At 37.5% G+C, this 67303-nt stretch overlaps 4 protein-coding genes and 1 non-coding gene across 5 annotated transcripts; 3 read left to right on the forward strand and 2 right to left on the reverse strand.

Moving 5' to 3' along the window:
• Positions 1-5887: 5887 nt before the first annotated feature.
• LOC143582421 (sulfate transporter 4.1, chloroplastic-like) lies at positions 5888-11518 on the forward strand. The gene is made up of 17 exons (XM_077064992.1): positions 5888-6272; positions 7308-7356; positions 7450-7648; positions 7780-7948; positions 8062-8127; positions 8208-8315; positions 8667-8774; positions 8857-8922; positions 9024-9084; positions 9179-9306; positions 9397-9438; positions 9562-9678; positions 9759-9810; positions 9891-10029; positions 10109-10197; positions 10279-10355; positions 11136-11518. The coding sequence occupies exons 1-17, from the start codon at positions 5961-5963 to the stop codon at positions 11445-11447; spliced, it is 2094 nt and encodes a 697-aa protein (XP_076921107.1). The 5' UTR covers positions 5888-5960; the 3' UTR covers positions 11448-11518.
• Positions 11519-12623: 1105 nt separating this feature from the next.
• On the forward strand, positions 12624-12787 carry LOC143583594 (U12 minor spliceosomal RNA). Its single transcript, XR_013144208.1, has one exon. It is a non-coding gene; the product is annotated as a U12 minor spliceosomal RNA (small nuclear RNA).
• A 7540-nt stretch (positions 12788-20327) lies between these two features.
• Positions 20328-22268, forward strand: LOC143580519 (uncharacterized). Its single transcript, XM_077063521.1, has 3 exons — positions 20328-20873; positions 20951-21056; positions 21659-22268. Exons 1-3 carry the CDS (start codon positions 20841-20843, stop codon positions 21820-21822), a joined length of 303 nt encoding a protein of 100 aa, XP_076919636.1. The 5' UTR covers positions 20328-20840; the 3' UTR covers positions 21823-22268.
• A 2296-nt stretch (positions 22269-24564) lies between these two features.
• On the reverse strand, positions 24565-24987 carry LOC143581492 (uncharacterized). Its single transcript, XM_077064267.1, has one exon. It carries the CDS (start codon positions 24985-24987, stop codon positions 24565-24567), a length of 423 nt encoding a protein of 140 aa, XP_076920382.1.
• A 311-nt stretch (positions 24988-25298) lies between these two features.
• On the reverse strand, positions 25299-29567 carry LOC143580528 (caffeoylshikimate esterase-like). The gene is made up of 8 exons (XM_077063527.1): positions 29510-29567; positions 29365-29397; positions 29156-29282; positions 28603-28749; positions 27648-27778; positions 25952-26089; positions 25770-25868; positions 25299-25675 (listed from the first exon to the last, which is right to left on the reverse strand). Exons 1-8 carry the CDS (start codon positions 29510-29512, stop codon positions 25385-25387), a joined length of 969 nt encoding a protein of 322 aa, XP_076919642.1. The 5' UTR covers positions 29513-29567; the 3' UTR covers positions 25299-25384.
• Between the last annotated feature and the right edge of the window lie 37736 nt (positions 29568-67303).

Here is a 67303-nt window from a genome sequence, read left to right on the forward strand (position 1 = left end):
ATGGTATTTGTAGTATATATGCTAATGGTGTTTACGGTCCACTTTTGACGGTTTTTATTAGTAACTGTTTTTGATAATTAAAAACCAAAAGCGAACCATTGAAAATCAAAACCGAACCGAACCGTTACTAACATGTTAGGTTTTTATAAAAAATGCATAAAAGATAAATCTAAAAGTTATAAAAAATGAATAAAACAATGCATCACAATTCCTTTTAAGCAAACGAAACTCATTAGAGCTGCTGTGCAACTGCACTTAATAAAACAATTCTTGAATGTTAAATCGTAAGCCTAACTTTCTTATATGTATTATATTCTAATCAACTAACACTTTCCACATTTCATAAACTCACAATGGATAATCAAATACTCAAGATAGCTCATGTTGTGCGAGCTAGACAACTGCAAGCAATTAACCTGATTTGCGTAGTGGTGGCTTTCATTACCCAACGTAAGCCTTCAACAATACATGTTAATTTACCGACTAGAGATGAAATTTTACAGAGAAGACATGTACGAGAAGAGATGTTACACGACCTTTTAAATAGTGGTAAATGTCGTGAACTTATCTGAATGAGTGAGAAAGCTTTTATGACATTGTGCAATATCTTAGAGCGTGACTGCGATCTTTGACCTACTCAACGCATGTCTGTTGAAGAACATGTTGCAAGATTTTTACATGTTGTTGGTAATGATTTGAGAAATCGGTTTGCCTCTTGGATATATCGTCGTTCTGGATCAACAACTAGCAGGTGCCTTCATAGAGTTCTGCAAGCAATTTTATCATTAGAAAATCGTTACCTTAAACAACCTAAAGGTGACATTGTCCCAAAAGAAATTCAAGAAAAGAAGAGATTTTATCCTTTTTTCAAGGATTGTATAGGGGCAATTGATGGAACACATGTTCGTGTCAGAGTACCTAATAAAGATGTCCCTAGATATCGCGGTCGCAAGGGATACCCGACAATAAATGTATTGGCTGCTTGTACATTTGATTTGAAGTTTACATATGTTTTAACTGGTTGGGAGGGTACTGCATCAGACTCAAGAATTATAAAGAATGCGCTAACCAGAGAAGATAAACTAATTATTCCGATAGGTAATCTTAAACCATATTTACTTAATTGTGTAATATTTTAAGATAATACTAATTATATAATAATTGTAGGCAAATACTGCTTAGTAGACGCGGGTTTGCCTCATACGAGTACCTTAATGACGCCATATAGAGGTGTTAGGTATCATATGAAAGAGTACTCCACTCGCGCCCCTGAGAATGCAAAGGAATTGTTTAATCTTCGTCATGCATCATTACGTAACACAATTGAACGGGCATTTGGTGTTCTAAAAAAGAGGTTTCCTATTATTAGAAGTAAGGCGGAACCATTTTACTCTTGTGAAACACAGTCTTCCATCTTTTTGGCATGTTGTATTTTACACAACTTTTTACTAGAGGAAGATCATGACAAAGATCTAGAAGATGAGGTCATACGCGAGGTGTTAAATGGGCCCGAAGAGGAAGAGCATCGTAATACAAGAGATGCGCATGAGGGTAGTATCGGAGTGGACGGATTAAGGAATTCAATTGCAAATGAAATGTGGATTAACTATTTGATGTATCCAAACAATGAAATAGATATGTCAAAATAGTTACAAAATATAATGTTATTGTAACTCAGACGCTGATGACGTTATTTCTATTTCTTTTTGTTGGTAGTTTTTGGTTATGTATTTTGAAAACAATTATGTAACTGGTGCGGGCCAGCTGGTTTTTCCTATATTGAGCATTATTATTAGGTGTTAACGATATATCTTGGGTGTTATAAGCTGTTAAAATTTTTTAAAATGAACTGATTCGAACAAATTAAATTCACTTATCATAAAAGCATAAAAGTTATCCATTAAACAAAGATGTCAAACTTCAATGTTAACAGAAACATTGACCCCGCTGTTGACCACCGGTCATACAAAATATAAATTTGTATATTACATGGTACACAAACTCATGCAGGTTGCTACAGGTTGTTCTGATTCTGATGAAGTGAGATCAGGCCTTCACAAAGTGTTTGAGGTATACAATATTTTCAATGCCAGATATGATAAGTTTTAGCCATTGTCCCATCACAGTAAATGCAGTCAAACAGATGGCAAATGATTCTTCAAAGGATCATAGAGTTTGTAAAGTTACAGAATTTTTATGTTCTTCAAATTATAAGTTTGACTAGAAAAAGTAGTTTGTTTCACTTGGTTGCAGATTGCTTACAAATAAAGGTATATGCTAATTAGAGTGTGAATTGACTAAATTACCGTTAGGGAGCTTCTTCAACGCTGTCGATTTTTAGATGATATGCTTGGATCTACAACAATGATGTATACCAGGAGTGGTAATGATTTGGTGGAGAGTGACCAGGTACACATATATAACTTTTAACTTGCAAGCTTCATAAACAACTATCTAATATGTGTGTGTAAATCATATGCAGATACAAGCCTAAGCGAGAAAAGGATGAAGCACATTAGGCTAAACAAAAAGCCAACTTTGGTAGTAGAAAAAGGCTACAGATATGCATAGACTCACCTTTTGTATAATATGAGGATAGACATGTTAGGCGGTAAGGCACCACTTCAAAAGTTCTTTGAAAATTGCAGTATATATTCAACAATTTATGTTAAGGTTTAAGTTTCAAGAATAATGTATACTAAGGTTTTAAGGACTATGACCATATTACAGTGTAACCACTATGGCTTCAATGTCTAATCAACGTACATACAAACCCAGCATAACGCGCGGGTGGTAAAAAACTAGTCATAATTAACACATGAAGATAACTATAATCTCGTAACAAAAATGAGTGATTTATGATGCTTAGAGGCCAAGAGTTAAAATTGGCTCACAGCCATTCACATATTCACCTGGTGCACACTGCACACCATGAGTAAACATCAAGGATAAGTGTTTTCAAAACTTGTATCGAATTCTGTACCGATTTGGTACCGTCGGGTCTGAATCGGTATCAAGTTTTGAGTTTACGATATTGGTACGAGACCGGTAGCGGTACGGGTCGGTACGGTTCCAATATTTCCCGAATTTTGCACGAAATACCGGTAACGGATCGGACATTTCGGTACCGGTACCAAATATTTCAACTTTTCGGGATTGGTACCGGTACCATCCCGAACTCATCCCTAGTAAACATAATCTTTTTGGCATGTTGGAGTATTTTTTATTTAATTATCTCTATAAAGGGTATAATGGTAAAAATGAAACTTTCCTTTCTTTTTCATCCATCTCAGGAACACATAAAATGCTTACTTTCTTTTCCTTTCATTTAAACTCAGGAACACAAAATGAAATCACAATTTTCTTTTCTTTTCCTTTCGTTTTCCTTCTAATTTCCTTTCCTTTCTTTTCCCTTGTTAAATGAAACTCGGGAACAGAGTGTAGTGATATGGGTACAACACATTTTAAAATAAAATTTCAACGTATATCAAAATGCACCAAAAACTCACACATTCATTTTTTATTATTTATTTTGGTTATCTTACATATACCCAAAATCAAACCCATCCGAAAAATTCTAATTAGTAGATCTGAGTTTTCTAAGCTATTGTATTCTATAACATTATAAATCTCCACAAATTGCATGCTTGGTACAAATTCTTGCATGTTGGGCATCCACACTATATATCCATGAATTTCTAATGCCAATTTTTTTTCTCACTCTCAAATATAGTTGTTTATATTAAATATAACACAAACCGAGCTACATCTGGATAATGGGTAAGCGAGCAACAAGCTGCGCCGCTATCCCCCTTTTGAATCGCAAAACATATTCTACTAAATATAAATCATCGGTTCCAATTAGTAGCACACTTGACACCAAAGTCAAAATATTTACACTTTTAATCTCACTTATGGCATTGATAACATTTTGATCCAATTTTAACGGTAATTAAACCACAATGCAACCTAAATGGAACACTACTGCTATTTTATAAAATAACTATGAACAAGATAATACGTAAATCGCGTATGGGATGTCATATTGATCTTCCAAAGCTGACTACAATGATCTTTTCACTACCACAAAAAATATGATTCCTCATAGAGGCGTCATCCCCTTTTGATTTACAATTATCTACTCGGGGATGACTTTCCAAGTAAATCGCATATAGACTACCCTAGCTGTTTGTTTTCGTTACATGGATGGACTTGATCTCTAAAAGCCGAAGCACTCATCACACTAATAATAACAAATGAATCCCAACAGAACTGTACAAAATCAACTTATAATAACAACAATATAATTAATGGTTAGGTTAACAAAGTAACTATACATATTCATCAAAAGATGTTACTTGACAACAAGGCCAACCCACTAAGATTATACAAAAATAAACTAGGGATTTAGAATTTTAGACTTTCATTTTATTTAACTTTATTAGCTATAACTGTATTAATTCAAAATTTTATTTTGTGTGCATGCAAGCAACGATTTGGAATGGGAGGTTTCAAGAACCGTCTGTTTTGTTGTTTGTTCGTTTACTTGGTTTCAGTTAGGAAACGAACAAAAGCTTTTGGCATTGTTTATATTCATTCTTTTCAAATATTCATTCAGTTCGCTATTTTTAATTCTCGCGTCATCAATGGGCAAAGTAACAAATTTTCAAGTCAGTGTTGGACAACCTTTAGATTATATCACCTAAGTTAGTTTATTTAGTTCATTTGATTAGTTTTGTATATTTTTTTCCGATCTCCATGCAAATTGGGTTTACTTCAAAGTAGTTTTTTCATTCCAATCACATGTTACTAAATAAGATAAAAAAACAAAACTGAAAATTTCTTAAAACATGTTATTATATAAATTTTAACAATTTGGAATATGTTTTCTTTGTAGTGTTATTACTGTTTCAGAAAACTATTTGATTTTATAATAAAACAAAAGGAGGACACCATAGATGGAATGAACTTGGTGAAGAACAGAGTCCAGGTACATCATGTATCATTAGAAATCAGATCTTAGCACGACATACATCTCCTGCTGACAGGCTTTCTGTTTTAATGTGACTAAACAAATATCTGATGTTCAGCTTGGTTGATAACTTGATAAATATACAGTAGATCTTGCACATATATTTTGACCAAATACATTGCATTTTAGACAATACACAGCCCTTTAATTATAATCCTAAATCCAATTAATTACAAAAATCTTTCATTAAATACATAAGTCATTTACAAAATCACTCAACCTTCAATGTGCACTTTTAAAATAAATGCTATTTTTCTTAAAATTAAATAATTTATATAGGTTATACATGAATTTTGATTATTATGTCTATAGACATCTTACATAGGACCATCCAAGCTGCTAAATGCTCGTTTAATTTCGTCTATGTTTGTAAACAAGCCAATTAGCTTAGTTCGGTTAATAAACAAGCCAAGCCTCGTTCGACGTTCAAGTCGACTTAATCTATTTTTTGAACGACAGATGATTATAAGTGTAAACCCATCATTTGGAGGCTATGCCCAATGTCCATTCCTCGATCGCCGTGAAACTGTACTCACCTGATGCGCATGAACCGTATGGAATCCGTATATCCTCGCTCTCTATCAAGTTTGAACCAATGATTAAAGCCCTAATTTATTCATTCACTCATATATCCATAAAAATAACCAACTAATTATATATTTTTACCAAGGGTAAAATTTCATTAAATTAAATATTAATTAATTAATAATAGAAATTGTTAAGGTGAAAAATATAAACTAATCGGACCTACAAATTGTTGACGCAAGGAACTTAACAAACACCAAAATAGACTTTCATTTCATTTGATTTCATTTCAAATCAAATCGTAAAAATGAATTAAGTCGTGGTTATCGGCGGCGGCTTCTTCACTCATAATAATAATATAATAATATAATAATAATAATATTCAAACGTACACCAGGCAGGGATGCGCATGGAGATAACCTACGCATCCTCCAGTCTCTCTGACCTCGTGTCCGTCTCATCATCAGCGTCCGCCATGCCACGAACTCGTCCGGTCAAAGTCATACCTCTACAACACGCCGACACCACCACGCCGTCATCATCCTCCGCCACGTCGTTTTCTCGATGGAAGTCGAAAGTGAAGCGGATGAAGACCGTAGACTGGATCGATTTGTTCCTTCCGTGCTCCAGGTGGATTCGTACGTACAATTGGCGCCAGAATCTGCAGCCTGACGTCATCTCCGGCGTCACCGTCGGAATCATGCTCGTTCCGCAGGTGATTGATTGATTGATAAGTGTTTGACTAGAAATTAGAAAATTAGAATAGTGGAATTGATTTTATTCGGATGCATTCAATTGGCTGGATAGTAATTTGACACGTGCTCACTTAATTAATTAATTAGTTAATTAATTATCGTGTTATAATGTTTGTTAAGTGATCTGTTTAGAAGATATGTGTGTATGACTAGGCTGTTGATGAAGTTTTAGTCACATTCAGATCTGTTACTAAATATAGGATTTATCATTTAGTGTAATTGATAGATTCAGTTCTGGCAAAATAGATCTAAACGTGTTAAACTGGTCAGACACGACACGATAAACTGATCTTGCCATTTTCTTCAAACACGAACATGAAACTGTTTATAAATGTGTTGCACGATGCGACTTGTTTAACACGATTAATAACTGGAGAGGTGACCGGACTCCGGAGTATTGGACGATGGGTAGTGGTGGAGTTGTAGAATCGTAGAGGCGTAAAGGAAGGAGGTAGTCGTAGGACTAATTGACTAAAAGAAGCAGATAGGGATTTAGTAATATAAATATGTATATTTAAAAAAAAAATAAAAAATAAGGAGACACGATTTTTATAATGCCTTAAACGTGTCGGTTTTAGTAATATAATATGTATAATAAAAATATAACTAGGTATGATCAGGAACAGGTTTAAGCTGTTCAGACATGATTTTTATCATGTCATGTCGACCTGATTAAGACACGAAACCTGTTAAGCTCACATCCAAACCTGTTTAACTCCGTGTCGTGTTAAAACGTCCGTGTCTTAAATTCCAGCCCTATGGGTGGATGATGAGCTTTGTCTCCATTTTCAAAATTTGGTATCAATTTGAAAAAGGTTACACTCATATTGTTCAAAAAGAGTTTTAAGCACCAGGAAATTGTTTTTGTGTACTTAATATTGTGAAGATGATAGACTTCTTCCTAAACATAGTTTCATTATTTGCATAAATATAAATGTTTAATCATTTATGTCTAATCCTTTTTTTTTTTCTTATTTCTGTTTTTGTGTGATCAGTCTATGTCATATGCAAAGCTGGCTAGACTACAACCGATATATGGACTTTGTAAGCTGAACATATGGTCCTTTTAGAAACTAGTTTTATGCTGTGATCACAAGAAGATCAATTTAACTGTTCCTTTATTATCGTTCATTTCAGATACTGGATTAGTGCCTGTATTTGTGTATTCCATATTCGGGTCATCTCGCCAGCTGGCAGTCGGTCCAGTAGCATTGGTTTCTTTACTGGTCTCTAATGTTCTTGGCAGTTTTGATTCATCTGGTGAATTGTATACAGAACTCGCGATATTGTTGTCACTCATGGTCGGGATTCTAGAATGCACAATGGGGCTTTTAAGGTACTTTTTCTTCATCTACCTTTTTATTATTAAAAGTTATATCAGTTTTAAATGGTAAAATTAGTGTTCTCTAATTAGCATCAACTATCGAACGGTTTAATTAGTTATGTATTTTCTCTTAATGTTTATAGGCTTGGATGGATCATTCGGTTTATCAGCCACTCTGTAATTTCTGGCTTTACAACTGCTTCAGCTTTTGTTATTGCTTTATCACAAGCAAAGTATTTTCTGGGATATGATGTGGACCGAAGTAGCAAAATAATTCCATTGGTCAAAAGTATTATAGCAGGAGCAGATAAGGTATCCTATTTTTCACCTGATTTATATTCTATTGGTGTTAATAGATAAATCATTATTACTTATATTTTCTCAATTATTTTTTCTAATCATTGACAAATTTTCATTGCCTGTAGTTCTTATGGCCACCTTTCTTGATGGGGAGTTTCATCCTAGCAATTATTTTAGTTATGAAGCATTTGGTACATGTTTTTTTCAGTTTATTATTTTCTTACCCATTGTACTTGATTTTTTTTATTAAGTTTGATGGTTATGTTTACAGGGGAAAACAAGGAAGAATTTGCGGTTCCTGCGAGCAGGGGGCCCTCTCACTGCTGTTGTTGTGGGTACTGCCTTTGTGAAAATATTTCATCCCTCTTCCATTACTTTGGTGAGAATAATGAGAGAGGCTTTTTATGAAAAAATTGAACTTCTAAAATTATTTGGTGACTGTTTTTATGATATGATGCATCCGTTAATCTGTTGATAATTAAACAAGAATCTGAATATGGGATAGTTTTGTTTTGTTTTTAATATGTTTGGTTCAGATTGGTATACTGCTTACTTGTTCAGCTGGAAAGAAAATGAATTTTGCGAAATTAATGCAAGTGTTTGTTAAATTCTTGGCAAATAGAAGCTAACTTCAGTACATGTTAATGAATATTTTCTTCTTCTGAGAAAGCTATTTACTTTCTGTATCTTCTGTATTCTTATTCTAAAACACTATTATAAAATATTTCAGGTGGGAGATATACCTCAAGGGCTTCCACCATTCTCCATCCCTAAAGACTTTAGTTATGTCAAGTCGTTAATCCCGACCGCATTCCTCATTACTGGTGTGGCTATACTGGTAAATAAGATTACTGTGTAATTGAATATGATCATTAGTTAATTTATTACCTTACCCATGTAATGATTAAGTTTTACTGCAGGAATCTGTGGGGATTGCTAAAGCTCTGGCAGCAAAAAATGGATATGAACTGGACTCAAATCAAGAGGTGTGATTTATAACCAAATAAACAACAATAAGTTTATATTATCATAATATCCTTAATTATTTATAGCCAAAGTGACAAAATATATTGCTGTTTTCTAACAGTTATTTGGCCTTGGTGTGGCTAATATATGTGGATCCATGTTTTCAGCATACCCGTCAACAGGTGAGATCAGTGCAAGGGCTATTATTATGCGTGGACAAATCTGATAATAGTTAAAATACACGTTACACATTTTATTATTTTTTATTTGTTATAGGTTCCTTCTCAAGGTCAGCAGTTAATCATGAAAGTGGGGCGAAAACTGGTTTATCTGGAATCATCATGGGCGTTATAATGGCTTGTGCTCTACAATTTATGACACCATTATTTGAAGTTATACCTCAGGTTTACTCCTTAACTATGACATCATTGTCAAATTATTATTATTATTATTATTATTATTATTATTATTAAGTATTTTCTTAATCTCTGCAGTGTGCTCTTGCTGCTATTGTCATCTCTGCTGTCATTGGATTGGTCAGTATTGTTATTATAATCTGATTTCTATTTTGCCTTCTGGTCTTCTTTTTCATTTTGAATATTTATTCCAGTTTTTTTAACTCAAATAATCCTAATATTTTTAATTATGTGTTTGTAAAGGTGGATTATGATGAGGCTATATTTTTATGGAAAGTAGACAAGAAAGATTTCTTTCTTTGGGCAGTTACTGGTGCAACCACTTTGTTCCTCGGTATTGAAATCGGTGTCCTTGTTGGGGTAAGCTACCCCCAACCAACACACACACAAATTCTAAAAGTTACCTAATCTAATTGACTGTTTGGTGTTTTGATATGCAGGTTGGTTTTTCTCTGGCTTTTGTGATCCATGAATCAGCAAACCCGCATATTGGTAAGGTTATCATTTACATATTTATTTCTAAGAAAATGTTTTTCTGATTGATTAATGATAATAAATTTGTATTATTGCAGCTGTGTTGGGACGACTTCCGGGGACCACCGTTTACAGGAACATCCAACAATATCCGGAAGCATACACATACAATGGCATTGTGATTGTTAGAATTGATTCACCTATATATTTTGCAAATACAAGTTATATTAAAGACAGGTGAGAATCATAAATTCAGCTTAAATTTGATTAATTTTTTTGTGCTAAAAAGACTTAAATATTTTTTGTGAAATACTAGGCTCCGGGAGTATGAAATTGTGGTTGATCAGTCTAGCAAGCGCGGGCCAGAAGTTGAGAGAATATATTTTGTAATCTTGGAGATGGCTCGTAAGTTTGTTTTTCAGTTAATAGTTAACAAAATGATTTATTAATTATATATTTATATGTTTATATTAATGTCATTTTCAGCTGTTACTTATGTTGACTCTAGTGCAGTTCAAACACTAAAAGAACTGTATCAAGAATACACCTCAAGAGACATCCAGGTACACATTTTTTTTAGAATTATGGAAAGTTGTAAAATTACAATCAAAGTTGATAAAACTGGGAAAAAACGTTAAATTTGAAGTCGGAGCTCCAAATGAAGAATTTGGGATGTTAGGAGGTGGCTTGTGTAAGAGGCATTTTCCTCCATTACTTATGGGTCATGTAACTCCAAACAGAGCGAAAGCGATGCTTGTTTGAAGTTGGGCCCTTTTCTAGTCCACCTGCCTCTATCCAGTTTAGGGTTGTAAACGAGCTGAGCCAAGCCGGGATGGGGTGGGGTCGGGCTCGGCTTGTTTACAAACCAAGCCGAGCCAAGCCAAGCCAGGTCTTTCATCTTAACAAGCTGAAATGTTGAGCTTGAGGCTGGCTCGTCAGAAGCTTGAGCCAGTATGTATAAAAGTTGAAAATTAGTATTTGTAACATACATATAATGCAAAATTTTTAAACTAAAAATATATGCAAAAATTTGGGTTTTATAATTTGGGATTTACTTTTAAACGAGCAAAACGAGATTTTTTAAAATTAAGAGAATTTTCAATAATTTTTATTTTTTTATTAAAAAATGCCATACGACGTTAACTTATATACATATATAAATAAATTTGGGCTTTAATTTATACGAGACAGTTTTTTTCGAGCGAACTGAGACTTTTTGACAACCCCTGATCTAATTGGTCCAATTATGTCGTTGCAAACTCTTGGATCAGCTACATATAAATTTCATTGCTTAGATGGAGCGGATTTCGTTTTATCTAATTTTGTGATTTTATAATATGCAGATAGCTATATCCAATCCGAACAAAGAAGTTCTATTAACGCTTGCAAAATCTGGATTCATTGACCAAATTGGTAAAGAATGGTGTTTCGTGAGAGTCCATGATGCGGTTCAAGTTTGCCTCCAACACGTTCCTAATCCAAACGACGCACCAAAAGTACCTGATTCGTCTCCCTCAAGGTTTCTTGAAAGATTAGGAACACAAAGAAACGAGGATCTATCAGCATCTAAACTGGAGTCTGGCGAAAGAGAATCTAGAGTATCTAAAGATTCCGACTCGCATTTGGAACCCTTGTTACCAAGGAAGTCTCAGTAAAGATTCATTTACATTGAAGTTTTACCATATTCTTGTGATTCAAACGAAGTGTTGATTCTTTATAGGGTTGCTAGTTTCTGTAAGTTATGTTTAAAGTTCTGTTGGTCCAACATTTTGAGAGTCATCATTGGTGTATATTCTATGATACTGGCTATATGTTTTTGTAATTAATCAATAAGTTTGCGGAAATACTATGTATGGTTGAAGTTAAAAACTAGACTCGTGTATTCGCGTTTACACTCGATACGTATTATGCATATACCGTATATGTAGATAAATCACACATGATGTTACATTTTGATAGTTAAGTATTGTCTTTGGTTCTTTGGTGTCACACAGCTTAGTCTGTTGGAAGGCGTTGAGACTGACGATGGTAAATTAAAATGCCATGGTTGGAGTTATAAATGATTAACATATTACGGTAACTTAAAATGTAATGGTTTAACTAAAATGTGCATGACGTCTTGCCAATTGCCATTTCATTGACACACAAACACTAGGCTTTAACTAACCCATCATTTAACTATCACGTTGTCGTTTAACTTATATTTTATAAAAATAAATAAATGTGTGTGTTTGCATGTGATTGGTGGAAATAAGTGAACCCCACCCCACCCAAATTGCGGGACGACATTAAAGGGCTAGCGCCCTTTGATGTTGTGGATTGTCGGACACAACTTTGTTAAAGTGGTTGTGAGATGGTAGAGGCGTTACCCCACAACGGGTACTAAGTGACAACCTTTTGAGTATGAAATAATATGTTCATTATGTACCCAACTTCATCTGTTAGTACTAAGACTGAAAACACGTTTCGTTCGTGGAGTTTAAAGGTATTGGAGTTGGAGCTCATGATGTGGTTAAGGATCTCACGAACTAACAATACCAAACAAGGTAAATCAAAATAAAAAATGAATGAACAAACAAAACAACCAAAAGCCCACCGAAACCAAAGAACATACGAACGGTTCCATGATCTTTAAATCCAGTAACCAAACCGAAAGCGAAAAGTTCGACGACCGATTGATTCAAACCGCATATGGTGGAAATATAACTAAATGATTAGATTGATAAAAGAGAATAAGTCTCTTATATGTTGAGATCCCACATCGGGCAAGGGGAAGAAATGAAGATAGAGCCTAGTTGTATAAATACAAGGCATATGTGTTACTTTAAAACTTGCCTTAAACTAATGAGTAAGGAAAACAAAGCGAGCGGTGAGAGTCGGTCGCAGCGCCACTCATAATCAATTGAGCGCATGAATTTATGGAGGGGTTATAGGCTGGCCGAGTGTTGACGCTGCTTACTTTTGCAGAACTCACTTGTGCGGGTCTCCCAAACCCACCCCTAATTGCCTAAGTCTAAATTTTTATAGTTAGCAATTCACTCTGTGTTATTAAATTATCAGTTCTTTAATAGTTAGGGCCGAGCCGAAGGCCCTAAGGCTCTACAGCTCAGTATTATATTTGTACAAATATTTGAGAGCATTTAATTTAATTACACATATTGACTAGTATCTATAAAGATACATGATGTTTGACCAAATGATCGTTTGATAACTTTTGAAGTCCAATTGTTATGGTTCTTGTTGAACAGTTTTACCAAATAAAATAGAAAGAGTTCAGATAGAAAATAAAAAGATGTAGAGATTTGTTTAATTCAATTCATGCATATTCATTAATAAAACCTATGGTTTTATATAGCCTTTTCTAAACGAACGGAAATGAATAATTCAAAAGTTAAACTCCTAATAATTTGGGGAACGTTAGGCATCACATTATTCCCTCAAGACTAGTTCACTACTAATTATTCAAATAAAAAAAATAAACGTTGCAAACAAGCTGTCGCATGCATGTGACTAATTTCTAGACTTTAAGTCATTAAGTGTTCATGCACCTTCTTGGGCTCCCGCATATCCAACTTGAGCTTCTTAGATGACAGCCCGGGCCCATAACACCCAGGCACATAAGTGAAAATACAAAGCAAAACAAATAAAGAAAATCGGAGAGAAAAGAATATCCACATGATTTCATTTTTGATACGCCTTGAATTGGTATTTGAGAGAACTATAAATATACTGAAGACAAGCCATTTGTGAAGAGGCCAACATATTTGAGCTAAATACATATGAAAAGGATTCATAAATCGATATATAAGAAATTACGCTTAGAAGATTGTTAAAAAAAAGACACTAAGGTAATGTTTAGGCGTGTGCCGGAGATTTATGGTGATATTTGTGAGTAGGGTACTTAACAAATGTTGTTTTGTATTTTTATTGTTTTGCAAGTTGCATGCCCCGACAGTAATCCACCTGGTCGACGACTTACCACTGATAAATAATAAAATATATATTTTTTTGTTTTTGTTTGATTCGCCGGTGTTCATTAGCAGAAAGTTATGTTTGTAAATTTTTAGGGAAAAAATTGTTTGCTAGCTAGGAGTGATAGAGATCTAGGAATCTGGTTAGAGTGTTAGACCCTCCTTAATATGTCTTTTTCAAAAACTACATATGTATATGTATATTTTTGATGTGGTAGATGATTGTTAGGACTATTTTTAAAATTACAAAAAGTGAACGGTTTTTAGATTGAAAACAAAATGATATTCACCACTATTAAGAACGCTCACCAACCGGTCCAGCGAACATTTTACAAGAAGTAAGTCATTGTGAATAGGGCAGGAGGATGGTGCTCGGGTTTGATCTGAAACCTCCACAAGATCCCTACCTCCTAAAGCCTTATACAAAATAAGAAAGAGAAGGGGGTGGTTCAATAGAACACACCGGTTAACATAAGTCACCCCTATTGTGATTTATTGTCAAGAAAGGGGTTGCATAACAATTTGAAATGTGACAAAGACGCTTATATATAATAATCATCAAATTTCATTTGAAGAGAAGATAATCCTTACATAGACGCATCAAAACTTTTTTCTCTTAGTTACTAGAAAATTATATATGTTACTTGTATATTTTCTCATTTGGAGTATATTTTCTAGTTACTTGAAATCCTTGAAAAGGTAATCACCATCCATGAAGTGTTGATAAGATGTGTCACTTGTTGTTTAATTGTATTTCATGAAGAGACTAAGGAGTTGTTTGTTTACATCTGAATGGTAAACATCTGATTCATTCAGACTTCAGACTATATGGTTTCAAACAAAAAAAACATCTTAATGGTTAAAATTAGGTTTAAATCATTCAGACTTATTGTTGTTGCTAAATGAGACAGAAGCTCATTCAGATCTGAATGAACCAAACAACCCCTAACTATAAAAAGCACATTACATTACTAAAAAAATGCAACCTCGTGAATATAGTCCCCATTGTATCCCAATTTTACAAAACGCGGGCGTGCACACGCAATTTCGATTTCACCACTTATACTATTAATACTATACATTTTTAAACCGATTAAATCATTGTTAGCTTTTTAAATAACATTTAATACAAACTAATATTATTTTTTTTTGTCAACATTTTGATATAACTTGTACAGAATACCGAGTACCGGCAACATGTCTATATCAACCAAACAACATCATTACTGATATTCATATTTATGGTTTTCTATTTCGATACAAATCCTTTTCGATATAGAACGCGCCCGCCCTCAGGTGAAATTTACTAGTTGTATATTTATTTACAGGAGGGAAATTAGAGATCACATGTCTCTATATAATAAATTGATTTTCAATTGTCTTTACTCTAACCTTTATTTAGAGACCAAAAAAAAAACATTCTTCAAGGTTTTGTGTTTTGTCTTATCCTTTGTAGCTATTTCACACTTCAATTTGTGGGTCAACTACAGATTTGATTGGAGGTTCTGTTAACGTTACTTGTTAATAGATCTAGAAAACGAAGAATTGAGACCCTTTATTTTAGTATTTTACTTAATTTATTTCATATGTTTGAGTTAATTTATTTTGTATATCCTTGTCACTTTATATGGAATACCAGGAATATGATTACAAGATTCATTGAATGCCAGGAGAAGCCAAATCGAGAGCAAAATGAGGTTAGATAAGGCTTAGCCCATACACACACGCCAGTGTCGAATCAGATTGTGGAACTTTAAGGATTTTGTGGTTGTAGCTAGGTTAATTCTTTTTTAAGATAAGGTCATGATCCTTTTCAACATGTAAGGGTGTTTTCACCTCTCATTTAACTGTACAATGGTAAGTTGCATTGTTCATGGTCCCCAGTACTTGAACATCTTTCCATTGACATATATTATATATATGTGATGTCCATATGTTCTTTTGTGACGTTTGTAGTTTGTCTATATATGTAGCTGGGCCTGTCCAAATTCTTTTGTTACATAGTATCAAATATTCTATGAGATTTTATGCATACTTTACTCCTATAAGTTGTCTAGACTATTGAGCATGTGTTTCACCTGTATTAAAATGAAACACTAGCATCACCATTTTTAACTTTAAATAACTTTAAACATTGCGAATTATCGGTGAATCGCTTTTGTTCTACAAGATTCCACACGTTCTCTTCCGCGATATGTTTAAGGATGAATTGGAGTCATATAAAGTCTGAACAAGCAGATATGTTAAGGTGTACGTTTTGATCTTTCTTCTGACAGTTTGTGCCACTTGAAGCTTGTATATACTTTACTTTTTTGAGAGAAGGAAGAAGACAAATCAGCCACTTGACAAGAATCTATTAGAAAAAACAGAAACAGTGGATCAGTATAAGAATGATGGAGATGCCATAATATCTCCCTGGATTAATTAAGATCAACAATGAGTTCAATAATTGAGTATTAAGAAACTAAAGGTGTCAAGATCATTGGTGTCTTTCTCTAACATGAAACTGCCAAATAGACAAATATTATACATGCCAGCACAAAACATTTAGGTTTTGTATTTCAAATCTTATCCCCCTGACTAGATTTTTGAATCGTGTCGTCTCATTTTCATAAGTATTTCGAGTGTACGAAATCTATAACAGATGACAGGTAAGGCAAAAGTTTTGTAGAAAACGAAAATATATCTTAGTGAAAAACTAAGTCGTGAATTCACCATTATAAAAACTCATAGTTACAATTAATTGTAGTACATAATAACCTAGTAATTACTACTACTCGAACATACCAATGATTGGCAGTAACTTGCTACTACTCTATAGTAACTTACTATTGACGGATTCCTTCCCAATAATGAGTAGTAACTTTCTAAGTTTCTATTAATCTTTTAGCAATTAGTAGGAACACCATATATACCACACATAGACCAGTCGCAACTAATCTTAGTTACCTCTTAAGATCAATAGTAACCTATCATTGATTCCTAATGACAATAATTTTCAAGCAACTTTTTGTTAGCCATTCAAGTCTGAAGTAATTTTCCTTATGGGCATGGCCACTTGGACCCCTTCGTGTCCAGGTGGTAGGGTTACGAACTTAGGACCAATTTGCCCCTACCCTTGAGGTTCCTTGGTGTCGGAAACCATAATAGTGTTGAAAGAGTTTGCACTCTACATCATCTCTAAATGTATCAATGTTCTTTTCCAATTTTTATTTTTTTTAAATAAACCCAATTATAATAAAACGAGATTGATAACTCTAAAATCACCAATAATAAGTACTAACTTTGTAAATGTTAAACGAACGATGACTGGTAGGGTGGTTCTGTCCGATCTCATGGGATGTATGGAAGAGATCAAACTTAGTTTCTTGTGGGTTAAGTTACCTATCCGGTTAAGTTACCTATCCTAAAGTAAGTTCATTTGTGCTTTTGGTGTTTGTTTGGAATATAATTATAGTTTTTCTAGGTAGCTTGTTCCTTATGTTTTGTATTGCTATATAAAGGGCTTGCTAGGTTTATTATCATTGTATCTCTTCTTTTCGTTTTCATTTATAAAGAAAGAGTAGCTCGTACGTTTGAGCAAGAACGATCGTGTCTTGGGTCTTGGACATGATTACCGGTTTCAGTTTTTAAAACATAACATGTGTGGTAGTAGAGCCAACCCATAAAACATGACTGATTTTCAAGTTGTTGATGGCGTGAAGAAATTGAACAATCAGAACTACAACATGTGTTCGATATATATAAGTTCGTATCTACAGTTTCAGCATTATGGAAGGTTGTTCAAGGGTTAAACGCAACAGAACCTAGAATCAACCTACACCAACGGGGAGATCGACAAGTGGAGGATAAAGGTAAGGAAAGTTATGTTCGTGTTGAAAATCATGATCGAAGAAGAGCTTTTGGATCACAAGACCTAGCAACCTTAAATCAAGCATGGGACGGTTTGGCAATACTTTCCTCCAAGAAAAACGACGTGAAGCTTCAACTCGATGAAAATGAGCTCCTCTTGATCGCTCAAAACGATCTCATGATTCTGAAATACCTCTACAAGCTTAAGACCTTGTGTAGTGAGATTGGGGAGCTCGATCTGCAAGATATGATTGGAGATACTAAACTAAAAAGAACTATAGTACATGGTTTAAGAACTGAATACTGGAGTTCCATAGTCGTGGTTAAAATATGGCTGACACAACAATATGTAATGGAACTAGAAAACCTTCCCGTGAGCCAAGAAGCCTTGGCTAAATCGGTGATGTCTCGATCAGAAACTCGAAGTGGCTTGGGACGTCGAAGCCTATTTTAAAACCAAAGAACATGTGATGGCCTTACCTTTGTACATCGAAGCCAGGGACAATTCCTTGGACGATTGGGTGGTTAACTCTGGGTTCTCAAATCACAAATCACTTGAATGAGAGATAACGAGGCTAAGAAATTTGGTCCAATACGAAGGTAATAACATGGTTCTCATAACCAACAACTCGAGACACAAAATCGCACATGTTGGTGATGTACGGGTCAATCAAGTAAACAAGGGGAGTTAATGTTTAATCATGTATACCACGTTCCATGTATGAAAAATAATTTACTCTCAGTCCCTCAAATTACATCTACGGGTTTGTAGTTCTATTTGGTATGAATGATGTCAAGGTATTCAATAAGTTCGAGACCTCGTCCAAAGTCATAACAAAATGAAGGAAAAAGAGACAATGTATGTTCTTTGTCGGGAACGACTTATGTCAAGTACCAAGACATTCAAAGCACCGATCTTTGGCATCCGTGTCCCGGTTACGCTGATTACGTCTGGCTTGCCTTAGTGGTCAAGAAGTCCCTTGTAGCCAAAATGTTGAAGAACAATGTCTAGACGAATGTGGTGTGCGTCGGTTGCCAATTTGGCAAAGCTCACCTAACTTAAAATTTTAATGATCTAAATTTCTTTTGAAGACAAACAAGTATAACAAAGATGGTTGCGGAAGAAAAGATGGAATATTCTTCTGCTTCACTATTTTCTCATGGATATTCATGTCCCTGCTATGAAAAAAATGGTATATGCATATGAAATGGGCGTACGAGTTACTATATATACCATGAGACCATGACAATTTCCCTAGATAGTCCTATATATGTGACCCGTTATTAAAAATGACTTGCAATAGCTAAATGAAAGTGTGTCTTATCCATTAGCAATAAACATTCAAGAAGTAATAACCCTTAAAAAGCTAGTGCAATGTCTAATTGAAAATGAATTGAATTATTGATTGGGTCTTAAGACCCTAGCAATAGGGGCCCAAACTTATGAAATTGTTGATCTTGTAGCAGTTGAATGACAATAACTTGGAGTTCACATCAACTATATATGTTTTTCTTTAGACTTTTTCTTTCACACCAAATGTAGAGGAAATCTTCCTTATAAAAGTTTGAGTCATCATGCCACGAAGCGCATGGAGCTTATTCATTCTAACGTGTTCAATATGATGAAACAAACTCCGATAAAAGATATGAGATACATGATTACATTCATTGATGATTCTTATAGATACATTTGGGTATACTTTATGAAGGCAGCGTCGGAACCGTTTATAAATTTCAAAGAGTTTAAAAGCGTGGCCACAATGAAGACCAAGATCAATATTGAGTGGTTCCGATCCAACAATGGGGGCAAGTATACATCAATAGAGTTTGATAACTATCTCAAAGAATCCAAGATTTTCTCCCAATTAACTTGCATGAATACCCCCACAACAAAACATGGTCTACAAATGAAAGAATGAACCAAAACCTAATCGATCTCGCGGGTGGTATGATTCACGACAAAAGCGTGTTGGTTCAGAATTAGAGTTTGATATCTTTCCTAATTTTAGTTAGCTTGTTCCTTAAGTTAGTATTGTTGAATCTAAGTGGAGCCGACAACAAACTGATGTACTCAAGAACTAATCTTGATTAATTTGTAGAACAAGAAAATCAAGTATGCTTACTGCTGCTTCTTTAATCGAATAAAAGAAAAGAAACAGAGGACCAATAATTCAAGGTTGTGCCATTTCTTATGTGCAGACTCAAACAAATTAATTCTTGTGCACACAATTAATAAACTTTGCTGTACGAACAGAAGGTTTAAGAATGACTACACATGGCTTACTTGAACACACCAATCGTATTCTATATTAATAATAAGAAACGAAATTGGACAGTGGCCTTTATCCTTTTGACAAACAAAAGACTTCTGCAACTTTATTAAGAAAAGACGAACTGAAAAACTTAATAAATCTATGTGAACCAAGGGTTTATATAACACCCTTAATTCGAGTCCTACTCGTATTCAAATACACAATTTGAATCTAACTTAAATACGTTTAGGATAAGACTAACTTAATAAAAATAAGACAAACTTATTAATAAATTATAAACGAATTATTATTTAAATCTCCTCCAAGCCACCCCATGAGATTTACCGAACCGCTCTTAAATATCGTCTAGTTTAACAAGTATTGCATATATAATGGGCTTGCTAGGCTAATTATTATTGCATCTCTTGTTTTCGTTTTCATTTAATTATTAGAGAAAGAGTCAGTCATACATTTGAGCAACATCGATCGTGTCTTGGGACTTGGATTTGATTACCGAATTCACTTGTTTAAACGTAACACGACAATATGCTATATGTAAATTCACTTGTTATACCCAAGTGGTTTGATAAAGAAAGCCATTTGTCACACCCTGATTCGTTGAGGTTATTAAGGATGATCAATTCACTAGCTTTCTATGGTAAGGATGCATTCCTCCGACTAGGATTGGTGTAATGGTGTTAAACTTTAGAGAATGTTAAGGATGGGACCCAGGGTGGCTGCCTAATAGGATCCCTAGAAGACAGAAATTTTCATTTCCAAATCTCCTCTAGTTTCATCTCCACCAGTTATCATCTATCTCCCACATGGAGTCTTGGCCCACCTCACCATCTCTCCTTCATTTTCATATCTCTATATAACTTTCTGATGCATTTTCTTTTGTTCATGGTCACCTCTGATCATTCTAATACATGTTCATATTAATTTCTATTAGTTTACAGAGTGTGATTATAACATGAGTGACCCTTCAGCTTCATACATCCACATGGTATGATGGTAATTATAAACATATATGTTACATAATATTTTGTCATATGTGATCACATAGTATGTTTTTTGATTTAGGTACAACATATGATTGAGAAGTGTTTGATCTTCCGCATGAGCAAAGAAGAGTGCATGGAAGCCCTTTCTAAACATGCAAACATCAAACCAGTCATCACTTCAACCGGTTAGTTTTTTATTATTATCATTATCATTAAAAGTAATCTACTGATCACTTGAATGCAAGCATGCATGTGCTTGCACAAACACATCATATCTCCATGTTTACTTATTTTGATCTTATTTTCGGTGTGAAATTAAAGTTTGTCTTTTCCATACGCACACGATTTTAATCATAAAAAGTGCTAATGATATAAGTGACAACGTACTTTAACTCGAGTTTCTTGAACTTTTAGTACTATTAGTATATGAACATAATCATATATGATCATGGGTACTTTAGTGTGAGTTTTCATGTGTTTTCTTATTGTTACATGATCCCAATCATCACTGTCACATTAATAACCTAACATGGTACTGCTTAAAAGCCTGTACTGCTAGAGGTGGCAAAATTATGGTAAGGTTTTAAAACAGTTCAGAGAAAAACCTATTAAGTTAGTACGCGGTGTACTAAATTACTTTTCATGTGATTTTCAATATGTGTTGTTCCATTTTTTGCTAGATTTTTATATGACTAAAGTTACCAAACTCGTTCATAAGTAAATAAGTCAAAATTATCATAAGTCCATTTTGATAACTATAATGATTATAACTAATGTCATTATGCAGTGTGGAATGAGTTAAAGAAAGAGAACAAAGAGTTCTTTGATTCATACACTCAGTCTCAGTCTTCGAGTGGATCAAACAGGATGTCAGAAGCCGAAACTAGCGAATTGATTCAAAAAATAATATCCGACAATGAATCAAACAACTCTGATAAAGATGGCCAGTAATTAACTTTCAGTTCAACTGTTATATTAATTCTAGTACTAGTATGTGTGTATGTATGGTTAGTACCATGTATTATTGGTAGTGTTACCTTCCTAATCGAAGTGAAATGACTTGATTACCCTTGGACAATGATTGGGTTGTTCATGAAATGACATACGGGTATTTTAGTAAATTCAGGCTACGGGTGGGGAATATTGAATCTTAGTGTATCAAATTTGCTGGGAAGTAGTCACTGTCCAATTCAGAGCTTCAGCATATAATATGTGTAACATTGGGGAGATCTCATGTGATGTGAGGATTGTCCCTTTTTTGTTTTTATATATAATAAATGAAGCTAAACTTGTTGGTCCATCAATTGTCTATGTCATGGTTTATACTTTGTTTACTTAACATTAGATTGAAAATATCTCTCATCCGCTCATTGATGATTGTTCGGATTTTGTCCCGAATAGTCGGTTCATAGATGAGTGTGTGCGCTTGGCTTAATTTCTAATATTAGGTCTTAGCTAGTTCTTTAAGATTATTCCATTTGGAGTGTAATGATGTTGGTGTAATCCCAGTCAAGGTTGATTTTAACACGATTTACAAACTAGACTAATGAGGGGTCTAAATATACTTGAAAGGATAGAACACCTTATATATCCATGCCTCGTTCAAGATGGATAAATATCATCCAGGATGATATCTAAAGGGGGGGTGTTTGTAGTACCATAAGGGTTCAAATCTTGTGTTAGAAATCACTGATTTTTTTTTTATTATTTTGTTAATTATGAATCTATTGATAATCAATTGTAGGGTGCATCTAAAGTGTTTGTGTAATAAAAGTAGTTTTAGTAATACATACAAAATAGCCTAAATATTTTTTAAAATTTCAGAACCATGTTATCTGATTTTGGTGGTAAGGCAATTGGATGAGGCAAGGTTTGTGTGGTAGAATTCGGATGGTGTTTTTGTATATGTCTTGATATGATATATGGACCGACATTTGGCATCAGCTAGTATTATTATTGGCCTTGCTGAAACCTATAACCTCTAGTAGTGATAGCTTTTACTTACATCAACGCTACAAATTTATTAAACTTCAATAATTCAGAGCACTACAATTATTAGGAAGATTCTCTTTTCTTAAAATAATGTCATAACTTTGTTTTCATATATATGAAACTGTGAAAGTGAGTAAACTTTTTAGGTGAAGCTTTATAATTCAGGAAAAAATAATTCAAATTATAATTCGCTGTTTAGTGTTCTATAATATTAATTCACACTGACCATATGACAAAAGACCGTTGTAATTTTCATTTTTATTGTAACATCCGGTCCCTCGCATCATCAATATTGTCCGCTTTATCCACGAAGAGCTCGCAGATTTGTTTTTTGTTGCCCATGTGGAGACTAGGGATGAACATTTTGTCCCAAATACCCGTACTGATTTAGCTTATTCGGTACGGGTATTGGTACTCATTTTTGTTGAATTTTAGTACAGGTACAATCGGGTACATGTACGGGTACGGTACGGGTACATTTGGTATTTTGTACCTGTTTGAAGTATATAAAGGTTTAATTGGGATTTTTCATATTTAATATATAAAATAAAATCTCCAACCATGTTATTATTGAACAAGTACCGAACGTTTCTTCGAAATTAAATAATATAACATCCAAAACTCAAACCAACAAACAAATCACTTAAAGTCGGCGACCGCGTTAGGGTTCTTCAATACTATCTTATCATTAAATCGACGTCCAATTTGGTACCTGTACTAATTTGGTACCCGTCACGTACCTGTGAAAGTACCGATACCCGAACTAATTCAGGTTGTTTGTTACTCGTACCGGAATCGGTTTCAAGATCGTCGAAGATTTAGAAATAAAAAGGCAAAGTGGTACAAAAACGGGTACTGTACCGAAATACCCGTACCCGTACCATACCGAAAAATTTGGTACGAGTATTGGTACGTGTTTTTATTGATTTTTGGTACGAGTACAATCCAGTACATGTACGGATACGGGTACTGTCCCACGCTCATCCCTAGTGGAGACTTCTCAAGCGATCACTCATCCTGCTACTGCTTCCAGCTGAGCACGTTTAACTATCAAGATTCCGAGGAATTAATCTGATTGAAATTTATATGTAATTTGTCAAATTTACATATATATACTAAGATTTATATATGAAATTTCCAATCTTGATAGATTTTTACAACCATGGGCATACCACTTGCTCTAGTAAGCAATTACATCTAGATGGTGGGTTAACTGTTAAGTTCTTTAAATATAGTCATTCTCTTTAAGCTTCTTTCTGTTCTATTACTTTGTTATGGTTTTTGTTAGTCATATTTTTTAAGAATTATCTAGCCAGTGGGTGCAAAAAAAAGTCCAACTTAGTGCTCGTCAATTCAAACTAAAGCACGTCAAACAAAATGGGTCGATTCAAACCGAAACAGGTTGAGTAAAAATTTTACATTAAACAAACTACGTATAGAAATATAAACAATAAATTTCATTAATGATAAACAAAATACATATTACAATTGATCTCTACATGATTTCATCTTTTGAAAACGGTAAATTACAGCTTTATTCGTAACACTTAAAAGTGCTTCTTTTGTAACACTAAAATCACATAAGCATTCAAAAAATCTTCACAAATTCAATTATGTAAATTTGTCTTTTATGATCTTCATTGCCGAAAAACATCTCTCAACCGTTGCGGTAGCAATAGGTAAAACTTATGTTAGCTTTAGTTATCGATAAACCAAATGAAAAGAGATATCTTTCTTTGTTTCCACCATAACTCTAGCAAGATTCGCAATGCCTTTCATATTAGCAAATCTTTCATCTTTTCGCACACTATCGATGTACAAACCAAGTTGAGATGCAAGAACAATTTTGTCCCCGTTATCAAAATCATATGGATATAACTCACACAATCTCATTAACTTTGATGCATCAAACTTGGAAAATGAATCATACGGATTGAAAGCCAACATGTTTTGAAGTAAACCCGTGTTAATCTCATTAAAGAGATCACCAAATTCTTGAATTTCCATATCGACAACACAGTTGAAACAATCAAAATTATAATAATGTTGATTCATGATTGTGTACCTTTGTCTTTTGGGTCTATAACAAGTATCATCATCATCGACAAGATGTGAAGCCGTCATCACCCTAATATGTTCGCCTCCCAATAATTCCAAATTATTAATTAAAGTGGTTGAGCAATTAACTAATATGAGCTTAATTGTTATTGTTCATAACAAAATTGAATTTAGGCTTAAAAATTTTGGCTTAAACCTATATATATATATATATATACACACACACGCAAACGTACGCATATGTCTCAAATAGGAGAGGGTTTGAGTTTGAGTCAAAACACTCTCACAAGTCCAATCTAGAAGCCCAAAAGCAACCGATGAATCCAAACACTGCTTACAGGCACAGCTACATTCTACATGAATACATGATATAAGACTTGTTTTCAAACTTTAAGAATTCCTGAATCAAGAGAAATAATATGAAAGTATGTAGCAATCGACCAATCGTGGTCAATCAATCAATCTAGTTCTTTTTGTTCGAGATGTTTGCGTGTAACTCGTCATTTGCATTCTTTTGTTCCCTCTCTAGTCTCGAGTTTCCACTAGCAATTCTTCCATCAATCCAACTAATTATATCTCCAAACACAATGTCTATATTCTCAGTACTCTCTCCATATGTGAGAGAATGCCACATCTCCGGATATAACTTAATTGTCTTTTCAGAGCTGGTAGCGGTTTCAAATAGAAGTTTGCTCACTGTCGGATGGGTCACCTTGTCTGCTTCCCCATGTAGAACAAAAAATGGAAGTGTCACCTAATTAATACAAAGGATGTCATATTACTTTAGATATCTTCTTTCCAAGGATGTTTTATCTAAATGATTGAAAAAAAAAATCTATAAACTTTACCTTTTTGAGCCTTTTTTCAAGGTCTAAGCTAACATTGAGTAATTGGTTGGCAGTTTGTAGACGTATATTTCCTTTATAGAATAAAGGGTTATTACGAACCTGTCACACAAAAATACAACTTCGTAAACTATAAACATTCGTTGACGTAAAACAAATACGCACGTAACTAGATTTTATCTTACCTCGTCCCTAATTTTAGGATCTCTAAACACAATATTGACGAAATTTTGGCCTGGGATGATTTTCCATGTTGGGATTATTTTTGTAAGTTTCGTCAACATACTAATCACCAATTGAGGTGGCTTTATATCATCTGCCATCTGAATCAACCGAATAAATCTTTTTAATTAAAATGAATTGAAAATCAAATGTTTTTATTAGACACCGAATATAATTTAACAAATATTAAATGTTAGGTTCGTAACATTATCATTTTATGTTGTGATTATTCATCAACAATTGCGGTAGTTGCACACTTGCATGGTTGTTTTTGGCATATGCATTTCATATATCAAACGTAAACTTTGCACCTTTCACACTTTTATTTTATGATAGCGAGGAATAGTGACATGAAACCTATTTATTTCAAGTAATACTTTATTTGATTACCAACAAATAAAAGCCGGTTTCTCGATGTAACTCAATGCAAAAGGATGGCCCATACGTCCGTGATCGCAGACATCAATGGTTAACCCATGCCCGCCCACCTTCGGTTCCATGGAAGCCCCGACCCCCGCCGTCCAACCCACCCAAGTCTTCACTTTCCTCCAATGTCAATTGAGTTAAAACTCATTGGCGTTTCTAAAAATATAATTATTTAAAAAAGGAAGCAAGGAATATGTATTTTCGTTTACCCGAAACCATGTAAATCTATTACTGTAACTTTTTTTTTACGGCTACCCCTCAAATATTGGATATTAAAACTTGCAAAGCACTTTCCAGTTTTCTTAATAAAGTGGTTGTGGCACAGGATTTCATAAGGAAATGAGGTTTTGAAATTCAAATTTCTTTTACTCCATAAGACTTGAACGATTTCTCTCTTTTTTTAATGTGATGTAGTGGTAGAAACATGAGTTTTACAACAGAAACTCAGGTTCGATCCCCACAAACGACAATTTAAGGAGGGAGGGCATGGTAGGCTCAACGAAGAAAGACCGGGATCTTTGTGAACTTCAGTTCGATCCTGAGGCGTCCGAGTTTTACCGGTAGCGGGCCTTCGGGCGAGGGTGTATTACCTGAAACTGGAGATAACTTGAAGGCGCTTAATTAAGAGCTCCGTACAACTAGATTAGGTCAGCTGACGGTGGCTTTTATCATTAGATCACGCTTTATGGAGTACATAAATAATTCTCTATTTATTGATCTTTCAAGAAAAAAAACCCTTTAAAACACATTCAAAATATTTAACGGACTTTGTGTTTATTCACCAAATCATCAACCTCAAGACTATTAAAGAAATGATGATGGGCACGAAGCCAGTCCAGTCCATATTAAAATATTTAAACACAAATTTAGATAAGTAATTTATATGATAAAAAAGGTTATTGGTTTAATAATGTTTCAATATTTTTCTAACACAAGTGAAAGGATATTTAATAATGTTAAATACTAGTTGGGGTACGTGGGTCTTTTAATTTCGGCTAAGCCGGGATATTTAGATTATCAGACAAGGCCTTGAATTAAATTTTGTGAATGACAAATATTTTTAAATTTTTTATACCTCATACATACACATGCATATCTTATGTTTTGCATACAACATAATCAAAACTAATTAATTTCATATAATTGTTTAACTCTTTTTAGAAGAGAAACTAAATACATAGCTGCCGTCTATGAAGAGAAACTAAGAAGGGAAGAGAAGAAAGTGACCCGTACCTTGCACATGGGTGCGACCAAGACGGCACCATCCCAATACTCTGGTTTCTTCAAATGTAACAGCAGAGATATTGCTCCACCCATGGATTCTCCGAGCAATATTCTCATTTTTCTTTTATTTTCTTTCTTTTCTAAAAAAAATGCACACTAACTAAAATATATACACATATTAAAAACAAGTAAATCATTTCTTTGCTATATTTTAATATAATATTATTATCTAAAAATATATACATTTCTAAAATAATATTGCTTCTCTAAATGTTCATAGTTATCCCATAATGACCAATAACTCAATAAGTCGTCTCTTGAATACATTTTAAAATACTATTATTAATAAAAAAAAAAATAGTATATGAAATGTGTCTATATAGTTATCCTATAATACAAGTAGGTCTATAAACGAACCGAACGTTTAGTAAATGTTCGGCAGGAAAGTCGTTTATATTTGCTTATTTAATAAACGAACGAAAATGAACAACAAAATTTGTCTTCGTTAATAAACGAACGAACATGAATACATGTTTCATTCATTCATTTATGTTCGAGAACATTCATTTATGTTCGTTTATGGTGTTTATTTATGTTCGTTTACATATTAACAAAAAATAATTAAATATCATATTGATGAATCATCAACTTAATGATTTTCTATTTGTTCATTTGTGTTTATTTAAGTTTGTTCATTTATATTTGTTCATGTTTGTTCGGTTATGTTTGTGAAATATTCGTTTAGATTTTAAACAAACGAACACGAATATGTTCATTTTTTAAATAAACAAACACGAACATGCACTTGTCCGTGTTCGTTCGGTTTGTTTACGTGCCTAAATACAAAGAACTCCAATCAAAGTCCTCAGTTCTTGGTCAAGATTTCAAAATTCAAACTTTTGATTTGGATTTAAACTTATAAACAAAAAAATTATTAAATGCATGAAGTTAAATTTTTTTTTACCACAAATACTTGTGAAAAAATCCGAACAATCTGTGACAAGATCATCAAAAGAGGGGATATAAGCCTGCATTCCAGAAGATTTCCCATGGCCTTGATTATCAATACCATAAACTGCAAATCCTGCCTTCACTAGCCTTAATGCAGCCCCTGTTTAATTTTCATTTTAATACAATTAATATCATCGATTGCTAAATTTTTATTTTTATCATAAGACATAATCTATAAAAAGTAGTTAAATCTTAAGGCCTCCAACTTTTTAGAGTTGATTGCTAAATATATTTGATTTATATTTAATTCTTACTCTTTGATCACAACTCTCTCGGCTCTCAGTTAATTTGAACTTTATGTTTGACTTTTATGATTTTAAACCTTTTAAAGTCATATAAAAAAATAAGTGTTATAGTATTCTTTTTTGTTTTACGAATACGGGCCTAATTTTAGAATTTGCTTGAAACTCCAAAATGGTTGAAGTTCCTAATAATTTTATTGCATTTGTAGCTTTTTAAGATAAAAACCAAGAAAATCCTTTTATTTTTGGATTAAATAAGCTCACCTTTCATGGAGACACTGCATTCCATGCCATAGCCATGGTTAAGAAAGATCAAAGCTCTTGGTTCGGTATCAGCCGGCAGCCATCGACACGTAAAAAGCCGTAATCCTTTTGAAATCACAATATATTCCTGAAAAATTTTCACATCACCATAAATTATTCATTAAAAAAACATTGAGGAATATTTGAATATAAGAATTTGTGAATAATACCTCTTCATATATGAACTTGGAAGCTTCAGTCGCCTAATATAAGATTAAACAATAAAACCATAAAATAGAAAACACAATAATGATTAAATAACAGGAATTCTACACTGTATTGTTAAAAAAAAAGGTCAGAAGAGAGGCATACTACCATGAAAGTTGAAACAAGGTGTTCTTCAAATATTTTCAAAAACAAATGGTGTAATAAAGAAGTTAGTTTCTTGGATTTAGCTAGTGGATGATTTTATTTAAGTATTTATTATTTTTTAATTTATTTTTATTTAATAACCAAAAGTCGTAGACGATTTTTAATTTAAAATTTTGAAGTCATTAAAGAAATCGTTAATTGGTCAAGAATAGGACAACATACCGTGGAAAAATGAGCCTAGTAGTTTTTAAAAATCAGTTCATTTGATAGATATATTTTTAATAATTAGACTTCTAATAACTATAACTCTGTAAGTAATCATTTTTGTGTTACTAAGATGTATCTATAACTATTTCCACCGAAGCTTTTATAGAAGTGATAATCACCAAATTTAACCATGTTAATTAACATGATTACAAAATAAGTATTGATTTTTAAGATAACCGATAAATAAAGCATAACTTATAACTTATGTAACTTTACACGTCATATTTTAGTCTAGGGTAAATATCTTAAATTTGCTATTATATTGGTGTAGTTGGGGTCCAGTGGCAAATTTAATTGTTAATTTAAAAATTAAAAAACAATGGCTATTTTCGTAAATTCAAAACGGCTTATTAATTTTATTGGTTAACATGGTTTTTCTGTAAAGTTTTGATCAACAAATTTTAGCGAAAGTTGTTTTGTATTTTATCGACTATTTTCGTAAATTCACACCGAGTACTTTACTTCTATTTCTAAGATTTATTTACGAAATTGTAAGAATTAAAAGAAAGGTAAATACGTAACCGAGAAATGCATGACTTTCACATATTTTTTATGGAACATATTTACGATTAGACAACTCAATTATTTGAAGACTGAGACAGATATTTTAAAAAAGTTGCATTTGCAATGATGTTTTTCTCTTTGATGTGATGTTTTATTATTATTATTATTATTATTATTATTATTATTATTATGTAACTATTTTAAAAATATTCAAAATAATTCATTATTTGTACTAACATTTTTAAAAGAGAAAATTACCAAAATAAACATTTTTAACCAAGATCGAATTTACCAAAATATACATACTTATTTTAGTCTACATCTCTTTAATTATTAGTTGTTTGACCAACAAACAACTGACACGACACCAAAGCCGGTTAAGCCTTAACCGCCACTTTATGGGCACAGAATTTTATGAAAAGTAAACGGGTCTCACATTTAGCCGATAAAAATTCGACACGTGTCAAAGGCGGCTAAATTTAGCCTACATCTATGGTTATTTAGCCGCCATCTTTGACTCTTAACCGGCTTCGGGATACGTGTCTATTTAGTTAGTCGGCTCCAAATATTTCTTCTTAGTCGGCCCTAACTCGGCTTGTAGTCTAAGGCTTCACTTAGGCACCTTCCTTTTTTCATTTAGCCGTCTAATTTTAGCCGTCCAAATTGAAAATTTTTACCAAACTTACCAACTCTATTAAATATTTAGCCGGCTTCACTTAGCCGATGTAAATTTAGCCCCCAAAATTAAATATTTTTAACTACTCAATTAATTATTTAGCCGGCTTCGCTTAACCGTCAATTTTTTTCTCCTAGCAGACATGTTTTAGCCATCAGAAATAAATACATTACCTACCCAAATTTAATTTTTCACCAACCATATTTATAAAACTATACAACCATATTTACTACATCTTATAAAACTATAAAACCATATTCACTACATTTATAAAAATGGTTGGTGCAAACTTAAATTTGGGTAGATAAATGTATTTATTTATTTATGATGGCTAAAACATGCCGGCTAGGAGAAAAAAAAATGACGGCTAAGTGAAACTGGCTAAATAATTATTGAGTAGGTAGAAATATTTAATTTTGGGGGCTAAATTTACACTAGGTAAGAAGAAGGCTAAGTGAAGCCGGCTAAATATCTAATAGAGTTGGTAAGTTTGGGAAATATTCAATTTTGGCGGCTAAAATTATACTGCTAAATGGAAAAAAAAAGCGGCTAAGTGAAGCCTTAGCCTACAAGCCGAGTTTGAGCTGACTAAGAAGGAATATTTGGAGCCCGCTAACTAAATAGACACGTATCCTAAATCCGGCTAAGAGTCAAAGATGTCGACTAAATAACCATAGATGTAGACTAAGTTTAGCCGCCTTTAACACGTGTCAAATTTTTATTGGCTAACGGTGGGACCCATTTACTTTTCATAAAATTCTGTTCCCATAAAGTGGCGGCTAAGGCGGCTTGGTGACGTGTTAGTTGTTTATTTATCGAAAAACCGATGATTGGAGAGATGTAAGCTAAAATAGACATGTATATTTTAGTAAATTCTTGGTCAAACATGTTTATTTTGGTAATTTTTTCCTTTTTAAAAAAAGGTTGGAAATGGGTATAATGTAACTTAAATATTTTGAATGATTCGCCCATTTGATAAACGAACAGAACATGAACAAACATGAACAAAAAAATTCAACAGAGGCCACATTTGTTCAATAGTGTCCGTGAACGTTCGGTAATGTGTTCGTTTATGTCCATCCGATTACGTTTGGTAATGAAGAATTTGAAGCTTGTTTGTTGTTTGCGGTGCGCGCATATAATGTATATGTGTGAACTCTCGGGTGGGCAAAAGTAAAATTGCCCTAATTTTGACGTTATTTTACTAATATCGTGAAAATAACGTTAAAAGTGATGGAAGGTTAATCAGGCATCATGTGGTGGCGTTGATAGCCGAAAAACAGGGGTACATGCACCAATCAGCCGGCGTCCCGATGATTGAGTGCTATGTGCCTTATGTCCAAGGCTTGATGCAAAACTACTATCGAGCCGGAGGTCTCACCGGAAGCAGCATCTCTATTCCTAAAGGGTAGAGGTAAGGCTGTCTACATCTTACCCTCTTCAGACCCTACCATAGCTTTGCTATTAGTGGGATATATTGAGTGTGATAATGGTGATGATGAAATATTTTGAATGATAGAAGAAAGTTTATGTGGCACTAAAGTGGCACGTGATGCTAAAAGACGAAAGATGGATATAATGAATGGTCTAAGGGGTGACCAAAAACCAACTTAGGTGACCCAGTCTCTATTGCCCAAGAACAATCTCACTTCCCTCACTCACACTTCTCTCCTCTAAAAACAACACGGTACATTCTCTATTCCCCTCTCTCTATTACCCAAGAACAATCTCACTTCCCTCACTCACACTTCTCTCCTCTAAAAACAACACGGTACATTCTCTATTCCCCTCTCTCTATTACCCAAGAATAATCTCACTTCCCTCACTCACACTTCTCTCCTCTATAAACAACACGGCACATTCTCTCTTCGCACTCCTCTCTGTCACTAACACCACTTGTTTTAAGGTTATTCTTGTTGGGAATTTCTTGTATAGTTTTAATAATAAACATATATGCAGTGAAAAGGTTTAACAAAACAAGAATAACTTTGATTCGATCAGAATCCCACTAATGAACCAGTTTCAAAATAACTAGATACTTGACACAATCATAGGGTGTTTAAATGTTATATTTTGCATAATTTTATCGGTGTCAAAGGGACCAATCAAAGCTAAAGAGAATGTATGTCCTAATCACCTTAAACTAGTTAGGGTGGTGTTAAACCACTAAGAGTTTATAGTTGGTGATCTAAATTCATATGATTAATAGCTAGGTAGCTTTGCTAAATTTCTTGATTAATTAGGTTCGTTACATAAATCTCAGTTCAAGGACATTAGCAACCGTCCATCAATCACAACTGGTGTAATTATACGCAATATAGAAAGTAAAACGAACTATCAACAACCTGTAACCTCAATATACACACACATAATACAAGAACTTTAAAACATGAAACAAGAATATGTAAAATAGGTATGGCAATGTTATGTGGGGTGTGCACAATTAAGCCAAGGTAAAGGCTGCTCGAAGTTTTAGACAAGATATCTCTACTATATATAAAGAGTGAGTGATGGGCAAGATTAAGAGCATCATTTTAAGAGTTTTACAACTCATAAAACATATAGTACAACTTTAAATAAGGATAATATAGTCTTTGCAAACATAAAATACGTTAACCAATTTAGTTTCAAAAGAAACTTACAATAATAGTCCTTTAACTTTAACCAATTTTTGCAAACTTATTATATTGTTACAAATTTACCCCTTCTTCAAAACTAACTACCCCCACGATTTTTTGACAATCGTAATTTTTTCACACGTTAATATTTTTTATAAAAAAAATATACCATAAAAACAAGCATTTTATTCTATTTAATTTGAGTATGATATTGTTGTACTTTTTTTATTTTATAATGTTAACATATTATGTGATACCTGTAATGACCAACAATAGATCGAGTCATGTGAGCTCGGGTCATGTGTCGAACCGGATTAGGGTTAGAACGTGTCAATACAAAAAAAAGTTAATTTCGTTCAAGTTGGTACAAGTTCAGGTTGAAAGTGGTCAAGTCATAACAAGTTCGGGTTAGAATGATGTCATGTCGAAACGGGATTCAACTTAAAATAGGTTGGTTTAAGAAATAATTTAATTGAAATAGTTGTATATTTCAATTTTGCTTCTTGATTTTCGACACTGAGTACGTGCATTCATGCATTAGTTACGCGGATGACATTGTTTACACATACTACGACTGATCAACGCGTGTATTGTGCCACGTAACGAGCGTAGCACAAGCGGTTACGCGTTCGATTATGTTTGTGCACGTACCCCGCTGCATCGCGCGGGCACCCTTCTAGTATTAACATAAATCATGACTCGTCATCATGCCAAACACTCCACCGTGTATATTAATTAAAATTTAATATAATGCATATACTGTTTTAATCTAACTTAAGAATCATTTTATGAAAGGCTTGTCAAGTGATGGTATATGCCTCTTCGTGTTGTTTTAATCTAACTTAAGTTCGTTTATTCAAAGGCTGGTCAAGTGATGGTATGCCTCTTCATATGATTACACATTTGTTTAGTTTTTAGTGTATTGTCACTCTTGGAGAAATGTTAGGATCTTAGGATACTTGTTAGTTAACACATTACACATGTATAATGGACATGTTTCGTTAAACGCAGGCGAGGTATACTTAACTACACCATGAAGAATATGATGGTCGATCCCGCCATGTACATGTTGATAAACATAACCGTAGGAGGAGAGTGTTGTAGGCTCGAAGAGGGTTGTCCTCCCGTCTTCAATGCCACTATGAGAGATCAACACTAAATCAATTAACAATTTATAACAAGCAATTAGTGGCGTAGCCACCCTTTGAGTAGGGGGTCGGTCGACCCTGTTAAATTTTTTTTACTAGTATATATGTGTTAAAATCCCGACCGATCCTTGTATAATTTTGACTCCGACCCCTGTGTGATTTCGAGAACAGCACAACTACCCTATGGGAATTTCGAGAACAACCTTATGAAAGTTGAGACCGGCCCTAATAACTTTTTTTTACATATTTACAACTTTAATTATATAAATGTGTATAAACAATATACCAACTAAATTTGAGTTTAATATGAAACAATTTAAATACAAGTTTTAGCTCAAATGCTCAATTTATCTATGCTCAATTTTTAAGCACAAGTTTCAAACTCTCAACTTAATCTACATATAAGCTAATTAAAAACAAAAAAAGGAGTAAGATGACGGAAGTAATAGGTCAGGTAAATTTAATGGATTAAGTGTTTTAATCTTAAAAAATGTTTCGGATATACATTATTTTGCTCACATACTTCATTTGCATTGGTTTATTGTTTATTCGTTAATTGAAGTTAACTCTCGTATCATTACTACTCATTGCAACCGTATGCGTTGAAATTTGCTTTTTGGCGATGGAGTACGTGAAACCCGATTTGCGTAATCATATGAGTGATGAAAGTTTAAAAGATAATTTTATTTATTTCATTAAGAAAAAACATGCTTTTAAATGTCAAACTATGATGTTTTGCTTAGATTTCAGAAAATGAAAGCCTGCATAGAACAAAGCTAGATATATTGCTCAATAATTATGCATTTATAATGAAGTTTCTAGTACACAGCCGGCCATGTCACTATCAGCCGCTGCCTACCCACCAACCACCAGCATGGCACGTGCGTAGCCCACAGTTGGTAGAAAAGGAATATTATACAGCTGGCTGTACCTGCTTGGAAACCTACCTTCGGCTATAAATACTCCAACACCTTTGAACGGTATTATCATCTTATCTTATCATATACTCTCATATATCATCTGATACCATCACATATCTTATCTGCTCTAGCTATTTCTCTTAATATACACTTATATTCAGAGCAATCTAGTCTGATTCTCACGCCGGAGGGTGGTCACAAGGAGGTACCCCCCTTTCTCAGTGACGAGCTCACGGTGTCTGTTTTGCAGGTCATCAGAAGAATAACCATCTTTGCCGGACCTAACCCTCGTGGGAAACATCTACTTGACCATAAGATTATCCGTAATCTGCCGGGGTCACTTAGTGTTTCTTCATTGGCGCCATCCGTGCATAAAAGCTAGAACTACTTTTCAGTTTTTTCAAAACCTCTGGAAAGATGGTTAAGGTTACTCCGGTGCCAAGGCCAGCGAGTGACCAAGAAACCCCGGTAACCACAACCCCAGCTACTGGGGGGAACACCGGCGAGTACACAGTTTTTACGAACACTACCCCGGTTACCCAAGCCGGGGCAAGTGCAGTAAACAATCCTCCCCTGGGATTCATTGATACCCAGTTGGAGAAACAACAAACGAGGCTCCCCCGCCAAACACTTGATCAAGTTAAAGCGTGGGCAGAAGCACGTCAGAAAGAATTCCATGCTGAGTTGGATGAACGTTTACGTTCACTCCAACAGGCTAATGACGAGTTCGGAAACACTCGACAACAGCTCAACATGAGTAATGAGTGCGAGTATGATGAAGATTAGGAAGAATCTGACAGTGACGCAAACCCGCGCCATAGGGTGAAAGGGAAGCGTAAACAAGCAGATTTCCACAGAAATTTTGGAGAAACCTTTAAACCAAAAAACGCGGGTGGAAACCCACGTGACTTCTCTAAAACCTTCAGACCAACTGTTGCAAATGCGGGAACGTCCAAATTTGCAAGGGACATTGCGGAAGCAATTGCCCCGAAAAGTGCCAAACAAATGTCCAACATAGGCACATATGATGGTATATCTGACCCAGACGATCATTTGAACAGATTCATAGCGGGGGCAACCGTCAGCAATTGGACGGAACCCACGTGGTGTTACATGTTCCAAATGACGCTTGTTGGGGCAGCCAGAGCGTGGTTCGACCGTCTACCGGTCCACCACATCTACGATTTGGCAGACTTCCAGCAAAAGTTCAGCCAACACTTCAGTCAGCAAAGAAAGTATACCGAAGAGCAATGGACGATCCTCAACTGCATCCGAGAGGAAGATGAGTCTTTACTAGACTTCATCACGCGCTTCAATTCAAAGAAGCTAAGTCTGGGCACTATTAGCGAATATCTTGTTCGCGCTGCTTTCATTCAGGGCGCGGAAGATCCAGAGCTCATCTGCACCTTGACGGGTAAAGATGGCATGCCATCCACGTGGGATGCCATCATGACAGCAGCTAAACGCTTCGCGGAAAGGAAAAGCAACTGGGTAGAGATCTTCCCCAGAGCACAAACCTCTACACCCAGAGGACGAGAGAAAATAACGTCCATACCGCCCGACAAAACAAAAAGAGGAAGCTTGGTATTTGGCAGTCAAGGGTAAACTTTGACACCTCATCCAGCTCTCGCCCTCTCTTAGGCGGAAAGGACAACATGCAGTCGAACCGGAATCCCAGATGGACGCCACTCACCAAAAGCGTCACCGAAATATTTGCCACCGAGAGGCTCCCATGGCCAAAAGCTCCAATAGTCCGACAGCGTCACAACGCTGATCAGAGCAAGTCCTGTGACTTCCACGGGACAAAAGGTCACACCACTGAGGAATACATATCCTTGAAAGATGTCGTCGAGACATTTGTCAGAGATGGGAAACTCACACACCTCGTGGCGTAATGGACGCTAAGCAGGCTAATGCGTGTAGAACCCCAGTTGGGGAAAACACGAATGAAACTGCAGCTTCAATGTTGGAGACTACATACTGCGTAAACAACGAGATTCCGAACCAGGTGCATATCGGCTCGAAAGGCTTGATGACACCCCCATCCCAAGAACATGGAAGGGAGCTCAATTACACAGGCTGCATGTAGATAAATTCCAAACTTGTAAAAAAAAAGGCCTAAAGCCACTTCTAATAGAAATGATTCTCCTTATCACATTGACGCTGATGGTCTTACATTTATACTTATGATCTGACCACACTGATATGCCGGTATTCACCGCATAAATAAGTGGGGAAGTAAGTCGTTGCGTGTGGAAGGCGGCAAAACCCGCATAAACACAAAAAACGGTAAAAATTTCTAAGGAAAAGATGAGGAAACCTTCACGCATGTCAGTTATAGGTGAAGTTTGGTCATCCCACTAAATGAAAGTGACGGTCCTACCCGCACAATCATGATAGAGGAAACTGAACATTAACCTATTGACAACCGCGCGTCGAAAGGTTAACTTATTCAAAACACTTAGAAGATTTCTAAAAAGAGGAGGAAAACCTTCGCGCAGGTCAGTTATAGATGAAGTTTGGTCATCCCACTAAATGAAAGTGACGGTCCTACCCGCACAATCATGATAGAGGAAACTGAACATTAACCTATTGACAACCGCGCGTCGAAAGGTTAACTTATTCAAAACACTGATATGCCGGTATTCACCGCATAAATATTGAAAGAATTAAGTCGTTGCGTGTGGAAGGCGGCAAAACCCGCATAAACACAAAAAACGGCAGAAATTTCAAGGAAAAGATGAGGAAAACCTTCACGCAGGTCAGTTATAGGTGAAGATTGGTCATCCCACTAAATGAAAGTGACGGTCCTACCCGCACAATCATGATAGAGGAAACTGAACACTAACCTATTGACAACCACGCGTCGAAAGGTTAACTTATCAAAACACTTGGAAAATTGCTAAGTTAAACTAAAGTATGCACGAGCGAATCATATATTGTTTATGAGGCAAAACAAGTGCCAAATTAAACTATAATATGCATGAGCAAGTCATATAACGTTTATAAAGCAACTCATTAAGTGAAAGTGACGGTCCTACCCGCACAAACATTTAAAACATTACAAGAATGGCCAGGAATCTACCCGCCTACAGAAATGTAAATCTATCCTAGCGGTGGGAAGGGATCTCAAGGTTCAAACTTCAGGACCACTCCCTCCAAACCCACTCGAACCCGCACCATCAGTTGGCTGTGGCGGTTCAAGGAAAGCCTTGAGAATAGTTAGCCCATCATCAGCAGCAGCAATTTCGTTCACCTTCTCCACCACCGGATGCGGGAAGGCAGCATACTGGTTCACTGCTTGGTCCTAAGCAGCTTCAGTGTCCACGTCATAAAGAGGGAAGTTGGAAGGCGGGATGCCCTTCTCAACAAACCCCAGACCAAGCAGGAAACCAGCCTTTTCCCCATCCTCATGGGAAGCGTTGAGGGCTGCGCTCATGGCATCGTCATAAGATGTGTTCTTGAAGATCCGATGCACAACCTACAAAAAAAAATGTATCAAAAACTTTTCAAAGTATAAAGAAAAGCGTAAAGATATTATGAAGCTACGCATACCTGCGACAACGCTTCTCGTAGAAGCCATTCCTTGGTGATCAGAGCTTCCTGGAGGGCAGCTTGAGCTTGGTCACGGGCGCGTTCGGCTTCATTTTTGTTAAGGTTGGCAAGCAACACTTCCTTAGCAGCAGCCTCTTCAACGGCCTTCAGCTTACGCTCAGTGTGGTCAAGCATACCCCTCTGGTCCAAGATCTCTTGGAGCTTTTTGGCATCCTCTAAAGCCAAAGCATCATGAGCCTGCTGAAACCTCTCTAGTTTGGCTTTAAGCTCCTCATTCTCAGCGCGCAAAGGCTCAGCAATGGCTTCAGCTCTGGTGGCCCTCTCGGTCGTGTTCCGCGCAGTTTCCTTAGCCAACCTAAGCTGTTCGTTAACAGCTTGGGTAGCCTTGGAACAGGCCTCGAGCCGGGCCTGAACTTCAACCTCGAGGGCCTAGAAGGCCTTTTCCTTCTCCGCAGCAATGGCGGCAAGTCTCCTGTTCTCCTCCCGGATAGCCCGCGCCTGAGCCACTTCCTGGCTACGCGCCGCCTTTAACTTGTCGTTTTCACGACAAAGCAACTCGACGCGCGGCTGCATCCGGGCAAGGAGAATCCGAAGCTCATTCGTCAGCCTACCCTCCTGGTAGCTAGACATGGCTTCCCCCAACGCACCACTTGGGGCTGCGTGACGCGCCCACTCGACGCAGTCCACAGCCGTTCGAAGGGTTGTTCCCCGGCGGATGTTCCACCGTGGAACATACACCTCATTGGAATCCGAAACTGCAAAAACAAAAGGCGGTTAGGAAAAAATGATAAAAAAAAAAAAGAAAAAAAAAAGATAATAGGCCAAAATAACCCTACGCACCTGTAGGGTCGACAACAGGCCGGTAGCCGCCAAACCCATTACCCGAACCTAAGGGATATCCATCCAAGAGGTCAGGCAGATGGGAAGGAGGCAGAGATTGGCTAGAAACCCCAACCCTGAACATACCTGATGAACCGGCCGGGGACGAGGTAGTCGCCGGCGCCGGAGGCACGGTTGAAGCCGCCGCGGTAGAGACCATCGGAGGTGAACTCACTGGAGGTGAACTCACAACCGAGGCCGCCGCTGCGGAGGAGCCCGCAGAAAAAATCACCGCCGGCTCAGTGAAGGATGCAGTAAAGATGGCACTGACAGCCGGCGGAGATGACGTCACAATTGGAAGAGTTGCCTCAACGGGATGAGCAACTGAACCAACACTGCAAACAGGCGCAGCCGCCTGGGTCATCGCCTCGGGTAGATTGACCAAACCTACCGTCATGGGTCCAGAGATGCTCCTTCCCGCTCCACTTTGAAATGCGGTTGCATCAACGCCTGCATGAAGATAACAAAATATTAAAAACAATGGCGGAAAGAATTGCGGGTAAGATTAATTTATACTTACGAGTTTTCTTGAGCTTGAAGGTTCTGACAGGCGGGGACGAACCCGATGGAGCCGGCCTCTTCAAGCCGGTCACCGTCGTCGTACTGGGCTGCCCGGAGGTGACAGCTGTCTCGACCTCCGGAACAGTGGTCTCACCATCACCAGGGTTCCCCACTGCCTCCTCGCTTTCGGTCTCCGAGTCGGACCGATTTCCCTGATCGGCGGAGGCGACCTTCGCCTTGCCTTTCACGCCGACAGCTTTCTTCTTCCTCACGAAGAAAGGCCCATATGCGGATCCCTCATCAGAAGATGATAAAATTAGGGAAACTCCAGCAGAGGTTTGAGCATGAAGAGGGCGAGGGTTAAAGAATCCCTTACCTGGCCGCGTGGCGCTCAAAATCTCGTGGCCCGGCGGGTAGACCTCCACGACCCTATTGTGACATCTGCCCCGATCCGACCCGACCCAGGTACCCGTTTCTCTTACCCGATCTCTTTCTTTTATGATTTAATATTTATTTATACTTATACTTTATTTTTAATAATAATGTTTTCCTTCCCGCCTCTTTCTCTCTCTTTCTTTCCGCCGTCCCGTCCCTCTCCTTCTCTCTTTCCGCCTTCTTTTCCCTCTTGTCGCCGTCCCGCCCTTACGCCTTGTTTTCCTCTTTTTCTTCTAACTCTTTGCTTGTCCTTTGTTCCTTCCCGCCTAAGGTTGTCTGCGCAGCTCCACGCGCCAGACCCCTTACAAGGAATCCTGCGTGAAGACCACCTGTTTCAGCGATACGCGAGACGAACTCTTCTCGCAGCGCGCTAAGAATTGTAATTCTTCTCGCAGCGCGCGAAGGGCGGTAGTTCTTCCCGCGACGCGCTAAGGATTTGTAGTTCTTCTCGCAGCGCGCTATGGATCGTAGTTCATCCCTCGACGCGCGAAGAATTATAGTTCTTCCCGCGACGCGCTAGGAATTTTAGTTCCTCCCGCGGCGCGCTAAGAAATGTGATTCTTCCCGCGGCGCGCTTAGAAATGTAGTTCTTTCCGCGACGAGTTAAGGTTGGTTCTGTCTGCCTTCGCGCTCGCGCTCTCTTGACCTTCTGTGTCTGCCTTCGCGCTCCAGCCTTCTCGCGCTAAACCCTTTGAGTTTTCTTCTGTTTAATCTAGCCGTTTGCTTTTGTGTTGTCTTATCTTTTGAGCCGTTGACCTAATCTGCTTTATGTCTGAAAAGTTACTTTCGGTGCAGCATGTGCACCAACCCCATTGGTTGGCAGAAAAAGTGACTGACATTATCTTTGGAGATCTGCTTTTTCCATGCCTGACCTGTACCTTTATCTGAACCGCCCATGCCTTTTTTTTACTGTTCCCTGTCAGCTTTATCTTGCCTCTGCAGCTGCCATACCTTTCCATATCTTTTGCTTTTGGATTCTTATGCTTTTTGATATCTTTTGCTTGATCCTGTTAAAGATCTTTTCCCCTTTTCTAGGGATTATGTCTCCTAGGGTTTTCCTATAAATAATAATAATATTTTAACACTACACACACAAAACACTTAATCTCTCCTGTTCTCTTGCTCCTTGCTCTCTCTGCCGTCTTCCTCTCTGCCTCCGTCTTCCTCCCTGTTCTGCCCTGCTTTTCCGGTAATATATATATATTATATATAATAATTTACTTATTAATTATGCTAACTTATAATCAAGACTTAAAACAAATCATTAAAACAATAATCTTATTTATAGGTTAACTTGTGCTTGTTTAAAGTTGGTTCTTGCTTTATCTTACACCGCATCGTTTATCAAGTGAGTAATCTCGTACCTAATCCCTTTTTGCTTTTAATGTTTTGGGATGTTCATGTGTTCATACGAACTTAGTCTTAAACTGTTTATGAACTTTAGTCGCGCAGTATCCCATGTGTTGAGGACGTAGACTTGGCTGTTTATTTGTATGTGTGGATCATTAACCGTCTTGTCGGTCTATTCCGCAGTTCTCATGGTACCATTAGATGAACACGGGAGAACTATCGTTTATGATTTTCTCTTTTGTTTACACATGCACAGTTTGTCTTGTTTGTGAGCTCAATTGTGAGCACTGGCAGTCTTATGAATCTTAGAGTTGGTCCCGATCAGATTACACCCTTGTTGAAAACCAGACATACACATGTTGCGCGCAGATTTATGGTTATCTATGTATTGTATTTAAACTTGATTTCTCACCAACACGCAAGTGTTTGACGTTTATTTTAACACATGTTCAGGTTTGCAGTAGCTGTTTTGGAGCTTGTGGACACCTAGGAAGTTTTCTTTATTTTGGACCTAGATTAAAATGTATCAAGACAAGTTATTGCTGTTTTATTATTATGATTTATAATATATTGATTTATGATGATTTATGTTATCTTGTGTTTACCCTGCGCGTGCGCGAATGAATGTATTTATTAAATATTGACACCCAATAGTGTCACGAGTAATGAAACAATATGTGGCGCCCCGATGTATAATCCGCCTTTGGTCGGGGTGTTACAGATTGGTATCAGAGCTCGTTGACTTTAGGATAGGTGGTTAGACGTACGGCCTAGAATACCAAAGAGTCCCTTCTCGCGCATGAGAGAAATCTCATGTTTGCGCGCTTATTGTTAATTACTCGTTATTTATGAATATGCTCGCGCTTGCGCAGTATATGATTTTATGTTTTATTCCGCGATATTTCGATTTTTATTGATTTTACTTACATATTCGTTTGTTGGGATTGAAAATCCGAAAAGTCATGGTGATACATGAATAGTTGATTTTCAATTTCCATTTACGATTATGTTCTGAGGTTGGAGACTTGAAAAGTCATGGTGATACATGAATCGTCAATCTCCAATACTCGTTTGCTCGTATATTTTAAAATTGGGAATTCGGAAAGTCATGGTGATACATGAATTGTCGATTCTTGATTCGAATTTGTTACCTTTATTAAGTCTGCATTTAGGGTCATTTATTTTACTTTAACTTTTGATAGTATCTAACTCTGCGAAACCAAGCTTTATAAAGTTATACTTTGCGATAAAACCAAGATATTAACTAAAATTAAAACTTTTATAGAATGCCTCCGCTATCTCGCCGGTTTCAGAGAAGAGAAGCCTCGCGCATGCGTAGACAGCAACGTTCCCAGGAAATGGCCGCCGCAATAGCCCAAGCTTTGAGCCAAAACAATACCAACACCTCTGGTTACAACATTAAGTCCTTTAACGCGGGTAACCCTCCAAAGTTCACAGGTCTTGAAGGAGCCACCGTGATGCTCCAGTGGCTTGAGAAAATAGAAAACACTTTCCTCCACACCCAATGCCCCTCAGACAGACGAACCCTATATGCTTCCAGTGTCCTGGAATCTAGAGCGCTTACATGGTGGAATGGAGTAGCTCATGCGCGTGGCGCAGAAGCTGCTTCCAGCATGCTCTGGGAGGAATTTAAGGAAATTCTGACGCGAGAATTCTGCCCTCCCAACGAAGTTAAGCGCCTGGAGGAAGAATCCTGGAACTTGAAGCAATACAGCGGTGAAGCGCGCGAGTACGCGACGCGCTTCCATGAACTAAGCCTGCTTGTCCCTCACCTTGTTACCCCTTCCCGCCGAGCCATAGAGAAATTCCTTGGGGGTCTCCCCATGGAAATTCAAGATTCTGTATGGGCCAGAAACCCAGTTACCCTCTCTGACGCCATCGAGTTGGCCGCTGTGCTCAGCGACAACCATGTCAGAGCAGGAACCCTGTTCCTGCGGGGAACTGAGAAGACCAAACCCACCAAAACTGTCCATGAACCCGCAGAAACCAAACCTGAACCCTCAAACCATAACCAGAAACGTAGGCGCAGACAAGCTTACGCGCTTACCAACCCGCCCATTGTCCAGCAACCCATCTACCAACCCCCAGTTTACGCGCCTAACCCTCTGTCAGCTTACCCAACACCTCCTGTAGTCCACAACTATGCCTTAACCAATCCCGCACTCCCTGCCCCGCCAACTAAGAAACCTTACACAGGAAACCATCCCTTTTGCCCAACCTGTAGATTTCACCACCCAACCCAAACCCCGTGTCGACTTTGTAACCGATGTGGCCGTACTGGTCACACTGCTGAGAACTGTAGAGTCCTTCCCGCCAATCCAATTGCGCCAACACCACCAGTCTACCCGCAGAACCCACAACCAACCTACCAAAACCCACGACCCAGATCGTGCTTCAACTGCGGTGATCCCAGTCATTTCCGGAACGCATGCCCGAGACTACAAGTTCAGATTACGCAAGCGAATCCGGTGAACCAGATTTCGAACCAAGTGACACGCGGGCGAGCTTTTAACATAACCGCGCACCAAGCGCAAGCGAATAATGACGTAGTTAATGGTACATTTTTGCTTAACGGATTTTATGCTTCTGTACTTTTTGATACTGGCGCCGATCGAAGCTTTATTTCTCGCGCGTTTGAGCAGAAGCTTGCGCGACCGCGCGATAACTTAAAAGAAGATTTTTCAGTTGAATTGGCTAATGGCGAAACTGTTTTAATTAACTCGGTGATTAAAGATTGCACACTTAACCTTAACGAAAACGATTTTCTAATCGACCTCATCCCCATGCCTCTTGGAAGCTTTGATGTCATTATTGGTATGGACTGGCTCTCGAATAATCGCGCCGAAGTTATTTGCGCCAAGAAGATGGTTCGCATACCTCGAGAAAATGGTGATCTTCATATCTACGGCGAAAAACCCTCCCGCGGTCTTAAACTTATGTCTTGCGCCGAAGCCCGAAGACTCATGAGGAAAAGGTGTATTGCATTCTTTGCTCATGTGGTTAAACCTGCTGAAGAAGAGAAGCTTCGCGATATCCCTGTTGTGCGTGATTTCCCTGAAGTTTTTCCTGATGATCTTCCTGGTATCCCTCCCGCTCGTGAAGTCGAGTTTCGTGTTAATCTTGTCCCTGGTGCTTCCCCCGTAGCTAAATCTCCTTATCGTCTTGCACCCGCTGAGATGCAAGAATTGGCAAGCCAACTTCAAGAGTTGACTGCTAAAGGATTCATTCGCCCTAGCTCTTCGCCCTGGGGTGCTCCGGTGTTGTTCGTTAAAAAGAAAGATGGATCGTTTCGCATGTGTATTGATTACCGCGAGTTGAACAAACTCACCATTAAAAACCGGTATCCCTTACCGCGCATTGACGACCTCTTTGATCAACTCCAAGGTGCCTCTTGTTTTTCCAAGATCGATCTCCGCTCTGGCTATCACCAGTTGCGCATCCGCGATGAAGATGTTCCGAAGACTGCTTTTCGAACTCGTTATGGCCATTTTGAATTCTTGGTCATGTCCTTCGGTTTAACCAACGCACCCGCCGTTTTCATGGATCTAATGAATCGGGTGTGTAGGCCTTTCTTGGACCGTTTCGTGATTGTGTTTATCGATGATGTTCTGGTGTATTCTAAGACCAAGGCCGAGCATGAGCAACATCTCCGGTTGGTGTTGCAAAAGCTTCGAACCGAGCAGCTCTATGCTAAGCTCTCCAAGTGTGAATTCTGGTCTGATGAAGTACAGTTTCTTGGTCATGTTGTGAACAAGATGGGTATTCATGTCGACCCATCCAAAATTGAAGCAATCAAGAACTGGATTACGCCATCTACTCCTACCGAGATCCGTTCCTTTCTGGGCTTAGCTGGTTATTACCGGCGCTTCATTTCGAACTTCTCGAAGATCGCTTTGCCTTTAACAGCTCTAACGCACAAAGGTAAACCGTATATTTGGGGCTCGAAGCAAGAAGAAGCCTTTCTGACGCTCAAGCGTTTGTTGTGTGAAGCTCCTGTTCTTGCGCTACCTGAGGGTAATGATGATTTTGTCGTGTATTGCGATGCATCCAACCAAGGTCTCGGTTGTGTTCTTATGCAACGAGGCAAGGTTATCGCTTACGCATCAAGGCAACTCAAGGTTCATGAAAAGAATTATACAACTCACGACCTCGAACTAGGCGCAGTTGTTTTTGCCTTGAAGATCTGGAGACACTACCTTTATGGTACTTAGTGTATCCTCTACACTGACCATAAAAGCCTTCAGCATATCTTTGATCAAAAGGAACTTAACATGAGACAACGCCGATGGAACGAACTCATCAGCGATTACGATTGTGAGATCCGGTATCATCCTGGTAAGGCTAATGTGGTAGCCGATGCGCTCAGCCGAAAACCCTGCCAGCTTAACTGTATCTTGCCGCGCACCCAGCTTCACTTCGCGCCGATTCAAAGCAACCTTGAATCGCGTATTCGTGACGCGCAGCGCGCATCCATCAGTAATGGTAACCTTCGCGCCGAGTTAGCGTGTGGCGCGGAAGCGCATTTTGTGCCCAATCTGAGTGGAATTCTCTGTTATCTTAATCGCATCTGGATTCCCTTTGATGAGAATCTTCGCGCTGATATCCTGAGTGAAGCACACAAATCTCGATATTCTATTCATCCTGGCGCTGATAAGATGTACAAGGATTTGCGCATTACTTATTGGTGGCCCGGTATGAAAAAGGATATTGATGTGCTCGTAGCTAGATGCCTGACTTGTTCTAAGGTAAAAGCTGAACACCAACGCCCATCTGGTTTGCTCGAACAACCAGAAATTCCTACGTGGAAATGGGAATGTGTAGCGATGGACTTTATTACCAAGTTACCTTTGACAGCAAGCAAACATGATAGCATTTGGGTAATAGTGGATCGTTTGACTAAGTCTGCTCACTTTCTGCCCATTCGTGAAAACTACCGTGTTGAGCAACTCGCGCAGCTTTATGTCAAGGAAATTGTCTGCCGCCATGGTACTCCTTTGAGCATCATATCCGATCGCGATGGCCGTTTTATATCTCGCTTTTGGAAATCTCTCCAATCTGCGCTAGGAACTCGCTTGGACATGAGTACGGCATATCATCCTCAGACTGACGGTCAGTCTGAGTGAACTATTCAAACTCTTGAGGATATGCTCCGATCTTGTGTTCTTGATTTTGGAGGTAATTGGGATTCGCACCTGCCTTTGATCGAGTTCTCTTATAATAACAGCTATCATTCCAGTATTGGTATGGCCCCATTTGAAGCACTTTACGGTCGTAAGTGCCGCTCCCCGATTTGTTGGAGCGAAGTGGGAGAAGCTCAAATCACAGGACCCGAACTTGTTCAAGAGACAACCGATAAAATCGCCAAGATTCGTGATCATCTGCTGACTGCTAGAAGCCGACAGAAGAGTTACGCAGATCGCAGACGAAAGCCTCTCGAATTTCAAGTTGGTGATCTTGTTCTCCTCAAAGTGTCGCCTTGGAAGGGTGTTGTCCGCTTTGGGAAGAAAGGTAAGCTTGCTCCTCGTTATGTTGGTCCATTCAAGATTCTCGCGCGTGTGGGAAAAGTTGCCTACAGACTTGACCTGCCACCCGCGCTCAGTAATGTGCATCCAACGTTCCATGTATCCAATCTCAAGAAGTGTTTAGCTGACGAGAACCTTCACATTCCACTTGATGAAGTTCAAGTTGATGAAACTATGCATTTCGTTGAGAAGCCTGTTGAGATTATGGATCGCGAGGTTAAGCAAACCAAGCGCAGTCGTATCCCTATTGTTAAGGTTCGCTGGGAGTCCAAGCGCGGAGCCGAGTTTACATGGGAAAGGGAAGATCAAATGAAGATCAAGTACCCGCACCTGTTCTCTGCGCAACCTACTTCGAGATAAATTTCGGGACGAAATTTCTTAAAGTAGGGGAGACTGTGACATCTGCCCCGATCCGACCCGACCCAGGTACCCGTTTCTCTTACCCGATCTCTTTCTTTTATGATTTAATATTTATTTATACTTATACTTTATTTTTAATAATAATGTTTTCCTTCCCGCCTCTTTCTCTCTCTTTCTTTCCGCCGTCCCGTCCCTCTCCTTCTCTCTTTCCGCCTTCTTTTCCCTCTTGTCGCCGTCCCGCCCTTACGCCTTGTTTCCCTCTTTTTCTTCTAACTCTTTGCTTGTCCTTTGTTCCTTCCCGCCTAAGGTTGTCTGCGCAGCTCCACGCGCCAGACCCCTTACAAGGAATCCTGCGTGAAGACCACCTGTTTCAGCGATACGCGAGACGAACTCTTCTCGCAGCGCGCTAAGAATTGTAATTCTTCTCGCAGCGCGCGAAGGACGGTAGTTCTTCCCGCGACGCGCTAAGGATTTGTAGTTCTTCTCGCAGCGCGCTATGGATCGTAGTTCATCCCTCGACGCGCGAAGAATTATAGTTCTTCCCGCGACGCGCTAGGAATTTTAGTTCCTCCCGCGGCGCGCTAAGAAATGTGATTCTTCCCGCGGCGCGCTTAGAAATGTAGTTCTTTCCGCGACGAGTTAAGGTTGGTTCTGTCTGCCTTCGCGCTCGCGCTCTCTTGACCTTCTGTGTCTGCCTTCGCGCTCCAGCCTTCTCGCGCTAAACCCTTTGAGTTTTCTTCTGTTTAATCTAGCCGTTTGCTTTTGTGTTGTCTTATCTTTTGAGCCGTTGACCTAATCTGCTTTATGTCTGAAAAGTTACTTTCGGCGCAGCATGCGCACCAACCCCATTGGTTGGCAGAAAAAGTGACTGACATTATCTTTGGAGATCTGCTTTTTCCATGCCTGACCTGTACCTTTATCTGAACCGCCCATGCCTTTTTTTTACTGTTCCCTGTCAGCTTTATCTTGCCTCTGCAGCTGCCATACCTTTCCATATCTTTTGCTTTTGGATTCTTATGCTTTTTGATATCTTTTGCTTGATCCTGTTAAAGATCTTTTCCCCTTTTCTAGGGATTATGTCTCCTAGGGTTTTCCTATAAATAATAATAATATTTTAACACTACACACACAAAACACTTAATCTCTCCTGTTCTCTTGCTCCTTGCTCTCTCTGCCGTCTTCCTCTCTGCCTCCGTCTTCCTCCCTGTTCTGCCCTGCTTTTCCGGTAATATATATATATTATATATAATAATTTACTTATTAATTATGCTAACTTATAATCAAGACTTAAAACAAATCATTAAAACAATAATCTTATTTATAGGTTAACTTGTGCTTGTTTAAAGTTGGTTCTTGCTTTATCTTACACCGCATCGTTTATCAAGTGAGTAATCTCGTACCTAATCCCTTTTTGCTTTTAATGTTTTGGGATGTTCATGTGTTCATACGAACTTAGTCTTAAACTGTTTATGAACTTTAGTCGCGCAGTATCCCATGTGTTGAGGACGTAGACTTGGCTGTTTATTTGTATGTGTGGATCATTAACCGTCTTGTCGGTCTATTCCGCAGTTCTCATGGTACCATTAGATGAACACGGGAGAACTATCGTTTATGATTTTCTCTTTTGTTTACACATGCACAGTTTGTCTTGTTTGTGAGCTCAATTGTGAGCACTGGCAGTCTTATGAATCTTAGAGTTGGTCCCGATCAGATTACACCCTTGTTGAAAACCAGACATACACATGTTGCGCGCAGATTTATGGTTATCTATGTATTGTATTTAAACTTGATTTCTCACCAACACGCAAGTGTTTGACGTTTATTTTAACACATGTTCAGGTTTGCAGTAGCTGTTTTGGAGCTTGTGGACACCTAGGAAGTTTTCTTTATTTTGGACCTAGATTAAAATGTATCAAGACAAGTTATTGCTGTTTTATTATTATGATTTATAATATATTGATTTATGATGATTTATGTTATCTTGTGTTTACCCTGCGCGTGCGCGAATGAATGTATTTATTAAATATTGACACCCAATAGTGTCACGAGTAATGAAACAATATGTGGCGCCCCGATGTATAATCCGCCTTTGGTCGGGGTGTTACACCTATCCGCCGTTTGCTCCAAGATGGGCAACTCGTTCTCATCAAGAGCACGAGTACCCAGCCGAGCAGGACCACCGCTCTCACGCGGTTGCAGAAGAGATTGCAAGTTGTTTCCCTCTGAAAATAAAAGAAAAACAGTTAGAAGAAAAATCCTAAATCAGCAAAAAAGACGGAGCATACCGTAGGGAATAGAATTCAGACCGTATTCGAGGATGATAGGTACTTGCGGCGTCCCAGAACCGGCATCCTTCCATACCCGGCTCATCCCAAGCATCACCATCCCAGACTCCGCAAAGTGGTAAACCGGAGTCTGGATCCGGGAGATCTTGGTAAACCATTCCGCCTCCTGGTAGTTGGAGGCGTGAAGGTTGGGGAGTGCCCTGCCGTTCTTGAATGTCATCGCAATAGGGACGACACGGACATAGATATAGAAGAACTCCTGCTTCCAAGACCGAAGACTGCGCTCGGTAGCACAGATCTTCAAACCCTTGATCCGAGTGATCAAGGTGTACCAGCCCTAGATGCACTTCCAGGAATAGAAGGTCATCAGGCGGTCGACGCGGGGCTCAACGCCCAGAATGTGGCACACCCATTCAAAGTGGCGAACCTTTGCGATCGCCATCGGGTGCACCTCCGTTAAGTGTACACCGTGTTGCTTCAAAACACGGTCCACAAACTTCATCAATGGGAACCTGAGATTCCCATAGATGAAGAATGCAGCATACACCCCTATCTTGCCCTTGGGGGCATCATACACCGTCTGGTGAGGCTCAGGAAACTCAGGCTCGAAAGGCTCGAGCATGAACTTCTTGACGATGTACTGATAAAGGTCGACGGAAAGAGCACACTGGCACTCGCCAGCAGTACTCTTATCGTCCTTGTCAGACGCGGACATCGGGTTCTCAGGGTATACGTCAGACTCTTCGGCAGTAACCTCAGGATCATGAGTAGAAGACATGTTGAGGATGGAAAGAGGAACGACTTCAGGAGAATGCTCGACAAAAGTTAGAGTATTCGCCGGAAATCGCTTACAAGAAGAAGTGAAAGTGTGAGTTGAGATGCATCCTCTTCCCCCTTTATATACCCATAACAATGAATGCGATGAATTTAATGCGGGGAAGAGGGAAAAGCGCAGGCACAATGAGACAACGACACGTGGAAAGCAAGCTGGCAACAGCTGTCGACAGGACGCGTGCTGTAAAATTCGCGCCCACACGCCCGAAAACTCGCGCCCACGCGCCTGAAAAAGCGTCTGGAATGACCATATACTGTCACGTCGCCATAACTTCCTGCACGTCCTGAAACTGTCAGAAAAAACCGTCGGGCGACGCTAACGTCCCTTCAACAGTTTGGACTGTTCTTATCCTTTCACCAACTCTGCGAATTTCAAAGATTCAAAAAGATTCAAAAATAAGAGGGAATATACCCCCTTACCTTGGTAACCAAGAAACCGTAAGACAAGTGCGGGTACAGTGTCAAGGCGAAACCTTTCACATACTTAGAACCTGCAGGGAATTGAAGCCAAGAATACCTTGGTAACCAAGAAACTGTAAGACAAGTGCGGGTACAGTGTCAAGGCGAAACCCTTCGCATACTTAGGACCTGCAGGGAATTGAAGCCAAGAATACCTTGGTAACCAAGAAACCGTAAGACAAGTGCGGGTACAGTGTCAAGGCGAAACCCTTCACATACTTAACACCTGCAGGGAATTGAAGCCAAGAATACCTTGGTAACCAAGAAACCATAAGACAAGTGCGGGTACAGTGTCAAGGCGAAACCCTTCACATACTTAGCACCTGCAGGGAATTGAAGCCAAGAATACCTTGGAAGTCAAGTAACTATAAGACGAGTGCGGGTACAGTGTCAAGGCGAAACCCTTCACATACTTAGCACTTGCAGGGAATTAAAACCAAGAATGATCTTCTGGGCCATGCTTGTGGAAAGGGAAATAACATCCCCGCATAGCGGGAACGTTGAGAACTAGATTGTTTGAAGCTCCAAGATGGAATTGGTTGTTTAACATAATTGATCACTATGTCTAAAACTACCAAAACCTCGTGGAGAATCTACACAAGTGAAACTCAACGCTCCTGACTTGCGAGGAGGTTACACACCTACCCGCATCATACCCAAAGATCAAGCAGAAAAGTCGGGAATTTCTGCACGTGACATTAGGAAAACCGCGGGAAGAATCCCCACGGAAAACGTTAAAACTAAAAACCCTTTTCAAAACCTTTTGCTTAAGTCCCAAAGTTCACCTCACTTATTAACAATTCATGAGAAGAACATTGGACTGGTGGACTTGAAGAGGTAGGTCCCAGCAGAGCCCAGTTGGACCCGCAAGACTCACCTTGAAGAGGGACGTCTGCGCAAAGACCAACTGGTTCCGCAGGACCCACCATGCTCAGAGAGATGAAGACCTTACGCGCAGTACGCTGGCTGTTCCCGCAGGAAAAGCCTCCCAATGGTGAAGTACCCCGCCTGTTCCCGCAGCTGCGGATACAAGCCATCAGGGAAGGCTACCCGTACTAATAGCAAGGCTACACGCACAAGGCACTAACTCTCAATAATTCAGTAATGTCACCTGAAGAAGGAATGAGCAATGCGGGAATACTCCCGCCCAAATGAGCCAGTCCGTACGCTTCTGGAGGATCTTTTGTACTATACCTGCCAAGGTATGGACAAAATAGACAAGATCTGACCAAAGCAGCCCATGAACCAATCACAGGGTGACAGCTCACTGACAACAGTACGACGAGGAGCACGCTCTAGTACTTAATGTCACTATCAGCCGCTGCCTACTCACCAACCCTTGTCGTGGCACGTACATAGCCTGCAGTTGGTGGAAAAGGAATAGTACACAGCCGGCCATGTCACTATCAGCCGCTGCCTACCCACCAACCACCAGCATGGCACGTGCGTAGCCCACAGTTGGTAGAAAAGGAATATTATACAGCTGGCTGTACCTGCTTTGAAACCTACCTTCGGCTATAAATACTCCAACACCTTGGAACGGTATTATCATCTTATCTTATCATATACTCTCATATATCATCTGATACCATCACATATCTTATCTGCTCTAGCTATTTCTCTTAATATACACTTATATTCAGAGCAATCTAGTCTGATTCTCACGCCGGAGGGTGGTCACAAGGAGGTACCCCCCCTTCTCAGTGACGAGCTCACGGTGTCTGTTTTGCAGGTCATCAGAAGAATAACCATCTTTGCCGGACCTAACCCTCGTGGGAAACATCTACTTGACCATAAGATTATTCGTAATCTGCCGGGGTCACTTAGTGTTTCTTCATTGAAGATGAATATTGTGTACAGTTTGTTTCTTGGATTTAGCTAGTGGATGATTTTATTTAATTTTTAAATTTTAAATATTTACTAGTTTATTGATTTTATTTTTTATTTAATATGTGGATCGTGGTGTAGTGACAAAGAATCGTTGACGATTTTTAATATTTTTAATTTTTGAAGTTATTGTAATTAAAGAAATCGTTATTTGGTCAAGAAAATGACTTGTTATGAAAAAATGACCCGGGTATATAGTAGCATTAAAAATAAAAAAATCAGTTGATTTGATATTCTAGTTTTCAAATAATTATAGGTCTAATAAGCATTTATTTTCATCTTAGATTATTGGTTTAAGATGCGTCTATAATTAAACATAGCACGATTTGTTTAATTTGATGCGATATATTTCAGTCTGACGTGATATATTTTAATTTGACATATCATGTTGGCACAATGGAGATGTATATCCTGCTGTAATTGGCCGAAGTAACGGGTAATTAAAAAAGGTCGAATGGCTATTTTCATATATTCAAAAGGTCAAAGTTGTTATATTAGTTATCTTGGTTAACATTGTTTTTCTCGTAAACTTTGGGTCAACAAATTTTAACGAAAGTTGTTTGTATTGTATCGGTTATTTTCATAAAATTCAAACAAATATTTAACTTTCTATTTCTAAAATTTGTTTACAGAACTGTAAGAATTAAAAAAAGCTAATGTTCAAGAATTACGTAACCAATAAATACATAACAACTTTCGCTAATATATCATCATCATCATCATCATCGTACTCAGTATATCCCACCAATAGCAATGCTATGGTAGGGTCTGAGGAGGGTAAGATGTAGACAGTCTTACCTCTATCCCATAAGGATAGAGAGGCTGCTTCCGGTGAGACCCCCGGCTCGATAGTAGTTTTGCATCAAGCCTTGGACATAAGGCACATAGCACTCAATCATCAGGGACACCGGCTGATTGGTGCATGTGCCCTTGTCTTTCGGCTATCAACGCCACCACATGATGCCTGATTAACCTTCCGCCACTTTCAACGTTATTTTCACGAGATTAGTAAAATAACGTCAAAATTAGTGCACTTTTACTTTTGCCCACCTGAGGGTTCACACATATATACATTATATGCGCGCACCGCAAGCAGGGCGTTAACTTTCGCTAATATATGGTGGAACATATTTGCGTATACATAACTCAACTATCCGACGACAATGACTAGATATTTAATCAAAGTTGTATTTACGTTAATGTTTTTTTCAATTTAATGTGATGTTTCATCATTTATTTTATTATTATATAATTGATTTAAAATAAATTAAAAAAGACATATTTGAAAAAAAGTTAAAAATAGGGTTGGAAGAGCCGAAGAGGGGTATAACTATAACGTAATTTCAAACATATGATGAAAGATAGAAGAAGTTGGTTATGAGGCGTTGAAGTTAAACACAATGCCGAAAGACGAAAGATGGATATAATATGATTTAAGAGGTGCCCAAAATTTAGGTTAGAACATTCCCATTCAATTCTCTCTATTCAAATTTAAAATTACATTTAAAACAATACATTTGTTCTCTTATTTTTAATTAAATAATATTTTTATATATATTTACTATTTCTATTTTTTTACTTGCAACTACTTTTAAAATATATTAAAAAAATTATATGAAGTTAGCAAATAACTTTTCAAATATACAAACAAATCATTATATTTCTCTATCCTCAACTCATAACACATAAGTCACTCTTTATATATAGAAACTTCACTCGTATTTTTTAATGAACAATGTGATGCTCTTAGGTGGCACCCTCTCTCTTTTCCCGGAAAGAGTTTCACTTGCCTCACACTCTCTCCTCTAAACACAACGTGAAGCATTATCTCTTTTTACTCTTCTCTCCCACTAACACCGTTTGTTTGAGGTCATTTCAGTGGGATTTTACGTATGGTTTTAATCAAAACTTGTATTGTAAATACTTAACAAAGCTAGAATAACCTGATTCGATAAAAAATCCAACCAGTGATCCAATTTTTAAAACTTATTAAAACACAACCATATGATGTTTAGATGTTATAGACTTATATCTTGTTGATGATACAGATCACAACTAAGGCTGAGGGGTGTGGGGGGCGCGAGAGGGGGCGTGAGTGGGGGCGCCAGCCAATAATATTGTGACGTGTGGCAGAGAGAGAAACTTGATAAGATGGGTGTTGGTAGTGGTGATAGCGCCCCGGGCCATGGTGTGGAGGGGCGCGAGAGGGGGCGCGAGCGGTTTATTTTTTTATTTTTTTATAAATGTATTAAAAAAACGTATTATTAAAAAAACAAGAAATTATTTAAAAAAACACACATTAATTAAAAAAACACATTAATATATAAAAAAAAATTAAAGTACTAAAGAAAAACATTATTCTTATTATTCGGCTTCGTCTTCTTCGATCAACCTCTTCCGGATACGTTCCTTTTGTTTTTCCATCAGCATTTGGTCGACCGGATTTAGGTGGCTGAAGTCTCTTGCAAGGAAGTCCAAATCTCTCATTCTTTTTTTTTCCTTTTTGTCAATAGAGACCACCTCCATGGTTTTGTTGAATTTATTGAGGGATTCAACAAGATCGTTGATGTTTACGGCTTCCCCCTCAGCCGGTTTTTTCCCCCTGGCGTCCCTTCCCAATGGCCGCCTCCTCGGCGGTGAAGACGTTTCCTCCCCCACAACGTTTAGGTCGAATCCAACCCGGCAATCCGACCCGGCGGAAGTGCTGTACGCTCCAGACGAACTAGTTTTAGTCCGTTTCGGCCCTACTTCCGCATCAACGTCCGGCGCCACCAGCTCAACCCACTTAGAACACCTTCTCAACCTCTCCCACACCTTTACATCGTCCCACGTCTTCACCGTCCCATACCTCCGCAGGCACTCCTGCCTCCACTCTTAGACAGTGAAATTATAAACCGCCAAATCGTCACTGCCACTTGGTCTCATACGACCGGCGTTCCTGTTGAACAGATTAGTAAACAAGCCGACAAATTTTCTGATTTCGGTCCACCGACCCGAAATCATATCGGCGGTCCGCTCTGTACTCCCAACGAGCGAATAGAACGTCTCCCTAACCTTTGTCCAAAAGACCTTGCTCTTTTGGTAGTCCGCTGCAAAATGCATAAATAAATTTGTAAGTCATTTAACTTTTTTATTTAACTTTTTTATTAAAAATCATTTTTAAAAACGTTAAAACAATTACCGCAACGCCGATCCTCAGAAGTGACTATCCAAGCCCGACACAGGGCTTCCTTCTCATCCGATGACCACGGAGTGATTTTCCGTTTCGTCCTTCCGGTCGAAGCCGAACCCGACCCGTCCGTTGCAATTTGTTTTTTCCGGTGGACGCGTCTTCTTTGTCCCGCAGCTTCACCTTCTGGTTCTTGTGTCTCCGGAACTACAAAGTTAGGAGACGGTTGTATGTTGGATGGTTGAAAGCCGGATGGTTGTTGCGACCCCGAATAAAACATCGCTTGGTCCGGTGCCGACCATAAATCGTCGTAACTGTAATCTGATTCTAGGTTTGGGTACCAATTTCCAGCCATGTTTTTAAAAAAAGGTTTGGAAGATGGGGTGATTTTGGGTTTTGGGTGTGGTATGTGATACTGGTATGTGATATTGGTATGTGATATTGGTGTTGGTTTGGGTTTGATATAGGTTAATAGAGAGAAAAGATTGTATGTTATATTGTTGTGGGTTTGTGTTGGATATAGGTGAATATATAGAGATATTTGTATGAAAAAAAAATTTTTTTTTTAATAAAAAACGAGCCCAAACGGCTATATTCACGCAAACCAATAAACCTTCACGCCATTCTCAGCCGCTAGCCCACCCGCGCCTGCCTCTTTTTCCGCGCTCGCGCCCCTCTCGCGCCTCGGTGGTGTGGTGCTCGCGCCCCGGGGCGCGACCCGCCTCGCCACTTGCGCCCTTTCTCGCGCTCCGCACCCCTCAGCCTAATAACAAGGAATCCTTGACGATTTTTAATATTTTTAATTTGAAGTTTTTTGTCATTAAAGAATTCGTTATTTGGTCAAGAATATGACTTTACTAAAAAAAATGATCCAAGTATAGTAATATTTAAAAATCAGTTGACTTGTGTGGTAAAAAAAATAAAGATAATTGTAATTTATTTTGTAAAAATCTTTATCGTATATTTGCATTTGTTTTAATCACTTAGGAATTTGCACGGGCCCTTTGTTACCAAGCTTTTAGTATAACACAAATTTTTTTTTTAAATTGAGGATTTGCGATCTACAAAGTAGTTTGTTTATTCAATGGATATTGGTTTTAATACTCCTAACTTTCTCTCATTGGTAGATAACACTCCCAACTTTTGATTTGTCACCCACAACTTCCAACTTTCACCATATTTTCCTGTACCACTCCCCGTCTAAATGAACACTAACCTCGTTAATGTTTTGGACTAAAAACGTCATTCAAATTAGTTGAGGGGGAACAGAAATTTTATTTTTAACACACAACCTCCATTTCCGGTGACCTCGTTTTTCCGGCGACCTCATTTTTTTCGGAGAAATTGAGTTTTCTGGCTATCTCGTCTTTCAGAACACCATATCCATCATTTCACCGAGCTTCACATATGAATTTGAGTTTTCCGGCGAGTTGCAGGTTTCCGGCGAACACCATATCCATCATTTCACCGCCCACCGCCCCAAACAACAACCCCCCCCCCCCCCCGCCGCCACCAGTGTCTCACCCAGCCACCTTCCGGGATCGCCCGCGTGCCTGAAAATTGAGTTGCAGGTTTCCGGCGAGCACCATCTTCATCATATCTCCACCAGTGCACAATTTTCATGATCTCCATCACCTTTTTACACCTCTGAACCATCTCCATTTTCTAAAAGACGAAATAGTCGGTAAACTCAAATTCGCCGGAAAAACGAGGTCACCGGGAATGTAGGTTGTGTGTTAAAAATAAAATTTCTGTTTTACCCCCTCAACTAATTTGAATGACATTTTTAGTCCAAAACATTAACGAGGTTATTGTTCATTTAGATGGGAAGTGGTACAGTAAAATAGGGTGAAAGTTGGGAGTGGTGGGTGACAAATCGAAAATTAGGTGTGTTATCTACCAATGAGAAAAAGTTGGGAGTATTAAAAACCAATATCCCTTATTTTAATCACTAACAACTTAACATTTTCTTGCATGTCATAGAGAATATGCACGGGCCCTTTGTTTTTAAATTGAGGATTTGTGATCTACAAAATAGTTCGTCTATTCAAAGGCCGATAAGGTGATGGTATGTTTCTTCACAAGATTGCTCATTTGTTGAGTGTTAATGTATTGTCACTCTTGGAGAGATGTTAGGATACTTTTAAGTTAGCACATGTACAATGAAAATGTTATGTTATATCATTTATGGTGTCGGATTGTCATAACTAACATTTTTATTTTTTGTTTTACTAACCCACATTTACCCGCAACCCGCAAGAGAGTTGTACTAGACTACACCATGAAAAATATGTTGACAATGATCTCACCTGTAACATATTGATGCCAACAAGTCCACAACTTCACTGCAGGAGTAGAGTATTAGAGGACGGAAGAAGGGTTGCTTCTTCGGTTTCATGACAAATTGACCATTAAAGATCATATTATTATGCCATGAGTGGTGAACTCAGTGTTTCCAGTGCCAGGTTATCTTAGTACTTTAACCGATCCAGAGGTACGTAATCATAACAAAATACTAAGGGGGTGTTTGGTAGAGGGAATTGAGGGGTGAGAAATGGAATTGGAAAGAATTCTTTTGTTTGTTTATGAAAGAAAGAGGTGAGAAATGGAAATAAACAATTTCCATTTCTCTGATTTTGTTTCTCTAAAAAAAGCGGAGAATTGGATTTCTAGGGTTTCATTTCTCAGCCTCACTCTCTCACGCCTCTCCCTGTTGTTCGATCTACGGCAGTAAACTCACGCCTCTCCCTGCTGTTCGATCGACTTGCAGCCTCTAATCACCCACAAATCATCTCCAATCCAAGAACCGAGTTCGTATTCGCGATCCTTGCTTCGATTCCAACGATCCTAGGTATGAAACTTTCATTTTTTCGAATTTCTTATGCTCGACCAGACCTAAACCTCGATCCAAACTCAGCTGCTGATGTCGATTGTTATCGTGGGATGTTTGTATGTTGTTGGTAATCGATTTAGATATGTTAGATTTCAATTGTTTATGTTTAATTCGACTCTTGATGAAATCTTTGATGTCTAGGTTGGGAATTGAACATTATATGGTACGAAATTGATGAGTTTGAATCATGAGTTTTATGTTAGAATGATATTTAGATGCTAGGTTGAATGTTGGAACCGATAAATTGAATGTTTACATGAGTTGCTTGAATGCTGTTGCTGATGAAATCTGTAATGCTGTTTTGTTCAAACAATATTTTGATCATAACAGATGCAAATTGATCGTTTCTTGAGTCTAACATTAAGTTCAAAGAGTCTAGTTTCAAACCCCACTGGTTTCGTAATTTTTAGAGAAGTTTTGATTACCCAAACGTGAAAAATAAAACCGAAGGTCAAATCTGTTTTTGACTGACAGATTTTAGGTCCACTTCTAAAGAGCATAACTCTCTTGTTTTGAAGTTTTAGACTTCATTCCTCTTTCTAATGAACATTTTAAGTGTCTAGAATATTTCCCAATTGGCCTTGTATGCAAATCCTGAGTAGTCAATTTTTGAGAAATTTTGACATTTACAAACTCTGAACAGTAAGTTTTAGATACCTTTGATAATTAGCATTTTAGTTGAAAACCTTATGCATACTTTAAAAATTTGAGAAAAATATATAAACACCTAGAGATGTTGAAGTTTCTGTGAAAATATTTTCATAATTTATTTCAATTGTTTTGTTGATAAATAAATCTATATTTACAAACTCAAATCTGACCAAAAAACTCAGATTTCTACATATCAACAAATCATCACTTTTTACACCATTTTTATCTAGAAATTGACTTGTAACTCACATGGAAACCTTAAGGATCTTGTATAACATTGACTTGTAACTAACATGGAAACTTGGATGTTCAATTTCATCCAAAATAACATATATATTGATGTAAACATTGGCAATTAAACAACATTCAGCAAGTCAGTGAATAAAGTAGCCTGTAATCATTTTTCTTGCTTTCATGATCACTTTGTTGCTAATATTTAGATTATATTTTGGAGTTATTTGCTTTTCTTGAATTTTCTTATATTTTTATGTGTAGATGGCAAGATCACCTTCCAGACAAAGAATAGTTGCCATAGGTGCATTTTATGTCATTTATGTTACGATTCGTTGGTGGATGTTGTGTACTTATCATTTGCGTTGGTCGATTGAGTCAATGACTTTACGTACAAAATATTTAATGAGTTACCATAATAGGCGTGAAAACATGGTGAGGATGGTTTATGAAAGTGATGTTACGAGTGTTGTTAACATAAGAATGAATATACATGCATTTACAACACTTTGTGATATGCTAGAAACTAGAGGGGGACTAAAGAATAGTTTTGTATGTGAATTGGTTTTAACTATGGTTGATGTTTTTTGCTTAAAAACTATGTTTTGTATGTGAATTGGTTTGATTAATGCATATTTTGGTTGGAATTTATGCATCTTTTTATATGTTTTTAATTTATAATAAATATTTGTTATGAAAAAAATACTTGTGCTAATGATAAAGTTGATATAATTCTCTGTTTATTTCCTATGTACCAAACAAGAGAAATGATTCTCAGCTATATTTCTCTACTGAAATCTCTGTAGTACCAAACAGAACAGTCAATTCTCATTCTCCAGACCAATTCCCTTTCTCTGCAATTCCATTTCTCTACAATTTCATTCTCAGTACCAAACACCCCCTAATAGTTTATTTATTTTGTTAGATCGTAAAACTCAAGGTGGAGACATGTCATGCAGTGGTGCATGCGACAAAGAAAGAGATAGTGGCTAAGATTTTAAAGATGTAGTCGATTCGAAGGTTATGGACTATGTGTTGTCTTGAAAGGAGTTAGAATTGTCACCAACCAACGACTTCTACTTTTCTTGATTTTTCTCTATTGTATATAAGTTTTTATATAGTTTAATGTTTTAGTTTTATTTTAATGTGATCTTTTAAATACCACTTTTTATTACTTGTAGACTTTATTCACACTTATGGAAGCTCAAAACTTTTGTATTTTGTTTAACCCACCGTTTGTAATCTCTCAATATATTCCGTTCGTAATTACGTTACTAACACACGTCATGTTTGTGACGGGTATCGATAACCGAAGCTATATCACACTGAAGTTTTGTTAAATCATTAGATATTATCAGGTCTGAGGGGCCTCGTTTGGGTCTTGAATTAAACGTTAAGAAAACAGAGTTATTTTGGCCAACATGCAATGGGGTGAAGGCACAGGAGGGGTTGTTCCCTTGCGGGATTGGAAGGCCGGTGCTTGGCGTGAAACTCCTTGGTGGTGCTGTAAGCCAGGATGCGGGGTTTATCAGCAGTTTGGCTATGAAAAGGGCATCTAGCGCTGTGGAACTGATGAGCTGTCTCCCAAGACTTCGGGATCCTCAATGAGAGCTTCTTTTGCTTCGCTCATGTATGGGAGTCGCCAAGCTTTTGTTCGGTTTGAGAACATGCCAACCTATGTATGTGGGGGAAGCTGTTTCTATATTTGACAATGGTCTTCGAAGGGCGATTGAGGACATCGTGGTTTGTGGTGGTCCGTTCTTTGGGGATCTCCAATGGAGGTTGGCATCACTTCCGATCCGTTATGGGGGTTGGGTCTCTGTTCGGCCGAGGATGTATCCACATATGCTTTTGTGGCTTCGAGAGCACAGTCGTGGTGTTTGCAAGACCATATTCTTCGGGGTTGTGATATTTATGGGTTGGACTCTGATTATGGGTGTGCGATGGATCGTTTACGTACTTCACTTCCAGATTTTGATCTTAGCGGGTTCTCTAATAAGGACACCGCCCCCCCTAAAGCCCAACATGTTGTGGCGAGTGCCTTATTTAGTGGAATCGTCAAGAGTTTAGAAGTGAAGTTTGATCTATCCCCTTGCCAAAAGGCGGTGTTTGAATGCCTTCGGGCTCCTCGGGCTCAGGATTTTCTAACGGCCATCCCCATTGAAGGATTAGGCCAACGTATGTCGGGTTTGGAGTATCGGGCTATCCTTAAGTACCGGTTAATGATCCCTATGTTCCCGACGGATGAACCTTGCCCAATTTGTCGCAAGGTCTGTTTGGATTCTTTTGGTGACCATGCGGTGCATTGCAAAGAATTGCCTGGCTTTAAATACAGACATGATCTGGTTAGGGATGTTCTGTGTGATGTTCTTAAACGGGCAGGGATTTCTGCTAAAAAGGAGGCCCCTGTTAACTTTCTCACGGATCCTATTGAAGGGAGGTCTACTTTACGACCAGCTGATATTCTTGTGTTCGGGTGGGCATGGGGGAAACACGCCTGTGTGGATCTTACAGGAGTGTCTCCTCTTGTTGGGCTCAGGGACCGTGGGTTTGTTGTGGGTCAGGCTGCGTTGAAGGCTGAATCGGGCAAAGTTGTTAAACACGAGAAAGCTTGTTTAGATAATCAACATGTCTTTCTACCATTTGCCTTTGATACATTTGGTTTTCTGGCTCCAGAGGCTGTGAAATTTTTGAGTAGGGTTCAGCGCGTCGTACACGGAACCTCTTCAGCTTCTAGGTCCCAAAGCTTCGTTTTTAGCAGGATTGGCTTTGTTGTTCAAAAGGGGGTTGCGGCGCAGCTTGTTGCCCGTTTGCCTGCCACTTTATTGTAATCGTTTTATAGTAAATTATATAAAACTTCGATTATGATAAAAAAAAAATATAATAAGTTAAATCAAATGCTCTTCTATTATGTTTTTTAAGAATAAAAAGTGATTTCGAACACAGTTATCTAATTGGACCAAAAGTTTAACACGGTTTTGTATATTATTATACATGATTTGATTTTATTATATGGTGGGTTAATATTTTAATGTTAGCATAATGCATGCGCAAATAATTTATTCGACTCGGTAACGCCAAAAATCATTTTAAAATTAAAAGTAGTAGTTCATTGTTGAATCGTTTATTTTTTGAAATATAAAATAATCTTCTTTTCATAAAGTTCTTCAAGTTATCAGTCTAGTAATATCATATTTTCTTTATGGAGAGGGATTTTGTTTTTTAAATATATGTATACAATACACTCGATATTGACGGTATTAGTTACATAAGAAATTTTTATATTATTGACTAAAATTATAAAGTTATATTGTACTACTTAGTTATGAGAAGGTCCACTTTGGTTATGTTATGTCTATCCATTTAAACGAGTAAAAACGTTTTAAATGCAATATCATATATAGATATCATATCATATAACATCCCATTTAAAACATAAAAGTACTCTTTCTAGAACGATATTAAATCACATAACCATCTGATAGCACACTTGAGACGTCTTCATTTGATCGGCTGGTCATCGAATAGTGTTGCACGTAATTCGCTATAGAACATAAGACGGTGTCAAGTGGGCATGTTTTTAGTTATGGAATTGGGTTAATTAATGAAACCAAATAAGAATAAATTTTAAAAAATGAATTGTATTTAATTTATGATAGTTAATTAAATTAGTAAAAAAATGTTTGTTTTATGTATTATTTAATTAGGGGTTCGAATTCTTCTCTAATTGTACCAAGACATGGTCTGTATAGCTTAATCAAAGTTGTGATTATGGTTTTGAGTTTGTAATCGGTATTAGAGTTATATCTTTGTGGTTATAGTCATAAATTGAGAGTTATTGAATCCAAATTCATAGTGTGCGTTTACGTTTGATGATTCGTTCTTGAAATTGAAATAGATGGTTGAACCGGCGAACCAAACCAATAGCTGGGTTACTATTTTCTCATAATCCAATAACTAAATTAGTTCATTTGTGAACATATTATGTATCAGATAACCCAACTCGTCCATTAAATATATGTTTTAGGTATTTTTTAAAAGAAATACTAGGTAAATTATTTTTGTATTCCTAGAAAAAAGAATTATTGGAATCATTACACGTGATATCGCATCCTACGGAAGGTGGGTTCTTCGTCCATTGTTGAATACTTAAATCAGTTTCTTCCATTTGCTTTACAATCTGGCCAACCTCATGTGTATTTTATTTACTACGTGTGCGGTAAAAGTCATAATATTAAAATCTCGCATAAAATAAATTTGATACTTTTATTAGTGTTTGAAGTTATTTATGTATTACTAATCAAGGATGCGTTGAATACATGACCAATTTTCAGCACAGGACTATGAGAATCGAACACACACTTGAACGAAGTGCATGAAAGATGTAGTACAGGTGCAAGAGGAGAAAGATACACAGTTAAAAAACCGTTTAGAAATGTCTTTTGAATGTTTCTATGATATTAAAGTTTGTTAAAAAATTAATAAAAAAATGTCTTTTTTACTTAAAATCGATTTTATGCTTCGTGTATGAAACAAGAACAATTATAATAAAAGGTGTTATGTAAAAAAACAAAAAACTATTTAAATACACTTAGTTTAGTTATAGACGGGCAAGTAGTGGTCAACTATGACACTAAAAAGTGTCTCAACTCAGTTTTTGAAAGAGCAAAAAATATATTTTTTTAATCTTAAGAGTCTATCAACATAGTTTTCGAATATTATATCCCCTCAAACATTTACAGACGAGTTTTAACCTAACTTTACTATATTAAATAAATAATTATGCCATTGACTTACTATCCGAGTATTCTCTTAAATTAATATAGTGTGATAAAATAAAAAAATATATGTTGGCTTTTAATATTACCAGCCAGTCATGTATTACTCGCCTCCAGTAGGCCTTCTTGTAAACGAAGATTATTTTTATTAAGCCCTTAGTCAACTTGCACTTGGGGATTACATTGTAAACGACGTCATTTTTACTTTAAAGAGAAAACTATTTAGTCAACTTGCAATCGGGGATTACGCTTTTTTTAAACGGTCATTTAGGCAATCCGGACGACAATATGACAATATGGGATGAATTGGGGCGATTTGGAGGAGGAACACCGCCCCCGGGCGATTTTCAGACAAAAAGGGGCGGGGGCGAGTTGTTCTCGTCGCCTGGAAGAAGAAAAACAAATAATAAAATAATTAATATGTGTGTTATATACATATATATATATATATTACTATTGTAGCTCCTACACAATTACAACTTAAAAACAAATTCTCACCCTTGTTGATTGGGCACCAAACGACGCAAAACGCTCCAATTTATAGTCCATCCATTACGCATAGCCTTATATCATTGGTGGGTCACTAACCCATATGATAATCTTCATTCTACCATATCAAGAGAACTCGTCATAGGTAGGGCCGTCCAAACCGCTCGACGCTCGAACTCGCTCGCCGCTCGCTTGAAAATTGCTCGGAAAATGCTCGCTCTTTTTTTCGCTCGATTGAAAACGAGCCGCTCTGCTCGGTTCCGTTTGTAAGCGATCCAAGCAACGAGCAAGGGTATGCTTGGTTCGGCTCGGCTTTAATATTTTTAATTTATTTTATATATAATTATATATGAACAAATATATAAATATATAGACAAAACGCATAAATATAAGCTTACAATTATTTTTACCCCCTAAAATTTTTCATATTCCGTTAATTTTATAGTTTTATTTGTTCAATTCAAGTTTTTAGAAAACTAAAAGTTTGTTTACATGATTATTATATCTCAAACTAAACTTATTTATAATAAAAAATTACAATATATTACATGTTTGTTTAAAAACTACTAATTTATTTATAAAATATATTATTTACAACATTTAAATTTATTACTTATTGAATTTTTTTGAAGTGAAAAATAAATAAATAATGCTCGAAATCGCTCGATGTTCGATCGAAAAATGCTCGATTCGATTTGGGCTCGTTTCGGTTTTCGCTCGGTTCAAGTTTCAGCCGCTCGGTTCGGTTCGGTTGTAAACGAGCCAAGCAACGAGCAACCCTTCGCTCGGTTCGGCTCGGCTCGTGAACAACCCTAGTCATAGGTAAGAAAACTGTCTGCCTCAACCTGGTACCCATATTTTTTTGTCATATATGAGACTTGAAACCAACCTTATTTTTTTAAAAAAATTAAAGTATTTAGATGTCTCATTTTAACCACTTGCAATCGAGTAATACATACAATTGTGCATAAATATAACTATTTAAATATAATTGTCACAGTACTATATAAAGTTCTAATTTAATTTATTGAAAATACTTAGATGCAAATAAATAAATTATAAAGTAAAATAGAACTTTTACGAGTTCCATAAAGTAAGATATTTTATATACAGCAAAAAGGGGAAAACCAAAGTTGATAAGAAGAGAGCTGCCACGCTGTCCATACGTATTTATCGGACGGATAGTGGGTCCCAAAAGCTAGGTCGGCAAATTGACTTGTCAAAGTCAATATAAATAAAGAACATTGTTTTAAAGTCTTAGAGTCTCTCATGATTCATGAACTCAAAATATGAAAATATATGAACAAATTATTTGATTGTTTATTTATGTTTATGCACATGATACATGTTTAGGTTATAGATGTA

Source organism: Bidens hawaiensis, unplaced genomic scaffold (genome assembly GCF_021521415.1).
Source record: "Bidens hawaiensis isolate Kalapana, Puna unplaced genomic scaffold, B.hawaiensis_p1.1 tig00001511_1, whole genome shotgun sequence".
Classification (NCBI taxonomy): domain Eukaryota; kingdom Viridiplantae; phylum Streptophyta; class Magnoliopsida; order Asterales; family Asteraceae; genus Bidens; species Bidens hawaiensis.

Excerpts from the sequence above, each read along its gene's own strand:
- LOC143581492 (XM_077064267.1), bottom strand. The coding sequence starts at position 24,987 with ATGACGGCTTCACATCTTGTCGATGATGATGATACTTGTTATAGACCC.
- LOC143580528 (XM_077063527.1), bottom strand. Across the intron at positions 29,283-29,364 it reads CCAAGTTCATATATGAAGAG|GAATATATTGTGATTTCAAA; the intron begins GTATTATTCACA and ends AAAATTTTTCAG. Across the intron at positions 25,869-25,951 it reads ATCCTAAAATTAGGGACGAG|GTTCGTAATAACCCTTTATT; the intron begins GTAAGATAAAAT and ends TTTGTGTGACAG.
- LOC143582421 (XM_077064992.1), top strand. The coding sequence starts at position 5,961 with ATGCGCATGGAGATAACCTACGCATCCTCCAGTCTCTCTGACCTCGTG. Across the intron at positions 9,307-9,396 it reads TATTTGAAGTTATACCTCAG|TGTGCTCTTGCTGCTATTGT; the intron begins GTTTACTCCTTA and ends TAATCTCTGCAG. Across the intron at positions 9,679-9,758 it reads AAATCGGTGTCCTTGTTGGG|GTTGGTTTTTCTCTGGCTTT; the intron begins GTAAGCTACCCC and ends TTTGATATGCAG.
- LOC143580519 (XM_077063521.1), top strand. The coding sequence starts at position 20,841 with ATGAGTGACCCTTCAGCTTCATACATCCACATG. Across the intron at positions 20,874-20,950 it reads CAGCTTCATACATCCACATG|GTACAACATATGATTGAGAA; the intron begins GTATGATGGTAA and ends TTTTTGATTTAG. Across the intron at positions 21,057-21,658 it reads ACCAGTCATCACTTCAACCG|TGTGGAATGAGTTAAAGAAA; the intron begins GTTAGTTTTTTA and ends GTCATTATGCAG.